Source organism: Leptonotus elevatus, chromosome 1 (genome assembly GCF_054856555.1).
Source record: "Leptonotus elevatus isolate MCC_2025b chromosome 1, RoL_Lele_1.0, whole genome shotgun sequence".
NCBI classification, from domain to species: Eukaryota; Metazoa; Chordata; class Actinopteri; order Syngnathiformes; family Syngnathidae; genus Leptonotus; species Leptonotus elevatus.
In genome coordinates, this window is record NC_141239.1 from 17,667,917 (window position 1) to 17,740,005 (window position 72,089).

General features: G+C 39.3%; 1 protein-coding gene across 1 annotated transcript; it reads right to left on the reverse strand.

The window, feature by feature from the left end:
* Positions 1–3,472: 3,472 nt before the first annotated feature.
* LOC147181136 (BMP/retinoic acid-inducible neural-specific protein 3-like) lies at positions 3,473–30,676 on the reverse strand. Its single transcript, XM_086086244.1, has 8 exons — positions 30,325–30,676; positions 29,925–30,237; positions 19,591–19,793; positions 17,770–17,975; positions 15,353–15,458; positions 11,870–12,106; positions 9,924–10,146; positions 3,473–4,798 (listed from the first exon to the last, which is right to left on the reverse strand). The coding sequence occupies exons 2-8, from the start codon at positions 30,203–30,205 to the stop codon at positions 3,670–3,672; spliced, it is 2,385 nt and encodes a 794-aa protein (XP_085942370.1). The 5' UTR covers positions 30,206–30,237; positions 30,325–30,676; the 3' UTR covers positions 3,473–3,669.
* Positions 30,677–72,089: the final 41,413 nt, after the last annotated feature.

The window sequence follows — 72,089 nt, forward strand, 5'->3', positions numbered from 1 at the left end:
TGTCCTTTGTTAATTTTTTCCAAGTCTGCTCTAAATGTTTTCATCTCTGCCGGTTCTCATCAGTCCTGCTCCTTGTGTCTACCATTCAGATCCCATCAGCCAGTGTGACTTGTCCAGGTGTGCCTCGTCTCGTCAGTCAGTAAGTAGTTATTTTCTTTCAGTCAGCCTCAGTCCATTGTTCTATGTCATGTGTCCAAAGTCAAATGTCTCCTGTCCAAGTGTCTCCACTGTCTTTATTGCCTGTTGTCTATTGTGGGAAGTCTGTCACTTGTTTTACATTGTTACTTTGTATCTTGTTGATTTTTGGACCTCATTAATTTCAGTTTATTTAGTTTAGTTTTAGTTTAGTTTAGAGACATTCTTTCGTTCTTTGCACAAGGTGCGGATTGTGGAAGAAGGCCTTGGTCAACCCCCAAAGTAGTCTCAGTAATGTCTCCTCGGTCTCCCTGCAATCTAGCAGGTCTCGGAGATGTCGCAGACACATCGTGGATATGTCTCGCCAGTCGCAAAAAGTCTACAAAATGTCGCTGAAAGAAATCGAACATTTGAATTGACCTTGACTCTTTGGCGACTCGGATATACTCCAGGATACATCGTGGCTTTTATGACTCAGGTTGCTAACTAGTCTCTGGGCCAGTGAGATAGGCCTTTACATATATTGAAGACATTAACTTGGTCTTAGGTGTGAGTGTGAATACTTGTCTTTATGTTCCCTGTGATTTGTCAGTTCTGATGTAGTCCAGCTCACCAACAATCCGAAGAGACAAGTAGCAAAGAGAATGGATAAATGATTGGTGTCTGAAATGGAAATTATTGCCTGTGGCCAATAAACGACTCTCTTCAAGGAAGTCATGTTTTGCCAAGTTACTTGTGACTTCCACCACTGAAGGAAAAAATAACCATGGTTTGATATGTCCTCATGAAACCTCTTATATAAGGATATGTTGTTGTCCTGAACTGTTGTACGAATCCAGGTGCCCAACAATTTGTAAATAAAGGGCGGGATCAGCCTGGGAAGTCTTCCTTGTTTATACTACAGCCTTCCCTGCTTCACAAACATGTTTTCAAGAGTGTTTGGGAGAGGGCTTGGACAGCCCAGTTTCTCACGCTCACAACTTTTTGCTAACGAATAAAAAACGGAGCGGCACACGGTCCGGACGGAGTCAGCTGTGGAATACGTACGATTGCCCAGCCGTTGTTGCAGCTCGCTTCACCCGGACCGTGGGCTCCCCGGTCTAGTGTCAAGGTAAGCGCTGATGATGATCATATTAGGCTGCTTAACGTTGTAGTGTATTGATTGCTGTTTGCGGGGAATAAAATGTATAATTATTCTAGCAAATCGAGTCGTGATTGTTGCTGTTTGCGGGGAATGAAAGATAAAATCATTCTAGCAAATCGACTGTTTGCGGGGAATGAAAGGTATAACCATTCTAGCAAATAAAGTTGTGTTTGTTGTTGTTTGCGGGGAACGAAAGGTATAATCATTCTAGCAAATCGACTGTTTGCGGGGAATGAAAGGTATAACCATTCTAGCAAATAGAGTTGTGATTGTTACTGTTTGCGGGGAATGAAAGGTCTAACCATTCTAGTAAATAGAGTTGTGATTGTTGCTGTTTGCGGGGAATGAAAGGTATAATCATTTTAGCAAAGCGCAGGTGTTGATTACTGTTTGCGGGGGATAAAACGTACGATTATCCTAGCACAGTATAAATGTTGATTGCTATATGTGGGGAATAAAAGACACATTTATTCTAGCAAAAGTATATCAAGTCTCTGTGTATTCATTGTTGCCGCCGACCACTCACGAGCCTGCATAAAAAATAAAAAGGTGAAGTAGTGTTTTCCACAAAACAACCACAAACATTTCTGGAGTAGCATTCCAAAATATGGTTTCAAAATCATGACCACGGTAGCCAATATTTGTGTTTATAGCCTGGGGGGGATGTTCAGCTTTTCTTAAAAGCGATCAATACTTATCAATGTTTCAGGACAAGTGTAGCTCAACCGCATTTCTTCCGTGAAGTCAGTACATTCATTATTTTCATCAGTAAAGCATACTCAACCTCACATCTCATAACAAAATACATACAAACCTATTTGTATTCTATGAGAGTAATACCACAAGAGCTTTAATCTGTGGAGAAGCATGTTGGGGGAATCTTGATGAAGCTTTGTCTTTGTCTTCTGATGCAAAGATCTGAATCAAAGCCGTGCTGTATGCCGCCGGCTCCTGTAGTGACAGTCCGCGGGGAATTGAAGCTAATTTTTCTTTTGGTCCAAGGCACTCTTGTCCCTCCAGTGCTATGCGAGGGTACTATCCTCGTCGCTGATAGCTAACTTACTGCTGTTTGATGCCGGTCATGTCTCACTGCCTACCAAGCTCATCTATCACAGTAAGTGTGAATGGCAGTCAGGGACGGCAGAGGATCAGAGGAGGGCTGTTTCCAACCCTCCCCTTCTCCAACGATATACTTAGTAATCTGTGCCAAGGCTACCCCCTAAAAGGAGAATGGAGACCTTGTGTTTTGAGGCTCCAGATGGGATTTAAAAAACAACAACAACAACAGCGCACATCTCCAGCTTTCCGGTGGGGAAGCTATTAACAGTGCAAGAATGTCCGTATGCTGTAATGTTGCGTTAAAAATGGTTCTAATTTCTTTTGATCAAATTCTCCCCAAAAATTATCCACAAATATGTTTTTTTGTTTTTTTTAACAAGACAGCCTTGTGCTCTGATTTAAATACAATTAAACAGCTTCACAAGAATTGTAATGATACACTGGCCTGTAACAGAAGGAATAGTATCTTTGTCATTGCCATGGCAACTACGGATCACCTTCCTTAGTGGTCTACAGTAATGGTGAACCATATCAGGCAGCCCTAATATTGTGTCAATGTGTGCATACAAGTTCACCACAAAGATGAGGAAACTAAGAACCAAAATGGAGAAATGAAACATCAGAGAAACAAGTCAGAAATGAGAGAATCCAGATCAGACTTGTTTTTTTAATTGAAATTGAATGTGGCTTGTTGGCTGGCAAAAAATAAATGATGTTCCCAGAATTGTTTATCATTTCTGTAATCAGAAGGATTTATCTGCAGTTTGTATTTCTAACCTATTTAACAGTTTTCTTTCATTTCTGCTCATTTCCTTTGATTTATGTTTATGTCCAATTGCCTTTCATGTTTAATAAATGAAATGAGCTGAAAAGATGAGATAGCGTTTATTTGGAAGTATGATGTTGGATTTTGCATATGTTTATGCCTGCCATGGTCAGTTTGTCAAATACACACTTGATTTATATTTTACATCAAGACTGTAGTGGAAGCTTTCATAAACGATTAGACCTTCCTGTTGTAAAGTGTTTAAACAACAAATTATGTTTTTGTTCGAAATGGATCGAATCCCTCCCACATGTTGTGCATGGAATTGATTGAGTCTGCAGCTATTTAAAACCAATGAGAAGCATATATTTGAAACCGAAGATTTAAACATCTTTTATTCATAAAACTACATTGACATTAGCATTGATTTTAATTGCACACAGCTTATGTACAACAAGGCCTTGAACAATGTACCATTCACTTGACAACAAATGGATCTAGCTGAAAGAGATCGCAAGCCTGTACTGTATGTCGCAAGAAAATAGAAAACATAACACGGGAGCCATTAGCTACATAGTTTGGTCGCCTCGTACTCCACGTGGCTTGGTTGTCTGGCACTGAAAGCCTGCAGGGCAGTGAGAATCCTGGTCACGTCTCCGCTGGACAGTTTAAGTCTATGGCGGAGCAGACAGGCAAAAAGATCCACGTGGGGGGCCCCTGGAGGCGAGAGGCGGTTTACCCTGTAGCGCAGCTCCACCAGCTGCAACAGAGCCGAGTCCTGTGATCCCTGAGTGTACGGGTAGTCGATCTGCAGAATCAAGTCCTGGATTGCCTCAGGGTCAAAATGTATGCTATATCCAAACAGCTGCATGCTGTTCACTTTCATATAACCGATGCTGTTGGGCGGTTCTGTCGCCTCCAGAGGCTCATAGTCCACTGAAGTGTTCTTGGATCCCATTGACATGCCGTCCTTGATGCGGCTTCTCAAGTAAAAATGCACCGTCTCAAAAAAGCTCTTCCATCTGTTTCCGAGTGACAACGTCCAGTTATAGCAGTCCAAGGGGATGTTCAATTTGGTCCGCTCCCAGTCGGGATAGCCATGTTGGCCTATAGGCATCGTCCAGCTCTCGGAATGGCTGCCTCCGAAAGGGTTGACGAAGAGCGAAAAAGCTGGCTCAAGGGTGCTGTTCCTGGTGAGGCAAAACTGCAAGGCTAGTCCGAGGAGCATGTGAACTCGGTTGGATTTAACCCGGTTGCTCTTCAGGGTCAGTAGCATTCGCTTCCTCCACGACGGGTCAAACCAAGAGTTTATTCGCACGTCGTTGCTTACAAACACCGCATGCAGAGTGATGCGTGGGTCGCGTCTCTGGAGAAGGTAGCGAAGCTCCATGTCGTGCAAGTCTTGATCGCTTTCCAAACCCAGGTAAGGGTCCGTAGGGTCGGGCACGGCGTGCCTGCAGGTTCCCTGGTTCAGGGTGAAGCCCGGATTGCAGCTGGCGCATCGCGTGCGATTCTCACTGGAGCAAGATGAACAGCGAGGTCCGTCACCCATGGAGCACGGGACGAGGCTTTGGCAAGGCGGGTGGCTATACGGGCAGGAACATCTGCGACTCCCATCATTGTAGACACCCACTTGGTTGTTCTCACTGCAGTACAAGATGGAGAGGGTGTAGCTCAACCAGAAGTGCAGAGACCTAGGAGAGAATCACATCTTTTAATTGTTTGATTAGATTACATTTTGAGTCATGATCTTCCCGTGCCTGAGTAGTTTTTTTCCGGGTGCCCCGGTCTCCTCCCACATTCCAAAGACATGCATGGCAGGTTAATTGAGCGCTCTGATTGTGAGTCTTTATGCTTGTTCTTCTCTGTGTGCCCTGTGATTGGCTGCCAACCAGTTCAGGGTGTACCCCGCCTCCTGCCCGAAGCCAGCTGGGATAGGCTCCAGCACCCCCGTGACCCTTGTGGGGAATAAGCGGCTAAGAAAATGGACGGATGGATGGAATATGAGTTAAGCAGCAAAATCCAGCAACAACCAATCACAGCTCTGCTTCAGAAAACAGGTGAGCTGTGATTGGTAGTTGCCTGAGACCTGAGCAACACTGATGTCATTTTCAGTCGACAGCAAGTGGCAAAATGGCCACCTTGAGAGCAAGATTTGAATAACTCATATTCCACAAATGTAATATTAATCAGAATGTTATGTTTAGCCTAGTGAGGTCACATATAAGATATTATTGTCAAGAAATGTTTAAGGTTGGCTTCCCTTTTAATGGCTTTGCCTTGCCTTTTATAGTATAAAACCCTTGTATGGTGTTCGGGGTCTATGGGACCCACGTTAACATACTAAAAACAGGTCTCACAGACCCGAACACCATATGAAGGTCAACATTGAGGAATTTTCTTTTTAAATACATTTTGGTACAAGAGAACCATTAAGACATTTCAATGCCTTGAAAATACAAGGGCCACTTGTCAGGTTGTCTTTTAAATGTGCACAACAGAAGGATAATTGGTGTGTATTTTATTTGAATCTGATTTAAATCACACAGTTGACATACTATTTAGCATTTTACAAATAAAGACAAAAGTTTTCAATGACTGAGTCAGAGAAAGAACAGATAGACACACACACACACACACACAAACACACCCCCACACCCCCACACACACAGATCCTCTTAATACGCTTGTCTAATAACTGCTAGTTATGCATTACTACATGATACATGCTTCACATAAAAAATCTATTGGATTTTACATTTACAATATGACTTGTAAACACATGGAAAATTTAATAAACCCATAAAATTTATGTTTCACAGGGACACAGACAATAAAAGAAACAGATGTACGTACTGACCCAAAACCAATATTGTCTTTATTTTATTTTACAAGCAGCGAGTGTGTGATAAACAAGTATAATTGGATTTCAGACTGAGAGGCAGTGTCTAAATTTGACTAGTAAGATGGCGGGCTGTGCAATTTCATTAATTTCCCTCCTAGAAGAAGTAACCAACAGATCGCACCCGTGACCACAGTGGCCGTGATAAGCCGCTAAAGTCGAGCATCCGGGTGAGATCGATGCTGAAGCAGCCGCTGTAGCAGCATAAAAGAAGAGACCGAGCAGTAATGGATAGCAATAACACAGCCACGGCTGAAATTCTTGAAAAATGGTAAACAGTAAATGGACCGCATTTATAGAGCACCTTTCTAACTTGAAAGTACTCTTGAGTGCTTTTACAGTGTTTTCACACAGTAATGGTGAATGCTGGTTGGCATGGAAATAAAGTATATGGCTCATTTACACACTCTTGTCGCATTCAACTGCAACTGTCGCCATCGTATCTGGCTTCGGGTTACTTTGACAAAATATAGAGAGGAACCGGGAATTGAACCACACAATTGAACCACGTCAAGTATTCAATTTCTGTTGTAATGTCTTCTATGATTTTGCTGTATGGGCTGAGTTTTTTTTTTCCAGGTTACCTTAAAGGTGCAGAGCTTGAGCCTCATTTTTTATCTTCCCTCCTTCCTTATGTTTTCTTTTTTTCTTCTCAGAAACACGGGCCGCTGAAAGGTGACCCGCCAGACATCCTGTTCCGCTTCCCTTTGTTTCTTATTGTTGATTTCATGTTTCTTAGAGAGGTAGTGACTGGAGGAATTGCCTTTTTAGGGATCAATAAAGTAATCGGAATAATATTGTCAGAACTTAGGGCTAAGAGTGAAGCACGTGATTGAATGTCTTTGCAAAGTATTTAATAAAACTGCTGGTTGGAGAGTTTTTAAGTTTCTTCTACACGTTTTTTTTTTTTTTTTTTTTGCTCCTGTTGGTTGGAAACCAATAAAGACAGGATATTGCCTTTTTCACAGGGACACAGCTTCACCCAATCAGGAAATTAGATGTGCAATAAATGACGCTTGAAGCAGCATCTGGTGTGAAGTATGTCATTTCTTCGGATACAACAGTGTGGGAGAAAAAAAAGTGAAACTGCGCACCCTGTCCCGCTGTTCCGGCATTTACCATTTACACAACCGTCATCCCAGTCTGTTCAAGCTCTGATAATACCTTCAAACGTTGCATATTGGCAGTGCTGTCTGTATGGTTTCAATAACACATACAGGATTTAAGTTTGAAAACAATTGGGTTGTTGTTTTTGTGTGTTTGTTTCTCTGTTTAGCTTAAGGATATAAATCTCAGACGAAATTTCTAATTATATTCCCAGATGAGTTTGATTAAAGGAAAAATAACTTAAGGCTGTTGTCCCACATTCTAAAGAAACTTAGAAAGTCACAGTTTGTAACATGCATAATGTGGAAAAAGAAGGCTTTTACTGCTGATTACAAAAGGAATGAAAATCCAGACAAAAAAAATCGATGTATTGTTTAAAAAATTTAAAAAACGGCTTCTGATAAAGGCAAGTCAAGGCAAGTTTTTGTCAGGCTAAAATATCATATATTAAGATGTTAAGCTGTAAGCAGCTGCGTAAAAGTCACTGATGAGCAGCAAGCAGATATTTGAAGCTTCTGGTGTCTCCGGAGTCCCGAGAAACTCTCAATGCAGGAGCCTCTAAGGAGAAATGTTTGCAGTGGGCTGATGAGGACAAATTTTCAAACAGATTTGTTTACTGATGAATGCCATGCTACTTTGGGTGGTCTAAAATGTAGTCAATTTGACTCTAAACAGAGTCTATTTCAGTGGTTCTCAACCCCAGTCCTCGAGTACCCCATATCCAGCTTGTTTTCCATGTCTCCCTCAGCCAACACAGGTGAGGATCATTATCAGTGTCATGCAGAGCATTTTGATTAACTGATCATTTGAATCACCTGTGCTGGCCGTTGGACACATGGAGAACAGGCTGGATAGGGGTACTCGTGGACAGGGGTTGAAAACCACTAGTCTATTTGGTCCCACTTTAAAATCTACCCTTGGAAGAGAGTAAAATATTCAGAGTAAATTTTACTCAAAGTATTTTGAGAGAAATTTGCCTATCCCAAGAAAAAACCTATTAAAGATTTTTCACTTCTAAGTACATTTTGCAGGGAGAAATTTTGACTAACAAAACAAAAAAGTTACATTAAGGGTTCAGGAACAAACACAGGGCCTTTATCTTGGGAGACTGCCACTCTACCAAGTGAGTTATGCCGCTCCTACTGTTTGCTTATCTCACAAAGAACAATGTTTTTGGTCTCATAGAGTTACGAAGATTCCAGCTGACACGAGCCCTATACTATATACCATATACCCCACCTGATGTTGTGGGGTTATTCATCAACCCTTGAGTGACTTTTATTTATTCATGTATCTATTTATTTATTTATTTGACTCTCTTCTAAGTGTAAATTTACTCAGTGGGACCAAACAGACTCGGTTTAGGGCAAAAGTTACTCTACAGAAATGACTGTGAGAGTGCAGGATGGCTAACATCAACTGCCCCAAGAAGGCTGTGACATATGCAAGGAGGTGGTAGAGTGATGTCATAAGATGGGGTAATGGAGAGCGAGATGGTCGGCTATTTTAAAGCTGCCTGAAGGTGTCAATGTGACCTCTGGCAAATGGGCTTTTAACTGACCGTTTTTGGCATGGCATAAAAGGAGGAGTCATGTCTTCTGCAATCTGCAGAAAAGTCTAACAAGTGCTATCATGGCTTAATGTAGGAAAGAGGCTAGTTTCAAGCATGGTCACATTTTCAAACACAGACCTGAGTTCCTGAGAAATTCATCTGTTCATCACCAAAATATTAACGGAGGTATTATACATGCTCTTCTAATGAGTAACTTTTGGAAAAAAACAACAACAAAAACAGTGCCTGATAGAGCTAGTTCAATATGGAATGAAATATCACTTGACATTATGTTATGACAAATAATCACCTAATGTAAATCACGGGAATGCATTCAAACATTGACGATGCGCAGGCTTCTTTTTGACCGCAAATTGGATGTTCCTAAAAGAACATGCACTGTATATGTGGTATCTGGTCTTGCCTGTACATTCACAGTGATTCAGTCATTACTGCAGCTGCCTATTGTTGGAATGCACTCTTTGCCTTCCGCGTGTTTGTTTTCTTTCGGGTAGTGAGAATGTTGGTTATCCGAATGCAGACTGGAGATCGGTGAACAGTTCCTTCGAAGGATTTATTTTACAGAATATTCCGGACACTCATGAATGACAGACAAATGGCTGCTTCTCATCACAAGTGTGTAGATTGCTGACAATTGCAATATTCTTATACTAGCAAGAAGGGCGGTACCACCAAACCCCTCCCCTGCCCCCCTTTCTCCCCACCCCTGCCCTCAGTCAAGACAGACTTTTACAGCATTCAATACACATTGACAGATGGCCTTTTGATGTGGAAATATAGTAGGTCTCAGACCTGACGTCACCTAGCATAAGATAAGACTTACAAATAAATAATTTTAACACATTTGCTTCAACCCCAGACAAATGGCTCATTGGTGTGGGAATAGAGGAAGCCCTTCAGACATTCCGTCACCTGGAGACATTATTCAAACACTCACCAAGCTTTACTGAGGAAATTAAAACAGTTATGACTAAATCTAAACAGTTAAAACTAAATCTAAACAGTTATGACTAAACTAAAACAGTTATAACTAAATCTGGGCAGAAGACCCTCAACACTATAAACAGGGATGGTTGTGACAAATTTATCAAGCATATATTCAACCTTTCAAAAGTACAATGAAACAAAAGAAAACCCCACTTCATTATGTAAAAACAGCCATCATACACCTTGGCAGCACCTTGTTTTTTTAGGATGCTGGTTAAAAAATTCCACTTGTATCTACTTTGCATCTCACCTCGGCCTCTGCAGGACGATTTTGGGCTGTTTACGGCACCTCTTGCTGAGGCTGAAGAGCTTGTTGACGGTGCGTCGAGCTTTGGTGAAGAGCTGCTGGCTGCTGGTCTCCAGTTGCCTGTAGCGCTGGAGCAGGCTGGCATCTGTCCTCCATAAGTGTTCCACGACAGATGTGTTTACAGCGTAATGCGTTGGCAGCTTCCCAACAAAGCTTTGGAATTCCTCTGGAAGCAGAGCAGAGCATCAAGGTGCAAACTTTGCTGGTGGTTATTATTCAGAGAAATAACAATGTGAACTAAAATACTGACTACTTCTCATTGTTTGTGCCAGAAAAGCAAACAGCTCAAACGGAACATTAAAGGGGAAAGTCAACCCCCCCAAAATTCTGGCCAATAATATGTTCTATGCAGCCCCACAAGTCTAAATATGGCATTCTGGTTAATATTGCGTTAGTGGAATATGAGTTAAGCAGCAAAATCCAGCAGTTTTTATCAATATCAGAAGGCGTCCATTTTGCCACTTGCTGTTGAGTGAAGATGACATCACAGTTGCTCAGTTCTCAGGTAATAACCAATCACAGTTCAGCCTCAGAAAACAGGCGAGCTGTGATTGGTCGACTAAAGATGACATCACAGCTGCTCAGGGCTCAGGTAACAACCTATCAAAGCTCAGCTTCAGAAAAAAGGTGAGCTGTGATTGGTCGTTGCCTGAGCCCTGAGCAACTGTGATGTCATCTTCAGTCGACAGCAAGTGGCAAAATGGCCGCCCCCGGAGATGGATAAAAATGTCTGGATTATTTTTCCTCAAATGTAATATTAATCAGAATGTCATGTTTAGACTAGTGAGGTTGGAAATAACATATTATTGTCAAGAAATGTTTAAGGTTGACTTTCCCTATAATAGAAATATGACAAGATCCAACAAAACAGTGGACTGAGCGGACTGCACACAAAAGAGTTAACTTTGAATCTAATAAATGTAATAACAATAATAATGACGACACATTAAGGCCAAAGCCCGGATTGGAACCCTCAACCTCAGAATTGTGAGCTGGATTTGCAAAGCATCATTGTGCCTAAAATCTTAACAAATGCTTTCAAGTGTTCTTCCGCCATACTCAAGGGATCGGATAACCTTGAATTTAAGGTTCTGCCTTTTTTATTCACGCCTGAGAACAGATTAGATCAGATTTTCTGCAAACCTCGGGGTAAATTGCTCGCTAAATGCCAGTTGAGGCTGCTAATCCAATCAGGGACGACGGGTGTGTTGTGTTTATGGTAATGATAGCTTTGTTTCAAAATGAAGCAATATTACATTATTAGGTGCTAGGACGCAAGCCGTGTTTTGTTTGATTGGTGGAGCATTTATTTGTGCGCCAGCCAATTAGCTTGAAGCAAAGCTGTGGGAAATTACGAGAGGGGCGCACAATGAGAACAACCGGGCTTCTTAGTGGCGGTCACGCAATCAATTAGTGAGCTCGACACTGTTACAGGTGCATTAGCAACCCCTGGTGATAAGCGCAGTCATGTTCTAAGATTTTCAGATTGCATTACAGTGGTCCATTCATTAAATGTTTTGCTTAGTGACTCATAGCAAGACTTTTTGTAAGAGAAAATGGACTTTAAGTGGCCTTGTTTTCCACCCAGCCCAGGCTGAGGAACCTATAGAGATCCGCATGCTGAGATCTGACGCTTTGAGTGGCAGATCTTGCGATTCAGACTGGCAACACTTGACAGCCAAGCAAGAGTTTAGAACGGGAACAAGACATGACTTTTCTGTTCATGTTAGCGCTGAAATACGAGCAGAAATCTGCTGCTTTCAGAGAACAAGAGTCTAAAGTTCACAACTGTTTCGAGCAGTGGCGCTCCGACTGCAGCTTTTTGATTGTCACGATGACATTTTCAAATAATTTCTAAGGGCAGCAATAAATCCCGACCCCTGACTCACCGGATGCCTCAAACTCCTCGTTGGTCCGCCCCCAGGCCTCTTTGATGCGCACAAGGTTGTTTTCCAGAGTGTCCAAATCAGCGTGAGGACAGTTACACTGTGGATACTCCACACCGCACCCACACCAGCATTCACTGTTTTGGCACATAAAATGACCCTCGGATTTACAGCCAATGTAGTTGAGGGCCGCCTGGATGAAGTGGCTCTGCAAGTAGCTCGGGAGGATGACCTGCAGCCCTGTGGAGCGTGAAAGACAGGAGCAAGGCAATTATTAGACTGCCCCGGGAAAAGATGAGAAAATGAGGCCGCTTCTTATAATTATCACCAACAAAACTCATGACAACTGTGACAAACTAATTGTATGGTTACAGCCAGGCCTGATGTATTTCAGTCTATTTCGGTCCAATCACTAATTCCTTCATTAGATGTAACATGGGCCAACCAGTTTATTTAAACACCATCCCTTTTACACCATCCTGCTGCCAGAAATATTTTACTAAAAGGGACGGAATGTTCTGCTTCACAAAATGGATCTATGAGTAATTACCTACACTTATGTTAGCAAATGTACTTGAATTGGCTTTCTAAAAGGCAAATTATACATTAAGGATCGATTAAATACGTCAATGTGATTTCAGCAGAGTACTCAAAATCTCTTGAACACAGTACAATGAGAGAGTTGACCCAAAAAGCAGCAGCAACACCATTTTTCTTCATATAGTGGTTGGAGAAGTTTCTTTATCGCAGACAGGAAGGAGCTTGTGTCTAGTATTAGCTGTAGGTGTGTGCTGTTTAGGAGGGAGACACCTAATTGATAAATAATATATATATATACATCCATCCATTTGCCACCGCTTGTCCGGGGTCGGGTCGCGGCGGCAGCAGCTTTAGGAGGGAAGCCCAGACTTCCCTCTCCCCAGCCACTTCAACCAGCTCCTCCGACGGGATCCCAAGGCGTTCCCAGGCCAGCCGAGAGACGTAGTCTCTCCAGCGTGTCCTGGGTCGTCCCTGGGGCCTTCCGCCGGTGGGACATGCCCGGAACACCTCTCCAATGAGGCGTCCAAGAGGCATCCGAACCAGATGCCCGAGCCACCTCAACTGGCTCCTCTCCACACGGAGGAGCAGCGGCTCGACCCTGAGTCCCTCCCGGATGACCGAGCTTCTTACCCTATCTCTAAGGGAGGGCCCGGACACCCTACGGAGGAAACTCATTTCGGCCGCTTGTATCTGGAATCGTATTCTTTCTGTCACGACCCACAGCTCGTGATCATGGGTGAGGGTAGGAACGTTGATCGACCGGTAAATCGAGAGCTTCGCCTTTTGGCTCAGCTCCTTCTTAACCACCACAGACCGATCCAGAGCCCGCATCACTGCAGACGCTGCACCGAACCGCCTGTCGATCTATCGCACCCTCCTGCCTTCACTTGTGAACAACACCCCAAGTTACTTGAACTCCTCCACTTGGGGCAGGAACTCCTCCCCGACATAGGTCACAGATTTGGAGGTGCTGATCCTCATCAATCAATATTGTTGGGACCCTAATAAAAATATATAAATATATATATATATATTTTCTATGGTTGATTCTGATATTTGGCACAATGAAATTCTGATAACCGATTCATCAGCTTATTAATTGATATACTGAAATATTAAAAGATATACAATTAATTTACATAGCAATTACAGACAACTGGAACACTGATAGTCGGACAAGTTGTAATCTTTGCATAAGATGTCGCCTATGATTGTTTTTAATACTACACGCCACTCACTAACCACTTTATGTTTTGCTAAGCAAGACAGTGCTCAGAATCGACCGAGACAAAATAATCCAATCACAGTGTTGCTTACAGTACATTGGTAGCATATCTGCTATGGAATTGCTGTGACATGCTGGCATGCATGAATTTACAAACTCCATTCATTTTTGCTTTGGTATTCAGGTTACACATTTTTCAGCATTCCCATCATTTCTGAATGTCACTGCACTAAAAATGACTCCAAGATATTCCATTCACAAGCCCTATAATAGGTAATATATATATATATATATATATATATATTTTTTTTTTTAATTAGATTGTATTGAACCTTTATTTATGCAGGTAAGGTAATTGCAATGCCAACTAGACTGCAAACAGCAGAGTGAAATAAGGCAAAATAAAAGCGAACAAATAAAAACAAATGGTGCTCTAATCGATCGGCTAACGATCATAAAAAAAAAGAAACATCATCCGTAGCTTGTACTTAGCAGCCTGCAGCCAACTAGGGACCAGCTTGTGTGCAGTGTAGCGATTTGAATTTTAATAATCAATTATTAAAATAATCGTTAGTGAGAAGCTCAAAAATTGAAAATTATGCAACTAATCAATGTGATCGATATTGGCCGATCTCCTTCATTAATGGTCGATATCGGAATCGGTACACCCTTAATAAATTCATATTGCTAGAAACGGGCCGGAACAGGTCACAATTTGGTAAATGTAATATTTACAACAAACATGCCCTTCTTTGGGATTCCTGAAAAGATGATTTTGGAGGTATGAAGAAAACACGCAGAAAAACTGTACACAAAGCAAAACATACACAAAACATGATAACGTTAATTACACAATTATAAGTAACCAGTCTATAATCAAAATACATCATCGCTTCCTTCACGCTGACTCCTCTCATACAGGAACTGCAATCTTGTATTCCCTTTTGTGTCACATGACATTGAAGCTTAGCTCTTATTAGATGACAGAGGAGCAAAAGATTGAAGTCTCCTTTCACCAGGATCATAAATGCCGGGATCATAAATGTTGTGATCACAGCATGTATGATGTCACTCACGCATTGCTACTGGCTAGGTTTGAAAGTAAGCAAGAAAATGCAGTTTTCTAATAGCTAGTCCTCACTCTGTCACTCATGTTGTCCATATCTCTGCTGGGATAAATTTGGCTCCACATAGCTCCCCGTGATCCTACTCGTAACAGCCATATCATCGCAGAAAAGCCAACATTGCTGACATTCTCCGCGCAACACAAATGGGGCTGATTGCCGTGGCCAAAAACAGACAACATTAAATAAAATAACATAGGCGCTGTCTCTTGCGCCATTTGATTGGATTTTTTCATACTCACAATGTATTGTGGTCTATATCAAGCGGCTGGGTGACCATCGATGTTCACTACTTTTCAAAGTGCATTTTGTGTGGGAAATTTTCTTTTGGCCATTCGGACACCCTCTCAAAATAGTGTGTTCCCTTAATAGTGCACTATATGCGGAGTACTGTGCACATTCAGACATAGCCTTGTAAAGACAAGCTAACATGAGCTATGCTACGAGTATAGCTGTGTGTCGCTAACTAACGAAAGCTAAAACGTGGCTGATTTTGAATGATGAATGACGTTGTAATATAGTATAGCGCGGCCTCATACAAATATTATATTTATACATAGGTGACAAAATATTTATTATATTATAACATTTTCTTACCTTGTAGCTGAACTTTGTTCTCTGGACTGTGAACGAGAACAGAGCTGACGGTGTCCAGATTGTCATAGTTGCTGCATCCAAGCGGCCCAGTCCTGGTTTCTGTTACCTGCATACATTTAGAAAAGAAGAAAAAAAAGAAAGACAAAAATAGAAGCTGTTGTCATGTGTGCACATTTCATGTATTTCCTGTACAAAGAGTTGCTGTTTTGTTAGCAGTATCAATGCTAAATTTCCACGGTACAGTAGTAGTTGGGTTTTCCACTTTGAAATAAAATTACAGTAAACTATAAAAAAAAAAGACATGTCTGTATACAGATTTTATTTTAATTTTTTTTACAAAAGGACGCTAACAAACTGCAAAGCAAAAGTAAAATACTGCCACTTCCAGGGCTAAGAAACAACAGCAACAGGGTAAGCTAACGTTAGCAAGTGTTTTATTTGTGTCTTCTGCACCTGGTACCTACCTTTACTTATGGAAATGCGCCAGTATTGAGTAGAGCAGAGTAAGTGAAGCGCAACTGAAGACGTAAAGTGCACACTCTTGTGTCGATAGTTCGGGTTACTAGCCACCTTGACATCCAAATGTTGATTCATTTTGCTCGTGTATCTAAATAACCTAAACAGCCCATGAAAAGTATTCGAGACCTCAAATTACATTTGAATGCAAGTACGCTGTGAAGAAACCCCGAAAAGGTCTTCAATTTACAAACTTCTGCTCCTCAGAGTGAACCATTAGAGGAAGGAAATCTACTTTGCTTTGACCACCTTACATCAGACAGATTCACTCCTAACTTCATTCCTCCAGTAATTGACCCTGCTGTTGAATCTAGACATTTGAAAGCACAAATCTGCAGGGGCTTAAGTTACAAATCCTTCCTGGCATTTCCAACATTGTATGATTTTAATGAAAGGATATCAATGGAAGCTGCTGTTTTGAGATCCCTCATAAAGAGTGATATTCATTTCCGCGCCACCTCGGCTCTTTATTGAATGGAAAACAGCCTGGCTGGGAATTAATGGGATGGTATCACTAATCGATCAAGCCGACAGATAACCATAAGAAGATGTTTGTGGGGTGGCACTTGTCTTCATCAGCAGCTACTCACTTTAGCATTTACGTGTTACCCTCAGGCTGTATCGGCTCAGGATGTATGCGTTCTCTCTAATAGCTACTTTAGATGTTAAAACGGATGATTGGTGTTTTATTGTGAAGCCTTGGAACTGCTGCACTCGTCCACTCCTCTTAAGCGTTCCTTTGGGGTTGGCAAGCCCATATATATTCATTTCAATTATACAGTGAAGTATTGCTTGCAATGTTACAGTTAACTATTCTGCTATACATTTATGGGATTAAGCTGACAAACTTTGTTAACTAAAATATAGAATAAATCACAAATGCGCACACGGTTTAACAGTGTAACTGCCTCATGTCAGGCACACTTAGTCAACATACACTTGTGTAACAGTATTCATCCTACCTGAGTCAATCAACCGAAAGTGCTTTTCAGTGATTTCACTGAGAATTTTTAAGGTAGGCATCATTTAGAAGGTCTTTGTTCGGTTTCTGACCACAACAAAGAGATCGGAACATATTACTGCAGTCCTAAAGATTTTACAGTCAGGTGTAGAATGGATTTTAAATGTATGCTACTGGTCTATAAATCATTGAATGGTTTACGTCCCGAATACATGAATGAAATGCTGATGGAATCGGGTCAATAAATGGTGCAAAATCAGCATTTAGCTGTTATGCTGCATGCAAATGGAATAAGCTGTCAATAGAACTAGAGATAGCCCCAAGTTTAAATGTTCTTAAATCCGGGTTAAAACCTATGCTTCCCCCCCCCCATACCTATGATAAAGTTTTTTAGGATAATCAATTTTTCCAAAATCATTTTCTTGCTCTGTACAATTTTCTAGTAATCTTAGTAAACCAGTTTTTATTTTTCTAATTTGCTTTTAAATGTCTTAAATGATTTCCCCCCAAAATGTCATATTTTGCCTTTAAAAGGGACACTTGACTCATTGAGCCATTTTCAGTAGTAAAAACATAATATTTTGTCCAGAATTTGATAACTTCATTATTGCTGTTGACTGAAGATGACATCACCTGTGCTGAGGAAATAGGTAACGACAAATCATGGTTCAGTTTGCTGACCCAACCCAGAAAACAGCCCGAATCCGAAAGTGGGTGGCTTTTTTGTAGCTTGAGCAGTCACAAAGAACATCGCTGTGACCAGTGTATGTAAAGTTGATCTCTATATTATGTTTGCATGTATAATTGTAAACAAGGTTGACCAGTTAGTGTCCTCAGTGTAGCCATTAAACTGGAAAGCAGCCCAGCTTCCTTGAGGCGATGCCGACGAGCCGCTTCATCTCCCAACACACTTCTTGTCTTTTTACATGTCTCTACACACCCGTATGACAGTGGAGGCGATCTGGAGGTGGTGAAGCCTGCGCAGGGTACTCTCTCTGTCGGTGAAGTAGGAGGCTGCCAGCTGGTGGAGCGCCTCCAGCGTAATTGCCCCGGTCGTGTTGTTGCTTTTACTGCCATCAGTCCCCACCGCCGAAGATTCCTGACCCAGCTTCCTTTTGTCCACAAATATGGTTAAGGACTCTTCCCCTGGTGACAGTCACACAGAGCGAGTGCAAGATTCATTAGCTCTGACGGAGCAACGCTAATCACCTTTCATTAGCATCTCTACATATTAGATTGAAAAGTAGTAATTAAGTACTGTGCAGGAACCTGGCGGTTTGGATGAATTGACACAGAAAAGCAACAGATCGTTTATTCATCATCATTAATCACAGTCATTTCATTATTATTATAATGTCGCATTTAGTGGTACCAATGGTCCCAAAATGCTAATTCGATCCTTCCCAAAGTACATTGGATGTGTCTATGCAAAAACTAATCATTAATAGGAATGGCACGGTCACGGTATTTTCTTTTAATCATAAATATGACATTATATGTATTCAGGGTATCAGGCGATTCATTTTTTAAATCGTAATTAATCACATGACTTCTATAGTTAACTCGTGATTAATCGCACATTTTGTATCTGTTCTAAATGTACAATAAAATATATTTTTCTAAATTTTTATACACCTCTTGACATAAAAGTGGGAAAAAAATGTATGCTAATAGAAATGTGGCTGCATTTTTTAGTCATTGACACATTAATTTCATAATAATTCATAAAATTGAGTTAAAATTAAAAAGATGTACTGTACTGTAAGAAAAAACAATATTGATTTGTGTTGAGGTCGTTTTTCTGCCACTACAGGGCATAATTGCATTTGTAAGACGTTGCTGACAGCTCATTTTTCTTTTCATATTAAGGGCTATCTAATCTTTAACATAAAGTAACTTGTGAATTTTGGCACATTTTTAAAATTGTAAAATACAACTTGACCCCAATCTCTACTAATATGTGCATTATTATTAAATTTATTACTGCTGCATTGAGACTGTAGTTCCCCGAGTACCGGCTTTCCAAGTAAGGGGGCGGTCATTAATCGTGCATAAAAAAAAAAAAAATTAGTGGCATTAAAGGAACACACAAATTTTGACACTCTATCTTTACTCTTTACTCTTTACTCTGTACTCAATCTCTCTCTCTCTCTCTCTCTCTCTCTCTCTCTCTCTCTCTCTCTCTCTCTCTCTCTCTCTCTCTCTCTCTCTCTCTCTCTCTCTCTCTCTCTCTCTCTCTCTCTCTCTCTATATATATATATATATATATATATATATATATATATATATATATATATATATATATATATATATATATATATATATATATATATATATATATATATATATATATGTCTATCTATATATATATTAAATGCCAGAGTAATCTTGGATTGGTCCGTACAGCATGTTTTCTCTATACTATTGTCCGTTAGCCAAAATTGGTCTGCAGCGCATCTCGCGGTGCAATTATTCAAAATATTTACCATTTCTGAAGATCCATTTCTGAAAAAAACATTCAACAAGAGAAAATAGCAGTGATGATTTAGGGTTGCATGCTTTTTTATAATGAGAAGAATAGAAACATACTTATTTTCCATGCTTATTCCAACTCTGTTATGTTTTCACTCGCCAACAACAAGAACAAAACAGCGGTCGACTGATAAATACATTCTTTGTTGTTGGAAAAGCGACAGATGGCAAAAAGCAGTGTCTCATGTACTAAAAAGTGAGAGATGCTGGCCCGTGTGTTTTAGCCTACCTCCCAGTGTGGCCGAGAGGAGGAGATGAGTGCCATATTTTTTTACGAGACTCTCGGTAATTGCGCGCAGGGTGGGTCGTCTTCCCAGCTGGCGGATGGTGTGCATGAATTCGGGGTCGAGGGGCAGAGCCAGACCACGACTGCCACTGAGACCGTCTCGTTTCTCCACCGCCAGGCTGTTGACCTTCCATCGACCAAACTCCCTGCACACACGCAAACACACATCCACATTTACTTGGCTGCAGCCTCGTGGCATTTGTCACCTCCTCGTCACTCCATGAAGTCAATGTTACAGAGGTCATCGTGGGAGGTTGAAGGGCTTTCTATTATAGTGGCACTTCTATTTTTCCCATCCAACATCTTTCTAATCCAATTAATAACAAATTGTAAGGTTTGAGTCCCTTATTCTTCCCCGCAGGAGTTTATGTAACTTCGGAATTAGCTTGCTGCTCAAACCTAATGAGTTGAAGCCGCCGTGCAATGTAATCAGTTTAACTTACACAAATCTGACACTCGATGAGGAATGTAAAGTGACAGTAATGGACGCAATCTACCCATTGGATGGCAATCTGCCCCGCATGAGTTGGAGGACTTGGATTTGATAGTGGATGCAAAATAGAAAAACAATTATTTTCCCATGATTAAATCTAGAGGTGGGCACTTACCTCTCACTGTCGTTGACAGATGCCCACCTTTTCGCCATGTTTATTTTTTCAAGGCTTAGTCTCATACACAACGCACCGAAAAAACGGACATTTGTCCGAAAAGGTGGGCATCCGTCAACGGCGGGCCGCTATTGATTAAATCAATGGCAATGGTATTTTATTTTTGTGAAGTTTTTTTCCTTAATTACCGGTAATTGATTTTCTGGGTCACAATGCAAAGAAATATTGTCAAAATAAAAATAAAGCTTCAGAGAATGAAGAAACACAGAATGTGTAGGCACTCATTTTATACACTCAATCTCTTAATTGGAATACTTGGCACCAACTTTAACGGTTGTATTTACTTTGGTCTCTACTGGATTGACATATTTAACTTACGACGGTAAAATATGTGTTACAATAGAGAACTACGTTGTAATATAACTCAAAATAATTTTTGATGACTCGAAAATCGTGTGTTTTCCTACTGCAGCTCAGTATATTTAGTCACTTCAAAGTGAAAGGCGTCTTTTAACTCAGCTCTTTGATAGCCAGTGTACAATCTTCAATATTCTGTCAATCATGGCTTCAAAGTTTAAAAATTGCTTCACAACTTTGTGGGCAAAAAAAAATGAATTAAAATAAAATATTGCTTATACTTTAAAAACTTAGCAGAATACAAAGCTATATAATGTTGTGCAAAATGAAGCTTAAATGATGGAATTAAGTCATTTACGCTAGCGCACAGTTTCTAAGGCAACCAATCTTTAACTTAAGGCTTATTTTTGAATCCTTTGAACAAAAAGATTGATTTTCTTGGGTTTTATCTCTTCCAGTCGAGCATGGGCTGATGAGACGCAGGTAAATTAGCATGCAGTCATCATTCGGCATCAAAAGTGAGACCCTGCCGCCATTTTCCAGCTGAACGTTGATTACAAAGTGCTGCTGGATTGTGGGAACGTGGCATCAAAGTCAAATTGTTAGTCTGTCTCGTCAACAAATCATGTTTAGACTGAACGTTTCTAATGGAGCGGCGCAGACCACTCTAGAAGGCTTTGTAGAAAATCGATTCGTTGTATCAGTCGGTCCAAAAGGACACATTTGGAAATGATTATTAGATCATGGTTTGTTCGCTTGTAGATATAAAAGCTACTTCCACTGAGATAAAAAGCACATTAGTCCAATTAGAACGTGTCATTAGAAGAACACTTTATAATAGTGTTATCTTGAAAATGTGTCTTTGGAGGGGCAACGAGGCCAAACCATGGGCTTGCATTGGAATGAGATCACCGGAATTACTGATGAATCCGAGTTTGGCATTTATGGGAGAGGCAAGAAGCAAGGTGCCCCTCTACTGAATGAACAAAATGCCAATTAAATTGAAAAAAAAAATCCTGCAGAGATGAGATACACGCACTTGTTTACTTCTTGGACCAGGATCCTTCGGCACATGCCTCAAAGCTACAGCTAAAAGTAGATCAATGCCAAAGAAAACAGAATACCTCTTAGCCAAAGCCCTCAGCCTCATTTAACAGTGAAGAGAGTTTAGCATACAACTTCAGGCTGTTGAAATCATCCACATAAAAAACGGCTCGTTAAGTTTAGCCATTTCAGCTAAAGAGCATTTGTTAATTGAACCAAAAGGAGATAGGCGGACATTGAAAATATATCTGTTTTCAAAGAAGCAACTTTTGCAATAAAATGATGGTCTTTAGAGAGAAACAAAAAAACACATCGACTGTTTCTGAACATTGTTGCGCAGTCTAATCATTTTAACTGCATAATATCAATAAACAATATAAATGTGCTCTCCAAAAACGGTGCTTTTTTCTGTTGGTGTAGATTCTCAGTCATCCAGGTGATGGTATTCCGCAAACTCAATCTATAGGCAAAAAGACTCTTCTTTGTTGTATTGATGTTTTTCTGGTCTTCTGAACATTCAAAGATAACTGCAGCAATTATGATGTGAGGCTAACAATGTAACAACAGCAGTTTGGAGACTGAATGCACAATTTCGTGGCAATTTTGGCAGTGCATGATAAACATTTGTAAACAGGTGTCAAAGTTAGAGTGACCAGATGTCCCGTTTTAACCATAGTCCTGTTTTTGAACCATTACGGAGGATTTTGCCAACCTCATTGTTTTGTTGCGATATTAGACAGGTCCCGTCCCAACATCCCGATTTTGCCATGTGTATGTCAATCACACAGTTGCCATAGCGATTCATGCGACAAACCCATTAAAAGGGAATTTAACTGTTAAATTACATCCTATTAACTTCCAAATTTACGCTTGTGTTGTCATACCGGAACGAGCACTACTTCCTGCTTCCATAACTAAGAATCATGGGAAATGTAGTCCTACCGGTGCAGTTGTGGGTGGTCCGAGCTGAGCTTTTCAGGCAGCACGTTTCCAATGCGTAACCATCGCAAAATTACACAGCTCGCTTCCAATTGACAATTCCGAACATTCGGGGCATTTCTGATATTTCCGTCATGCAACGCAATGCAAATGCTTCCTTTACACGGTGAAAACAAACGGCGCATTGTATTTATTTTGCCTGTGCCTAGCATACAATCAAGGCAGATTGTTATAGGAGCCAAACGACATTTCATCACATTTTAAAATCAAAATAATCCTCACAAATCAAATTAAAGCGATCCAAATTTCATTTTACTGAGTATGGCCGCCATTTTGGCTTGTGATGTAAGCTCGGAATTGACATTAGCTGGCGAGACCAGGGTTATTATAGTTTTGGAAATTTCATTTTAATTAGTTTTTATTTCGTTTTAAGTTTTGTTTTTTAAATTTAGTTTTAATTAATTAGTTTTCAGGGTGGTTCTGTTAGTTTCAGTATTAGTTTTCATTAACAAAAAGAAGTGTATTACTTACTACTATATTGCAATATTTAATAAACACCATAGTAATATGAAAAAAGTCATGCATTTCTTACCTAGCATTGCATTTCGGCTGAGTTAAATGAAAAAGCAGGCGAGCCGAGCCATTGGAGACTAAAGTCAAGCACGCAAAATTGTCACCTATTGTCATCTGAAGGTGCTTTTCTATTGGCTGTTGCTAGATGATATCACATCTGTGTGAACCACTTTCCTTATTCTGGTTAATATCGAAACACATATACTTAAAATCAGATTAAAGATTAACCCCAAAGGTGTTAAATGAATGACCAAAAAGTCAAACGAAGGACATTTTTGTTATAATTAGAGTTCGTTTTAGTTCGTTTTTGTTTTTTAAAAAGAGTATTTTTGTTTTTATTTTATTTCGTTAACGAAAATGTTTTTTGACCCTTAGTTTTGGTTAATTCGTTAGTTTTTGTGAACTAAAATAACCTTGGCTGAGGTTAAAAGGTTAGATAATGGTGGGTGTATTGACTTGTTTAACGCTGCTGAGCTGTCAACCAAAATAAAAAATAAGTAACATCCCCGACCCATCCTCGTCGAGTTTTTAATTCTGAAAATCTAGTCACACTAATCAAAAGAGTTTTTTGGGGGGGATGGGTTGTTCTCAATTCAAAAGGGTTGCTTGCAAAAAAACGCAAAACGTGGCCACGTTCACATATGTCACTTTCAGTTCTTCTGTCATGGAACAGGACTGATGAGTTTGCTAAAGCTCCTCCAAAGAACTGTGTCTCAGAGTGACACATTATCCCACAATTCTGATTGTCAATCCAAATGTTCCCCGAGTCAGCTATAAAACAACACAATTTTGCTAGGAGGACAAGCAATTGGTGCATATTAGCGTGTTAGCCTCTCTGTGTAAGTTGAAATTGCTTCGGCGGTGTTGTTGCCCATACATCAATCTTCAGTGACACAAAAACTCCCATTTTACAAGATCGTGTCAAAACATACCCTCAGTCAGTGTTTCACTATCAGCTACCCCTCATTGAGTCAAATCAGTCAACAAGCTATGTCGGCTGTAATTGGAGATTGTGCGAGGAATCTCCCCCCCCCCCCCCCCCCCCCCCCCCCCCCCCCCGGAGACACACACGCATCCCAGTAGGCAGTCTTTCTGCTTCCTTTGCTGTATTCACTGCAAGATTTTCACATGTGTACACAGAGCGCCATGGGTGTAAGGAAGGTTTGAAAATATGATAATGCTGCAACTAAGCTCGTCTCATTATGCGCTTCTTGGACACAAATGTCAGTGAATGAAATCTGCTATTGTCCTGCATCCCACTCCCACAGTGCCACGAGCTGCTTGCGCTGTGTAACGCGCTCTGCTTCTGCGAGGCAATCACTGGCGTGAGGAAACCCTGCTCAGCCGAGAAATAATTGGGCAACCGGGACAACGTAGAGTATGCCATTACGGCCAATCATCATAACGAGCGGACGGACTCAGTGTCCACGTCTGATGGACGGACCGATGGGTGTTGAAGACCAATCCCCAATTTGATTTAATTTAAAAAAAAATGTTTTTGCTGCCAGCAATTCCATCAGTAGGCAAGCAGAGGATTGTTTGCTAAGGAATGTACTCCATCCTCAACATGACAGATTATTACATGCACTGTGAGCAATCAATTGTGATGAAAACAACTCAGTGGGGAGAGAAAAGGTGGAACGGGGGAACATCCGAAGAGCAAATATACAACGTAATCACATGCTGCCGCATGAATGGCAAGCACAACATGTTGGGCTCGCTAAATTGTACATCACAGAGGTCAGAAAGGTAGCAGAGCGATGCTAGCCCCGAGGTAGCTTCATATTGGACACTCAGTCAGTAGAAATCCATAGTGATCCCTTTGGGTAAAATATATACTGAAGGACTGACTCCATAAGGATAATTTGGACTCCGAGGTACCTTTTCCAGGTATAACTGTAAAAGTCAAGTGTCAATAGAACCGAAACTGGACCTTTGAGGAGATCGCCAAAGTAGTGTTTCTCTCTCTTTATAATTAAAGAGATATAAGGTATTTTTCTACATGAACCATGAACACTCTCTTTCAAATTATGAAGTCAAATAAATTAGATTTTTTTTTTAGATCACGAAACTTACAAAAGTTTGGGTAATTAGTGTCCCAGGTGAGTGTAATTCGCAGGTGGCAAACTCAAGGCCCAGATGGGCCAGATATGGCCCCCCGACACCATTTTTGTGGCCCACAAAGGCAAATAATGTGCATCAATTTCATTGCAAATTTACTTCCCTTTTAACAACACTAAGATGTGAAATGTTGCAAGCATTTTAGTTCCCGATACCTCCTTTAAAATAATGGAAAAATAGTTGAATAAACAATGGTTTACTGGCTTCTGATTTCAAAACTAGTTATCTATCAATTTGTTGTGCATATCTGGAAGTATAAGGTGATCATACATTTATATCACTTCACCATAAATACGATGTGGTCCACCACAAAAATGCAAAAAAGTGCTCCTGTGACTATCGATTATATTTAGAATTGATTAATCTATCGATTATTCAGTCGATTAGTCGACTAATCAGATTCATTAGATTAGTTCATTTTAATTTTGTATTGCAGTGTATTACAAAAGCATTCTCGCCCCTGATTACTGTGTTGTGTGTATTAACCAGTGATCACTGTTTATTTCGTACTTTACATTCGTACAGTGAGTTAAAAAAAAGGGGGGGGAGGGGGCTGGGGATTTATGTTGTACTATGTTATCGCCGGTTCGGTCATTGTTTTCCAAAGTAAAAACAGGTTGTTTGCTAATGTCTTATTTTGTTTAAACACAGAAGAAAATCAGTGATCAATTATTGTTGATATGCTGAAATCAGCGGATTTGTACAATTTTTAATCAAAAAATGTCTCCAAACGATTACTCGATTATAAAAATAGTTGTTGATTACTTGTCGATTAATAAATGTATTTTGACAGCTTTAAAAATGTGTTTGAAACCCCTGGCTCTAATAATAGAAAAATAATTAGGGCTGTTGTGCCACTTTATTAGGCAAATCACAGTTTATGCATAATGGCAAAAAAAATACCTCTCTGCTGATGAACAGAAAATTGTGGACGTTTGAAAAAAACATTGTTGTTAAATAATTTGTGTGTGTCTCAGAAAGCGCATTAAGGACGGTTTCTGTTGGTTAAAGGCATCATGTTATGAGAGCAGCCGTTTTAACCCCGCTGATGGATGTGAAGCAGGTATGTCACTGGAGTCGCAAGAAGCTCCCGATGTAAAGACATAAAGCTGTATTTCAGCCACCTCCAATCCCTAATTCACTAGAAAACAATGTTTGCAGGGCTCCCAGATACATGAAAACTAATTTCCAAAGAGTTTAACAGATGACTGTTCTGCCATTAGGATGTTGGAGATGCATCGAGGTCTGAATTATTGATGGCAGGCAACCATGTCCTTGATGCTATGATGCTAGTCTGTTTCCTGGCTACTTTGGGTTGGGTTGCCCTTGAGCAGGGCAGCATTCCCAGCCCCCTGCTCAAGAGGTACCGTTTGTGCATCCCTTTAACTCTGCAAGGTTATTTTAGACAATGAAAACTAGCAAGCAAGATAACAAACTAAAATTTTAAACAAACAAACAAACAAAAAAACATTTAATTAACAAAGTAACATTAAAATGGAAATGCTTTTGAAAAAACTATTACAAAAGTGTCCTTCGTTTTCATCATTGGCAATTAATTTAATACATCACGAGCCTTTGTGGTTGATTTTAAATGTATTTATTTCAGTCTTAGGTGGCAGCCAATAAAAAAGCATGCCCAGATGACGTCATGCCGAAGCGACAGCCGTGCTTGCTCTTTGCTCCCTGTCACTATAATTGATAAAATAAGAAAATGAAATATATAAATGTACATTTAATTATAAATGTTTATATAAATATATATATATATACTACATTTACATAACATTTCTTCCCACTTAAGTATTAGGTTAACATTTCTTCACGCTTTTATGTTAACAAAAGTATGAACAATTAGGGGGAAAAATTTACATTTAATTAAAAATTTTGATATAAATTGAGATATAAAGAGTATATATATATATATATATATATATATATATATATATATATATATATATATATATATATATATATATATATTAGAGGTATCAGTTTATTTACATTTTTATTGTCATTAATTGCATTTTTATTGTAATTAATTGCATATTTAACTCACTCTTTATATCCCAATTTATATCAACATTTTTAATTAAATGTAATTTCCCCCCCCCCCCCCCTTATTGTTCATACTCTTGTTAACATAAGTGGGAAGAAATGTTAACCTAATAGAAACATGGTTGCATTTTTAGTCACTGATACAGTAAGTTCATAACAACTCATAAAATTGTTTTAAAATAAAAAAAATGTATTTTCTGAAGTTACTGAATAAAATACGTCTCACATCAAAAGATCAAGCTGCTTAAAATAAAAAAACAAAAGTGTTTTTTTTTTTAAAGTTCAGATTTTTTCTTTAAAAACTAAAAGTAATAACATTAAACACTAAGACGAAATTAAGTATTCAAAATATAGTGCTGCCAAAGTTAAAGCATTACCTGATTAATTAATCATGACAGCGGATGATAATTACATGCACTAAATGTAAAGCATTTAATAAATGTTTGCGTATCATTTTTAGAACATTTAGAAAATGTGTTCATCTCAAAATATTGGGGTCATTTTTTTTCCATTTCAAATGAATGCAAGTAAATAACTGATTAGAAAAAGAGGAGAATGAGCGTGTGCAGTGGATCAAAAAAATGTTGAAGACGTTCTCATAACATTAAATGTCAAAAGAATGAACACATAACCGGTGCTCTTCAAATTTGGTGGGAATTTTTTGTTTTGTTAAAAAGCCTTTTTTATTAAGCGATTAATCGTGATTAATCAAAATTTTAAGATGTGTTTAATCTGATTAAAAATGTAATCGTTTGACAGCTCTAAAAAAAAATACAATTAATAAAAACAGACAAACCTGCTTTGAAACAAATCTTAAACTAACTACTTTAAAAAAAAAAACTAGTCTCAAAACGAAATAAAAGCTAACTATAATGAAAATGGCAAAACTATTATAACCCTATCACTCTGACATCTCTCCTTGCATGCCTAAATGCGTGTGCTTGGTTCTGTGTGCGGTCTACAACACACATTATACACAGCAGAGTGTAAGTTGAATTTTGCCTCAAGAGATAATTATCAGGATATTAAAAAAACAACAACAACAACATAAAAAATGTCCCTGGAGGTTGCAAAGTGATTTTTTTGTGCTGAAATAATAGGGAGTGATATAGTAGGCCTTCAGGATGCCTGAAGGTGTCAAAATAACCTCTGCAAAATATGTGGAATTTCATACTGGCCATTTCGTGTCACAGTGAAGCAAAGAAAAAAGAACAGAGCCTTCCTCTGTAAAATAATTCTCATGCAAGACAACGCATCATCCCACGCTGCACAAATTACCACTGACGCTTGAGCTGCTATGGGTATAATGGAAGAAAATCTCATAGTGTGGCCACATGCAAGTCCTCATTTCATCCCTTGACCTCAACCCTATTAAGAACCTGTGGGGCAAAATTAATTGTTATTAATTATCTGTAAATATTATAGATTTTTGTCAGTTTTCCCCCCTCTATTTATTTTAGTTAAATAATAATTTAGAGTACTGTATTTTGCTGCCTGTACTAAAAACATACTATTGTCATTGTGGTGTTGTTCTGTAATTTATTTGAAAAATATTCACTGTAGATTACATATGCCTAATGATTTTAAACAGTGTTTAATGCAACACACAAATGCAACATCATTGCTTTCAATTTGTTTTGAAATGGTGACTTTTTGATTTTTTTTTTTTATAATTAAAAAAAAAAGTTAGCAACGGTCATATTATTCCATCAGCATGCCAGCAACAGCGTCACAAGAAAATTAGCATTAACCAATAATGCTAATTCTGACCTTCCAGTCATTTTCAGTTGTCAATGATAGTATCTACTATAGTAGATATAGTTTCCCATTGGGGATGTTTGATACCACTTTTTTCAGTACTCAACTGTTAGGTAGTCACTGATACTGATACCACTACTACTTTGGATACATAAAATCCCCACGAAAAAACAAAAAACAAACAACAGGTGATTTTAAAGAAAGCCCATGAAATAAATGCCTATTTAATTTTCTATTTTTTTTATTTCTTACTTCTAGTTCTGATTGTAAAACAGCCACAATAAGGGGGGCAATTTTGGTATCGGCTTCCGTCGCGAGTACTGATACAATGAAAAAATGGCTTGGTATTGACCCGATACTGATACCTGGTATCAGTACTCACCCATCCGTTTCCAATTGGAAGACAAATCGATTGCCTTGAATAGGAATGGTAAAATATCGGAATGGGCCAAAACATGCAAATGAAAAACACTTGGCATGGACAGGCTCGAGATTGCCATGAAAAAAAAAAAAAAAAAAAAGCATTGCCGAGCAACACCTGCATCTTTTCAGTCCGAATATGTAAAAGCAGCTTGGCTGAAATTCACATATCTCAATGTTGGCAGGTGTGATACCTGCGAGGGCAATCCTGAGTGGGCAGGCTCTCAGTACATCTCGACAGCAGCTGCCTTCACTGATTAATTCCACTCTGGTATTTCAGTGCCATGTTCGGTGAGATGAGAAATCGCATGCACACACAGTGCACTGCCCCAAAAAGCATCAATTATATATCCTTCACACTCCGTATACCATACACACACACTCTCTCTCTCTCTCTCTCACCTGTAGATCTTGTATCTGGTGTTAAAACCCTGCTGGTGCCTCTCCGCAGCCTCAGTGAACTCCAACGACTGGTGGAAGGGTCCTTTATCCGACAGAAGCCATGCTAGCGAGCCACCGAGTGAGCCGCCGGCCGGTCCGGCGGCTGCGTCTCCGGCGGCGGCAGCGGCAGCGGCGACGGCCCGCGGGTTCCAGCAGCAGCAGCAGAAGAAAAGCCAGAGGCCGACAGCCGCGCTCGTCCATAGCAGAGACAGCCGCTTATGACTGATTCTCTGACGGCTCATGCTTCACCCAACGACACCTCATTCTCTCTGGACTGGGAGGGTTGAGCACAAGACTTTGCTGAGAATTAAAACAAAACAAAAAACAACAACAAAGAATTGAAGTGTTTTATAGGACTCACCTGACTTTGCAAAGAAGACCAAATGATGGACTCTTTAGGAAGTAAAAGCTGCGAATGAAATTATTCCTGTTCCCCGCATTGAAATCGCAGTGAGTTCTTTCTTTTCAACTTGAATCTGCTCTTGTTCAACTTTGTCACAAAGACGCAGACCCCCGGTATCCGCGCATCCAAACGAGATCCAAACATCCGACGTCTTCATCCCCAAACACATCTCACATAGCATTAAACGCTGATCAAACTCTTGTTTTTTTACCCCCCTCCTATTTTAATGCCAAATTCTGCGTGCACACTGCTGCAGCAGCTGTTCTCCTCCTCCTCCTCTTCCTCCTCTTCCTCCTTGTGCTGTGTGAGCTGCTTGGTGAATGAGCGGCTGCTTCAACACAGAGAGCTTTTTCTCCTTAACCCCACCCCCCGCCACCCCCACCCCCAATCCAACACCACCTCTCTCCGAGCCAGTGAGGGAGAGGTTGATGTGTACAGTCTCAGTGGATTGCAGTTCTAAGGACAGCAGGATGATAAGCATCAGGAACGCTTCTATCAGTCAACACCACCTTCACATGATTCATCCTCATTATTTGGGATCACAGCATGTTCCACGGGCTTATAAATGTGTTAAAATGAGTCCTGTAAAAGGCTCATTATCGCCCCTATTTTTCCATTGTATTGTCCTGTGCCACTGCTTTCCAGCTGAGGGCTTGCATGACTAAAGACATCTCATATGAAGATGACATGCACATCGCTGGATTTACCGCTCAGAGTAATTACCGGTCATTATCAAACAGCGGGTTTCTTGATATATTCAAGTTAATCAGCGCATTTAGTTTTTCTCAATGATTTCTTGAAAATCTCCATCTTGTCTCCATCTTTTAAGAAAAAAGTCAATCGCTAAAAAGGCTATTATCAAAACTCAAACTGTACTCCCCCACCCAAGATGGCGACGTGTGAGACAGCTGTAGGAGCAGGTGTGCATGCTTAAATGTTCTACCTTCCTTGCAGCAACATCACTTGATAAATCTTTTAGACATGTGAAAGCTTAAAGATATTATATTGTAAAGTAAAGTAAGTACACTTGCAAAGGAAGGCGGAAGAGACAGCTGGGACATGCAAAAGTATTGAGACGGCTTCACATTACACTGACAGGAGCTTTTATGACATTCTGAATACGTATACAGTGAACCCAGCCCTGCCACCAATCGCAAAAATCCACAAGTGCGGTAAAATCCCGTGTTGAATACACACCTGTGTATAACCCGCACCCAAACACAACCCCAAAAAGGGTTTTTTCTTCTCCGTACTTGTGTATAATACGGTCCCTCGATTTGCTTGTATCCTTTATATTATCAGAGTGAATAATTTGATTGAATAAACATTCAAAACATACCAGTAAAGTGTGAATGCTTTCAAATCCAAGTTAAAAAAAATACTTCAAAAATCTTGTTCTTGCACTGTATGCTCTTTTAGTAATTTTAGTCAGGTATTTTGTAGTTCAGATTTTTTATTTCGTTTTAATTACAGTATGCAAAGGAAGGGGTTAAGTTACGTTGTGCATGAAATGCGCTATAACGTGATTTACTTATTTATTTACAAACCCTAGGTACTGCCAAGGTCAGGGCTGTCAAATTTATATTGATGCAGGGGCCACTTAAACCCGAATTTGATCTAAAGTGAGCCAGACCAGTATGTCCATGGTCTAATAATGTAAAAATAACGATAATTTTAAGATTTGGGTGCAAATAGTTTTCTTAATAAGTATTAATTATTTAATTAAAAATTATTCTTAATTAAAAAAACAATTAAATATTAAATTAAATAATAATTATATATATATATATATATATATATATATATATAAGTGCAATATAATCTGAAAATGAGTAAAAAAAAATTGCAGCAGATCCTGAGTAGCAGCCAAATTTCTGAATGTCATTTAAATGGTCGTCAGTGCACCGTGCAGTGGACAAGATTAGCAACAACAGTTAATGTTAGTGTAAATGGATGACTAGGCTGCTCCTAAATTGTGGGCCGGTCTCTTGGGGTAAAATAATAATTTAATAGCACCACATCGGCCCCAAAGGACACCGGCCCACCGGGCATCTACCCTGTATGGCAGATGGCGAGTCCAGCCCTGCCCTTGGCCTAGATACTGTTTAAAAAAAATTATAATAATTTTAATGAGTGCTGTTCACATGGTTTTACAGTCATTCATGTCCCCCCCATAAGGTTTAAGGCACACCTTTTGATATCACAATATGGTGATAAAGGACTTTTTTTGTCTAAATGACACTCCTCAACTCACTTCAACAGTTCCTTGGCATGAGAACAGCAAACAGGTGAATTCAAATAAATAAATAAATCAGTGAATAGGCAAATTCAAGAATGCCAAACCAAGTCCTTCCTTTGAAGCAATAACTTGGATTTTTTTTTTTAATGTGTGAATTTTTATCATTCCTTCCACAAGAATACTCTTGAGGTCCTCGAGGTCCTTGGCCGAGAGGGCCTGGCTCACAGAAGCATTAATCTTCCCCCGCCAAACTATTTATTTGGCACATTGCAATCAGGCTGCTTGTATGTTTTCTTTTTCTTATATTGGCCAGTCAGTCAGACTTATCCATCAGCCGGCCTGATGAGAAGTTGATTTCAGTGTTGTGTGGCAGAGTGTTTACAGCTGCAATGCCAATAATCTCCCCAAGCACAGATCTTGGGCACACAAAGCGCCCACTTTGCAACATTTGAAAGCGTGCTATTTAAAATGCCTGAATATGTTTGTTTGCTAATTGAAAACAAAAATTCATATGAAGATTTTTTTTTTTTTAAGGCGACATCTAAGCACACGTTAATTGCGTTCAGGTTTTGTGACTGAACTCTTTTTGAGGGTTTTGTTATCGCTGTGCTTTTTAAAAAAAAATTATGCCTCCTATAGGTGCTTAGTAAGTTTTAATCAAACTGCAGTTCATTTTCCTCCTTGGTGCAGTTGTTTGATCAGGTGTGAACACAGTAATCAAACTCTGGCAAGGATCAAATCAACTGCAGCCCTCTAGCTGGTCCCTGTGGCGTTCCAAACAAACTCTTCTGATGCTTGCTTGTGGTGAGAAAGAGTCCAACCAGGATATAATGCAATTGGCAAAGTCATGGAACGCTTCCAAATGGCTTGATGATATTTATACTTTAAGTACCAAATAACACTTCTTCAGTTTGGTGTCTGATCGCAGTGTGTCTTATTTCACCATATGAAGGATGATTTGTTCGTTCATCGTTTTTAGGAAGTGTAGTAAATATACTGCAGCTTGGTAGAGGTTTCCATGTTGTTATTACAGTTAGCAACAGAGGACAGTTTTGTTCTATGTTGGGTTTCGAGGCAAGGCAAGCAGCTTTATTTATATAGCACATTTCGTACACAAAGCAACTGCTTCACACAAGCAAGACACAACACCTAAAAGCATTTATACACAACAGCTAACAACATTCGGAAGAGAAAATAACAGTAGCTTGCCAAAATTACTAAAAGAACGCACATTGACTACATTTAAACAGAATCATTGAAAACATAAAACATTTTAAAGCAAAGAAATAAAGTAGGTTTCTAAAATTATTAAAAGGCCATACTGTGAAATTGATTTCAAAGTGTTTAAAATACCTTAGTCAAAGACATGGGGTGAAAAAAGCAATGTTTTTAACCTGGATTTAAGCATATATACACTCGGGCCTTATTTAATTTCTGTTGGCAGTTTATTCCTTTTGCAGGCAGCATAACAGTTAAATGCTTCCTCACCATGTTTGCTTTGAACACTTCTCGGCTGTTTTACTCACTCAGTGGTTCTCAAACCTTTCACACCAAGTACCACTTCAGAAAATACTTAAATTGTAATAATAATAATAATAATAATACATTTTATTTGTAAAGCACTTTATATTTGACATCAAACCCCCAAAGTGCTACAGTGAGTAAACATAAAACACATAATAAGACCAATGAATCATAATCATATTTTAAAAAACTCTATACATAAGATAAAACAATCATAAAAATCACAATTGATACGCCTTTCTAAAAAGGAAGGTTTTAAGTATTAAAAACATCCACCATCTGAGGAGCCCTAAGGTAGTCCGGGAGGGCGTTCCACAGACGAGGAGCTGCGGCTTCGAAGGCCCTATCGCCCATCGTTTTAAGCCGTGTCCTGGGCGAGACCAGACGGTGCGGTTGGCCTGACCGGGTCCGGAAGAGGTGTGTGGTGTGAGTAGTTCGGTGAGATAGGTGGGGGCAAGTTTTGACTCGTCCACGCCCCCATCTCCTCCAGGCAGGAGCTAAGGGGTAGCGGGGGGGCTGGTGGGATTGATTTTAATTTTAATTGTGTACTGCCATAATAAAAAACAAGGTGGTTTAATTCCTGAAAAGTATATTGAGTATTATTGTAAGTCACTGTAACTTACTGTATGCGCACAACCTTGAAAAACAAGAATTTATGTGTGTTTATGTGTGTGAAGGTTACACCACTAACACCTAAAATTCAATGACATCTTTTATTTTTTTCGTTTCTGACATAAAATCATGGATTTTGACTAAAATTTTATTTAAGTATATTCATCATTTTTAAGAAGCACCACATAAGGACGTAATACTTCTTGCTCGTGTTTTTTTGAGTCAACGAGCAGAACAAGATTGTGCCATGGACCAATTTAACTGGGTCGAATACATGCTTCTAACTGTGTAGTACACTCATTTTTTCTTGTATTATAATTACACACAATTTGTTACCTTTAAAAAGTAATACATATGCCAACATGTGCAATGCTAATTTCAGTGCATACCCCTACTCAGGGGCGGATTAGCCTTTGGGAATTTCGGGAGTTTCCTGAACGGCCAGTACGTTTTCGGGCCGGTGCCCTGATCCCACAACTCCCGACCCCCCATCGATAAATACTAATCGGCGCATTTTGCACGCCGCCATGCTCACTCCCACTCACGAACACACACAATAGTGATCGCTGGATGTCGGCCGCCGTTCCCTCCACCATTGACGACTAGGATTCCCCCCCCCCGTGGACGAATATTTTCCTGGGCCGAATTTCATTCCCAGTCCATCCCTGCCCTTACTGCATGAAATAGTGTGCCAGTTAGTTCCGCACCTTTACTTCTCTTCTTGTTTGCTTTTATTCAATTTGTGTTAGTACTTATTCAGGTGTCATTTTAATCTGTGCAGGTGCAATTTCTAACACACATCACTTTAACGTCAAAGATGAATATAAATCACAGATGTCCAGATCGCGGGAGACTCATACTCATAGCTGCTTAGAGCCCTGCGTGTGTTTGTGTGTGTGTGTGTGTGTGTGTCAGGTACAGCAAATCAATCTCTAATTAGACTCTTGTGTTTGATCCGGAGTGTTGACAACAATAGAAGAGGTAATTTCGAAAGCGGAGGTTGTCGCTCCATTTAAATTTGATGTTTGCCAGGAGACTCCTTTGTCTCGATCCTTCCAGCATTCTTGTCATTATGCATGTCATTTTCCCTGAAAAACAGTGTTAAATGGGCTGCGAGAAGCGCGTCTGTTATCCATGACGAGGCGCAATCAATAGTCTGCTTCCATCGATCCGCTTTGGCGTTAATGTTATTTGGCAGGGAACCCTCAGGAAGACAGGGAATGATTTTTTTCCCGCCCTCTATCTCAAATTAGCGCAGTCAATTCAATATCAAGAGGTCACATCTTCCAAGTCTAAATAGCTATAGTTCCAGTCAGTTCTACTGACAGACACCTGGACTGTCTCACTTAGCTACAACAGCTCACAAACAAAACGCAGGAACTGAATACATAATCCAGAAAGCATTTATTATAATTTTTTTTAATGAACAACATTTGCCTCCCGTGGTATCTAGTTATCTCGTTCCAGCAGTCAGGACAACAGTAAAAACAGGAAAGCCTGCTTTTGCATGTGCAACAAAAGGAGAACTTTAAATATTCCAACTTGTAAATTGTATAGAGAGAAGATAGAAAAAATTAAGGAGGATAAATGAGCGTCTCCCTCTGGGCAGCAGACTGTTATAGTCTCTTGAAATCTGGGTCTTTGTTGTCTGCGAGGGCTGTAATTGAAAAGTTCCAGCCCCCAGTTTCTTTCTTCTCGCCTCACTATTTTGCTTCCTTCATTCTCTCTATATCCTGATTTCCTTGTCTGACATCCCCAACTTCCTCTCTCCACCATCCAGCAATCCCCCTTCCTCTCTCTTCCGCACTGTGTTCCTTCAGCCTCTCGCCTTTTTCGTCTTTATTTGAATTCTCTGTCATCTCTCATTTGACTCATTCTTGCCGTCCCCCCCCCCCTGCCTCGTGCTCTTCCTCTTCTCGCCTTGGCTTTCCGCTGAGCTTTAGGATGGCTGTATGGGTTTGATCACTCGCGCCCCAACCATGAAGCCGAATCAACCTTGGCCGGCAGAGAGGAAATGGCGCGAGAAACCGAGTTTAGTTCAGGAACATGACATGAGATCTGACATGGCAGCAGTGTTGCCTAAACGCTAATGTGCTGAGCCCGCTAGCATGCAATGTGCCAAAGTAATGACAAGCCAGGAATGGCATTGAGATTTCATCCCGTGTTAGAAAGAAAATATTGTGGGTGGGAAACGGTGACAGATTCAAGTGCACTTTATGTGATGTAAAGCGCTTTGGCAGAATGCACACATCTCTATTTGTGGCTGTGACTTTTGTTGCTTGGCATCATCTCATTTTGTTTGCTCAAGAGCTCTGGAGCTGTGTTTCTGTTGGCACCACGGTGCTGTTTGGCCCACACTTAGAGTGATTTACTGAGTAATTGCTTCCTTGAAACCTTTTATTGCGAAAGGATAAATTGTTGCTGATAAGCACAGCGGTGCTGAGCAGATCCATAGCCACACTTGCGCTGCACCCCCATTTTCCCACTGAAAGTCATTCCAAAATGGAAATGCAACATATGTTAGCAAGTTGTGAATGTGACAGAGGGGCTGGGGAGGAGGCTTTGGTCTTTTAAATCATAATTGTATTCACCACTGGAGTAACACACTGAATATTGTGTGAATGCTAAAAGCATTCACTGATATGGTATTTTACTTTTTCTGATTCTACCATTGTTTTATCGTTCAACTACTTCTACATTTCTCGACTGGTTCAAACCATTCCAACTTCAACATGTTCTAAAAATTCACAATTTACGGGCTACTACTTTTCTAGCTCCAAATATTCACAGCTTTCCCACAGTTCAACATTTTTCACCCCATTAATCCCTATTAATTTCTTATGAGACATTCACAATTCGCACCCTTTCAAAATTCAAAATGTTGAGCTCAATCAATTCACCTTGGGATACATTTTCGTATATCATAAAATTGCACATTTCACCTATGTATTGTATATTTTTCACCAACATAATTCCCCACAAATTTCGAGAGAATGAGTGTATGTTAGAACTTGTATTGTTCCTACTCAAAACAAATTTTCGTTCCTATTCAAAATTGAGAGCTAATTCAACCTAATTCACCTTGCCATTCAATCTGATATATTACACCCACATCAAATATTTTCACATTCCATATAATTTTACATTTTTGACCCAAAAATTACCCATTCATTTCCAATGACACATTCAATAATTCATTGCCATATACATTCAAAATGTTCAGCTCATTCGGTTCTCATTGGCAGTGGTTCTCAACCCTGGTCCTCGAGTACCCCTATCCAGTCTGTTTTCCATGTCTCCCACAAGCAACACGTGTGTTTCAAACGATCAGCTAATCAGCAAGATCTGCGTGAAGCCTGATAACGACCTTCAGCTGTGTTGGCCGGGGAGACATGGAAAACAAGCTGGATAGGGGTACTTGAGGACCGGCCCTGAGAACCAGTGCCATAGGGAACAATTTTCAGCATCCCCACAAACACAAATTTACATTTTTCACACTGCACATTTTCACCAATATCATTTCACCTAATTCAATGTAATTAAATATCATTCAATAACATTGAATGGATGTATTTTCACAACTACCATTCAAGATCATTCTTCATCATTCAAGATCATTTAATATCATTCTGAATCATTCAATACCATTAGACATAATTCTATATCTTTCACGAGCCAGGCATGCTGGATTTATATATGAATAAAATAACAATGCTGCTTACTCGGTAGAAGTGAAGCCAATAGCAGCCATCTTACGTTGCCACTCGCTAAGGCCACCTAAACAGATCGATTTCTCTGCACCATTTTCATGTTATTTTCTGTCTCTAGGACGAAAATGCCACCATGTATGACATAAGGTTCTACTAATAAAACTGGAAGAAGCGCTACATGCACCCTTCATCGGTAAGAATGCGATTACATGATCTGAGGCGCACATGTGCAGTAGGTCGGCCATATTTGTTTGTCGACTACGGCAACAAAACTATAGGTCCAAAAATGTAGGAAGGGCCCACAAGTCGCTTTTCTGATCTCATTTCCGCTCTTCGCTGGTTCTGTCCACTGTCTGTTTGCTCATGTTTACCTGTGCCTGATTTGACTGTGACCAGATTCAATCGTACTGGTACAGGCTAATCTTTCACATCATTCCATCTTATTCAATATGATTCCACCTTTCTGTATTTTTTCATTCAGCATTTCAGCATTCACACGCAATTTCTACAGAATTTGCTTCATCGAGTTAAGGAAAAGATGTTTGGAAACTGCCGTAAAATGGAAATGCTCTGTCACCTTCATGTGCAAACAGAGCAGCTGTTTCAGCACATTAAACATGCACTTGAAGTTATTGAAATCAATTAATTATAGTATTTATTTGTTCCCCTGTTGTGTTGTATAACAATGCAATGTTGTTTTTTCTTTTTTGACGTGCTAAACAAGCTTCCAGACAATGTTTTTAGCTCAGCTCATGAGGGAAGGGAGGGAAAAAACAACAACTAATGGAAGTGCAAATGGATGAAAGAGGAAAAGTAGTGGCATTCTCCGACGTGTACGGGGTCAGCGTGGTTGAGCAAGCTGCCGCTCTCTTAGTTATTCAGGTCAGGAAACACATATGTCCGAGGCTTTGTCAAATCTTTGGCTTCTGTGGCCCAGCTGCTATTTTTGCTCCATCCCTGTGCATGCCCTTTCATTCTTGAGTCACACTGGGGCATTACAGGGGCCGACCTAGAATACTAAAAGGCTGTCACAAAACAAGACATGAACATCTGTGCACAGGAAAGGTAATTTGTGGTAAGACCATAAGAAACATAAAACTGCTTTCCCAGCGATTAAATTATCTCCTTAATGCAGCATTAGTGGATGCACTTAAGGATGGTTGGTATTCAACGACAAAGCATACATTTATGCAAATAAAAATAGACGGTGGCTTTATGTTTGATAAACTGCACAAAGAGTGATTCATGTTTGTTCATGCCCTTAAACAGAAGAAAGAAAATCTGCCTTCGATAAGTACATCCGAGGTGAGGGACCAGACAAAGCATGGTTCAAAAGACCCCAATGATAAATGCAAACTTTGAAACTTGGTTTCCCTTGCCCGGACGCGGGTCACCGGGGCCCCCCTCTGGAGCCAGGCTTGGAAGTGGGGCTCAAAGGCAAGTGTCTGGTGGCCGGGCCTATACCCATGGGGCACAGCCCGAAAAGGCAACGTGGGTCCCCCTTCCCATGGGCTCACCACCAATGGGAGGGGCCGAAGGGTTCGGGTGCGCAGTGAGTTGGGTGGCAGCCAAAGGCTTGCCCTGGGGACATGGAATGTCACCTCTCTGGCAGGCAAGAAGCCTGAGGTGGTGTGCGAGGCTGACAAGTTCCGACTAGATATAGTCGGAATCGCCTCCTCACAGCTTGGGTTCTGGTACCAATCCTCTCGAGAGGGGCTGGACTCTCTTCCACTCTGGAGTTGCCCACGGTGAGAGGCGCACAGCAGGTGTGGGCATACTCATTGCCCCCCGGCTAGGCGCCTGTACGTTGGGGTTTACCCCGGTGAATGAGAGGGTAGCCTCCCTCCGCCTTCGGGTGGGGGGACAGGTCCTGACTGTTGTTTGTGCTTATGCACCGAACAGCAGCTCAGAGTACCCACCCTTTCTGGAGTCCTTGGAGGGTGTGCTGGAGAGCGCTCCCCCTGGGGACTCCCTCGTTCTGCTGGGGGACTTCAACGCTCACGTGGGTAATGACAGTGAGATCTGGAGGGGCGTGATTAGGAGGAAGGGCCCCCCGATCAGAACCCGAGCGGTGTTTTGTTATTGGACTTCTGTGCTTGCCACGGACTGACCATAACGAACACCATGTTCAAACACAAGGGTGTCCATATGTGCACTTGGCACCAGGACACCCTAGGCTGCAGTTCAATGATAAACTTTAGTAGTTGTGTTATCGGGTTTGCGGCCGTATATGTTGGACACTCGGGTTAAGAGAGGGGCGGAGCTGTCAACTGATCACCACCTGGTGGTGTGTTGGCTCCGATGGCGGGGTAAGATGCTGGTCCGACCGGGCAGACCCAAACATATTGTGAGGGTTTGCTGGGAACGTCTGGCAGAATCCCCTGTCAGAAAGAGTTTCAACACCCACCTCAAGCAGAACTTCTCCCTTATCCCGAGGAAAGCAGGGAAAATTGAGTCAGAGTGGACAATGTTCCGCGCTTCCATTGTTGAGGCAACCGATCGGAGCTGTGGCCGTAAGGTGGTTAGTGCCTGTCGGTAAGGGATGCCGTCAAGCTGAAGAAGGAGTCCTATTGGGCCTTTTTGGCCTGTGGGACTCCGGAGGCTGCTGACAGGTACCGGCTGGCCAAGCGGAATTCGGCTTTGGCGGTCGCTGAGGCAAAAACTCGGACATGACAGGAGTTTATGTGAGGCCATGGAAAACGACTTCTGGACGGCTTTGAAGAAATTCTGGTCCATCATCCGGCATCTCAGGAAAGGAAAGCAGTGCGCCATTAACACTGTGTATAGTGGAGATGGGGTGCTGCTGACCTAGACTCGGGCTCTCCCTTAGAGATAGGGTGAGAAGCTCGGTCAAACGGTAAGGACTCAGTGTCGAGCCGCTACTCCTCCGCGTTGAGAGGAACCAGTTGAGGTGGCTCGGGCATCTGGTTCGGATGCCTCCTGGACGCCTCCCTGGGGAGGTGTTCCGGGCATGTTCCACCGGCGGGAGGCCCCGGGGACGACCCAGGACACGCTGGAGAGACAGCGTCTCTCGGCTAGCCTGGGAACGCCTTGGGATCCCGTCAGAGGAGCTGGTTGAAGTGGCTGGGGAGAGGGAAGTCTGGGCTTCCCTGCTAAAGCTGCTGCCCCCGCGACACGACCCCGGATAAGCGGTAGATGATGGATGGATGGATGGATTCAGTGAATACTTAGTCAGGGAACACTACTTTTCTTTGTTTCTGATATTTATATTTAATACTGTGCAGTGGTTTCATACATTATGTTTAAAAAATATGTCACTGTGCTCATTTTGGAGTATGTCTCTTCCTGTTTCTGTCGACTGTCTATCATCAGAAAGTCAGCTCCTGGTTTGCCATTCAAATAGTCCAGTCGACATGAATAGAAAGTATATATTTTTTTGCTTTTTTATTGGTCTAGGGAAGCTATGATTGACCCATATAAATTAAATTTAACATCAAGTAGCCAAACGTGACTAAAATGACCCTGTTGATTTGTTGAAGTTCCATCTGTTAACAAGCTAAAATTCTAAAAAACCCACACAACTATCAAACCGCACACCTATAGGAAATTTTGTATTGACCATATATGGTTAATGCAAAGCACCATTCAAATATATAAATGACCCACGCTGGTAAAAAGGTAAATCATGGCCAGGAGCGATACAGAAGGAAGGAACACAATTTATTTTGTGGCTGAAATCGAACTGCTTACCAATGAGATGGAAATATGGAAGGAAATATAATTTGGTGGCCTAGGCAGCATACAAAAAATCAATACAATTTTAATAAAAACTAATATTATGCATTTTTCACACTTAACTCACTCAAAATTTTTATATTTTTCAGGTACTATGTTTGTGCATGAACTTCCAAATCAAAGAAGAAAAAAAAAGTATTAGGCCTACTCACACAGCAGGGTAGTATAACAACTGGTGCATAAACAACTAAGCATTGTCTGCCATCTAGTGGTGAATGCCGCTATTACAACTTAAAATTACGCAGTTGAACATCACTCTTTACAATACACAATACAACAAAGCAAGCATCCGCATAAAGTTGACGGTCATTGTAATCCCCCCAAAGTCTTAAATAAATAAATAATAATGATAAACCTTCAATATACATTTGCAACGGAAAATGTGGTTTGACACTCATAAATAGCCCCACCCCCAAAAAAGACTATTAAAATTTTTTTTTAAATCCATGAGTAAATGAATCCGTGGGTGCAGAGTCACAAGTATGCGGGGTCCACTGTTTATGACCAAAAAATAAATAAAAAACAGGAGAATTAATCAAGGAACCACTCAAAGTTTAGCAGCGGACGGACATTTGCCCACTTCTGACTTAACATTTATATATATATTTAACATTTATATTGAACATTTATTTCTAACATGGTTTAATACTTGGATTTCACATTTTAAGGTGACAAATATTGTTGTAAACGTGCAGAAAGGTGGCTCTCAAAAAGCCACACCAGATTTTTAAACACTGTCTGAAGCTAACTGTGATAAAATGTTGCTGTTATTTTCAGCATGGGACGTTTTACAAATGGCGTCCCAATGGTGCATCCCCATTCACTAATGGACTGCAACCAACCTGTCGTCCCTGACAGGAAAATATGCATGTTTTTGTTCAATCACCATAACTCCTGAACCGTTAGTGCTAGCAACGTAATTCCAATGGCTTCTGAAAGCAGAGAAGTGGAGTTTTACGTCGATCCCGCATACTTACGGTAGTTGGCAGAATGTCACGTGTGGAGGATGAGGAAGTTGTGCGTCATAGAGGGGAGTGACTTCAAATCACCGTAATTCCAGAAACGTTTGTGGTAGCAACGTAATTCCAACGTAGCTATTTCTATACATTACGGCAGATTTTCATGTGTGGAGGAGGGGGAAGCAGTATGTCATAGAGTGATGAGTGATGCAGGAGACAGGAGATGACACATGTTTTTCCAAATCTCTGTTACTCCGGAACCATTTGCGCTCGCAACAAAAGCTGAAAGCTGAAGAGGGGAGTTTTATGTAGAGGGAAACTGCTATGATAATAGGATTAAAAGGTGCTAAATTACATTCCCACAGGGAAAATTATAGCTCTTTTTCTGGAATTGTTCTATGTCCATTTGGTACGTTGAGAGTCAAATATTCACTGTGAATGAGTTGTGCTTTTGGTCGCTGTCAACGAGAGAGAGAAATAGTTAAGATGCCGAAGGCTCTGCTGTGTTTACTGGATGATTGCTGACAGTTTCTGCTTGCTGCTCACTACTGAGAAGCTTGTGTACAGGGACTTTCATTGAGAATTCTCTCTGAAAAGTACATCTTCAATAGAAGTTATAAGGAGCTAAAAAGACTTGTCAGCCATAGAGGCAAACTTTGGGTTTGGGCATTTGGGTTTGCATTATTATTTTTTTTTTAAGACTGACCAAAAGAATAATAATTATTATTTTATTTTTTTTAACTACTGGTTAAGTTGCTTAAACCGACAGTTTACGTTAGCGGTCATTTTGATGTATTTTATGTATGTGTCTAAAATTTGATTCAATTAGATATAATGATAAACATGTAAAAAGAGAAATAATTTGCTAAGATTGATTCAGAATAGTTGATCAGTTGGTAGTTTGGTTAAGAGATATTGACAGAATCGTATTACATTAATACATCCATGCATACACAAAATATCTGTAAAGAATATCTGTTAAAAAAAAATCCCTAGGATTGCTCGCGGTCGTTGGAAAGTAGATAAAATGAGGACTTGTGAGTTGTTTTTGGTGCTAACCAGTAATGGTTAACTTTGACGGTGTCGTTAACAAACAACATGACTAACCTAACCGTCATGTTTTGAAAATCGCGTCGGTTAGGAAACGGTGGTTTAAGAATTTGTTTAGAGGTTAACCAGTGGTTAGTAACTGAGAATTGACCAACCGGGCACACAAGTCCAAACACCCTTCTCAGGCTGTCATAAGCAGTTCTGATTAGCAAATAGCAAATTTTGTAATGGATTTGTACATTTTTACTTTCAAGGATAAATGCTGACGATTCCTATGATTTGTTTTTATATTATTTTCTCCTAGTGTTATCTACTTTGCAGTGGAGTCTGATGGAGTTATTGATATGAGGTGCTGCTTGGTTGCTCAAACACATCGGTTGTGGCCCTCACACTGTCAGGTTAATCTACGCTGTCAGCCTTTCAAAACAACCGGACACTAAAAATAGTTTTTGATTCAACCTAAGCCTCTTTTTTTGAATTTCAAGTCTTCGTCTGTTTCATGTGCTCGTCTTCTGCTTTGCGTGTAGTTATCTGTTAATGTGTGCCGCGGCTTCTTCTTCTTACTTCAATCTGTCTGAAACACTGCCTAAGAGGGAATGTTGTAAACACTCCTGTTTGTCTTCCCAGCAGATAGTTAAGAATCTGAGAGCATCAGCACACCGTAACAATGTTTTGTTTTTGTTTTTTTGTCTGAGTACACCGACTTGTCTGCAGCACAACTCATTATATGGAAATCCTGTCTCTCTCCCGCATCGCTACCTGTTGCCCTCATTAACCCATGCTGCAGTCATTGCATGTCTGGCAGAGCAGCACACACAGTTCACAAACCCGCAACATTTTCCTCCACTATAATGTAAAACTTAGTTCACCGGCGACAGCGGGGTTAAACTTATGCTGTCCAGAGAATGAAGCGTGTCCAATCCCTTGCCTGGGAACGGATCAGGATATAATGTATGTGTGTGTGAGAGAGTGTATACTTTTGTTTTGTTGGTGCCATTTTAAGCTTTAGACTATTTTGGGCAATGCGGTCATTTTAGCCAGTCATTGTTGCACACTGCTGAGTCAGCAGTTGAGGATCAGGATTTGGGATTAGGAGTTCATTTTCACTTAAGAATTTGGCCTGGCTAAAAGTTCAGTGCAAGACTTAACTTGAAGAGATGTCACATTTAAGATGACAGCCAATTTCACAAGCTCTAATGCTTTTAAAATGAACAGTGTTGATTTGGGGTGAGACTGTCCTCTGGTTTAAAAAAAAAAAAGTCTAAACAATTCAAAATGGATTTATAACAGGCGAAGAGAGCAAGTTCTGATTTACTACTCTGGATTATTTATTTATTTATTTATTTACTTACATATGTATTTATTTATATTAATTCTGGATCTATTTTAACTCATTTGCTCCCCATTTTGTTTTTGTTTTTATTTTATTTTTATTTCATTGTAAAAAAATTAAGTGTCCCAAAGACGTATTTATACGTGTTTTTTTATTTTTCTATTTTTATGCTAGAGCATAGAGAAGGCTTTGATGCAGCCTCTCAACTGCAAAGAACGGTTGAAGAAATGATATTGATTACACAAACGGCCAGCAGGTGGCAGCAGAGCAAAATAGATCAACGAGGGCCATGTTGAAAAAAAACTAAATTACTCACAATTTTAGATAGATTTATGAATAATGATGAAACTTCTAATGCTAATTGCTGAAAAACGGAAACAGATAGAAATATACTTTTTTTTTCCTGATGAAAGAAGAGACTCTAATATTTCCATGCTTTCATAGCAATAGAACACAATATTCTCTGGGCCTTGCAAAATCAGTCAAAATCCAGTAAAACAGCCGGGAGTGAAGGGGTTGCTTCAGTGAAAATGGCTGGGAGTGAATGAGTTAAAGTGACCAATATTTGATATTAGGGATGTACCGAAATGAAAATTTTGGGCCGAAACCGAAAACCGAAAATGCGAAATTCTTAACCGAAAACCGAAACGGCAGAAAAAAATGATGCTTTTTTTTTTTTATCGTTGCATTTATTATAATTAATTAAAATTATCATATTATTATAAAATATTTAGGCCTATTTAGCACTGGCATTTTAACCAAGCACAATATAAATTGAAATGCGTCCACACCACAGACATGTTGGCAAATGGTACATTAAACACCATATGCAGGGTGAGCAACTGCGCATTTTCCGGCGGTTCAAAAAACTTCGCACCGCTGGGCATGGATATGTGCGGTGCGGATGACGCACTTGGAGGCACACTTAAAATCGGCACATTCACATATTCACCAACGTTTTGAAAATAAATAAATAAATAAATGTATTTCTTTGGGAACGGACTGCAAAGTGTACACATGGCGTCCTGTACAGATCTGTAGTCACCCGGCGATAGTGGTAAGCGTTTACTTGTTTTAAACTATTGATAGCAATAGTGCTAACATTAGCTAAAGTATTTAGCACGCCACCAGAATGCAAGTGAAAAAGTGGAAGCGTTCAAGGTGCTCTCATCAAAGAAAAAAGGGAAGGGAAGATTTTGCTAACCTAGTTGCTGAATAGCTGCGGATTTTGAGCAGATTGGGATACATTAAGGTTGTTAATTATTGTGACCCAGCAGATTGGGTTGAAGATTGGATTTGGGCGGGCTGAACACTGGCTGTCGGGTTTGTGTACTGAAGTTGAAGTAAATTGAATACAGCATTGTTAGAACGTGTTGGTGGCGCCTGGATGGGTTCAGTTCATAACACCACTCACTTTTGATCAGGGGTGGACTGGCCATCGGGAATTTGCACCCAGCACTGGGTTAGCTATTTCCCCCAATTTGGGTTACTTTCGACCCAGCAGTTTTCAGAGTGTGTTTACATCTTCTTAACACTTGAAACAACCAGCATTTGCACATTCCCCAAATGCAAGTTAAGAATACACAGGTGTCATCATATGGCAGCGAGGCCACAGATTAGACCATAATAATAATAATAATAATAAAATAAAAAACATTCAATACATTATTTAACCCAGGTTTATATGCAAGTAAAATCAGCGTTACTCCCTACACACCCCTATTTTCCCTGAATAGCATATTTAGACCACATTTTATGGGTCCATGTTTTTTATCCACATTTGGAAGAGGCCCAATTTTGAGCTGCGGTTACCTGACGAAAATGTTTTGTTTTTCCCTCTTCCCTGCCATGAAGCAGAACCAGACCAAAACAATTGCAACCTATTCTAAATCCAGTCAAGGCCCAAAGAAGTCCACTGCCCACATATATGTCACGATCACATGGTGGCCACTTATGCTGTTGATTAGTAACCGAACATCTAGGAGGCGAGTCTGTCACAGGCCCAGGCCAAAAGAGTAGCGACACGCGAAAGAGGAGGAGGAAGAAAATTGGCTTGAAATTGCTTTTCCTGCGACATTGATAAGCCTGAATGAGACGTTATAGTCTGTCAGCATTTAAATGTTAACTTTAGAAAACTGTGAGCATGTAGTGGATGGAATTGTGACCAGGAATTGCTACGTAGCGTTGAATTAATTTGCCAAGACATGAAAACATTTTAATTCTTCAATTATATCTATTTGCCGATACATGAAACCAATTAGGGCAACAATTATAATAGATGGATTGAAAAGTAGAACCTCAATGGTCAAAATCTGCTCCAGGTTGCTGGTCAACTTCAGCATTTTTCCCCATGTAAGGAATTGAAATACATTCTAAACTCAAATCTAAAATCAACAAGTGTGACAACAGATATAGGGACACTTGAGTCTCAGGGCTCTATTTCCGTAACCTTGCTCTACAAGATCAATTCTCGCTGTATTTGTGAGTTCACAAACTCCCAAGAATACATCTTGTACCGAGCTTGTTGATTTTCACCGGTCCGAACCACCAATCGCAGAGCGACATTGTGTTTGGGGGCGGGATATGCAGCTGTAACGAAACCAGGAAGCGCCGACACCGTGGGTAACAAGCTAGTTAACAAGTAAATAACATAACCGCCGTCCTTCTCTTACATACACACAATATATAAATCAAAACATGCACCCATAGCCTAATACATTCGTTTAACACCACATGTACTGTCCCACCTATAAATCTATAACTTCAGTCTATATACACAACATAAACGTTCAAAAAAAGAAAGCATTCAAACTAACCAAAAGAAAGAAAAAACAAACCAAAAAGTAGTAACCCAAAAATAATTTACAACCATATAATGTTACTAATGTTTTTATTTAATAATAATTAGAGGTGCGAATTGCCTAGTACCTGGCGATTCGATTCGTATCACGATTCATAGGTTACAATTCGATTTAATTAATCCCGATGCGAATCTATGAATTTATTATTGCAATTTTGTTTTTTTACTCAAATTTAGAAAATACTCATCAGTAAACTTGTACATGTAAACTGTAAGATTTGTATGAAAATGTATTTATTTATCTGAAAATTCAGGCTTAACAAACAGGTTGCAGTCTGTTTCATGTTTGAACAGCATTGAAATAAATATATTAAGGCTTAAAGTTCCATTAATATAACATTCCTCCATGCTTTGTTGACATTTTGTTGACTATTCCCATAAAAAAATGTATGTTCAAAAATTGATTCGGCCACATATCGAATCAATTCGAGAATTGTGCGCTGTAATATCGTGATATATTGCCGAATCGATTTTTTTCTAACACCCCTAATAATAATGTTATTAAATTCTGCTATTACCCCCCAACCCCCCCCCCCCCCCTACTTCTAGACTAAAAACATTAGGGTATATTTATTAAGTGAGTAAGTGCTAAGCTGTATTCTTCAAGCTGTTTTGTGTGTGATGTTTAAATCTCTTATTTTGAAATCGATACTTTAAATTTGGAAGGCCGCTCCGTACTTCTGTTTCCTGTTTCACGTCTTCGTTTTGTCATTCAGCTCATGGATATATTTTTAGCTTTTGCAAAACAACGTTAACTTATTGATGTCCGTTCAAAACAATCTATCTGAATATAAAATATATTTTAAATAGTCACTCACATCTCACGGGGAAACCAACATGACATGGCGAAAAACGTGTCATCTTGATGCACTGTTCTGAAGTTTCTTAATGGGACTAGGGAGATTCTTCTTCTCCAGACTCCTTTAGCGCCACCTACTGTGCAGGAGTGGCATAGCCATTAGTAGGCATCTGATTGAAAAAAATGGGAGGCTGCACTGGCAAGACGTGCGGCGCCACTGCCGCTAGCTCTTGCTAGCTTCTCACGCTCGCCGCTCTTGTTAGCCGCTCCAGCGAGTTCTTGCTAGCCACTCATGCAAGTTGCTGATTGCCGGGTTGAGTGTCCATCAATGGCAGTGTTTGAAGTTCTAATGAAGTCACGGGAAGGTTTTCTTTTTAAAGAACAGCCTCCAGAAGCAGAAGTGAAGTGAGGAGTTGTTTGGTGTGAGAGGCAACAGGCCTGTGAGCACCACACGCTTCTGGGTTAATGAATCATGATGGCGCCAACAGCCGAGTTTGGATGCACTTGAGCTGGACTGTGTCAGCTTTGTAGCCTCTGCATGTGAATGGGAAATTCACAGTTGGAAAACACATCACATATGTGGAGCAAATTCCAAAAAGGATACCTGTCTCTGTCTGTTTTGTTTTCAGAGGGGCGGAGGTTATTAACATGATTTTTTTTTACTCTTCCAGAGAAAATGATGATGATGAATGAACAACATTCTGTTTCTGTTGAACTGAGCTCAAATCAAAGATTTTCCTAAGGGCAAACACTTTGAGCCTCATCATACTTTGATTTAAATACACTCAGAAATGGAATCTTCCAAGTGTATTGTCAGACCACATTAAGACTTCTTTTGATTATTTGTCGTTAGTTATCACTTATGAGATTATTTCCTGCTAAAACAACGCCCGGCACACAGATCAAAGACCATGTTTAAAATACTTGATGGCTCTCATGAATAAAATGTTTTTGTAACGGGTCAAAATGAAATTGCTACTATTAAAAACATGGTCTAATCTGCATAAAACACAACAGCATTAATAGGTGACGGGATGGCAGTTTTAATTAAAACTGGTCACCTTCTCACCAAAACATGTATTAGAGTAAAGAATATTACTGTCAAAACTACTTTTAAAATAATCTGTAGCATTCATAGTTGAGCCTGACACAAATTAGTTGACTTCACATTGCGTGTCAAAGAGGAAATTAGAACAACTCGAAAGGTGAATAAATAGAATGCATTTGAGATTCCACAGTAGTTATAATTGTCGCTTAACAAATGATGTGCCGCCTAAATAGATGTAGACACTGATTAGCCCGCCCCTTCAGGTGTGCCGCTCCACACAGGTGGCACTCATCTCAAAATTAGTAGCACCAATTCCACTGGATTCCAAACAAAAAAACACAAATGAAATGTAATCATAACATGAAGTTCTAAATTTGCTGGCAGAGTGCACAAAATCAAAGTACATTTTGATGAATCACAATTTTGTGCGTCAAACATGTGCAATTGCGTAAGCACTTTTTAAGCACAAGTTTGTGAGGCCAAATGTGCCTTTGCTATTTTAATAATGCATTTTGCCAGCAAGAGTAATGCATTACAAGAAAAAACAAACTTATCTGTCATATACCAGTGTTAATTTATTTCAAGAAACATTTCCAATAACACAATATGATAGCTAGATCTGCACACATTAAAAGGACATGGATGAGGTAACAAAGTTCCTCAAGGAGAAATACCATCTTTACTAAGTGGTATATTAAAATGTCACAGGCAAATGCGCAACATCAAATACATTCAAAACACAATACACTGATGAAAGAATTGGGCCTCATCAAGAATCTCTATTATTTTGAGATTTTAATTTTTATTCTTAAGTCTATTTAAATTTTTCCCTGTCATGATAAGCGGTTTGGAGGATGGATGGATGGATGGGTTGGTCGGTTGGTTAGGGTTAGGGTTACGAGCATGTTCAGGACAGAAGTGTTTTGAGACATTTTTTTGAATTGTCTTTCAGTATTTTGTCCAAGACAGAACTCATGTATGTACGTATAACATTGAAAGTGGTCGTCAACCTTAAACATTTCTTGACAATAATATGTTATATGTGACCTCACTGGTCTCACATGACATTCTGATTAATATTACATTTGTGGAATATGAGTTATGCAGCAAAATCCAGCCGTTTTTATCTATCTCAGGGGGCGGCAAACGACCAATCACAGCTCACCTGTTTTCTGAAGCTGCGCTGTGATTGGTTGTTACCTGAGACCCGCGCAACTGTGATGTCATCTTCAGTCGACAGCAAGTGGCAAAATGGTCGCCTTCTGATATAGATCAAAACGACTGAATTTTGCTGCTTAACTCATATTCCACTAAAACAATATTGACCAGAATACTATATTTAGACAAGTGGGGCTACATAGAACACATAAAAACATTGTTTTTAAATCTAAAATTTCAAGTACTTTGTAGAGTGCCTAAAAGCCCAAAACATTTTTCGGAGCGTGTATCTCAATTCAAATATTTGTTTTTGCCTTACGGCCGCAAGAGTCTGAAGTGTAGGTGGATGTGAGTCTGCGTGCAGTTCAAGAGGGGTAGATAACCATCATCGATCCCTCTTATTTCAATCCGCCGGAGTTGTAGAAAGGGGACATGTGAGAGGAGAGTGCACGTATGTGAGCGTACGCTGAAGTGCGCGTGCCTCAGTGTTGGCCCCACACGGTGCGGCTTCATTTGCAGTGCCACAAAATAGAGTAGTAATGGAAAGAAATCATCAGAAGGATGAGGAGTCCCGTCCCCCCCCCCCATTGCGACACACTAACAGCTTCGCCCCCCTGAAGAAAATCGATACCGCGTATCCTATTCATACCTAACGACAAGAGTTCCATCCGCAGATCTAAAATGTGAAATCGCGGCTGGAATCTTGCGCGTGTGTCAACACCGTGGCACGTCTTTAAGCTCGGCATCCAACCTAATGGAGCCGTTTAGCGATTTCTCATTAGGACAAAGCCAAACATCAAGTTCAAAACTGTGCTGTGAAATCTCATCTGAATTCCGAACATGCATTCCAAATGGGAGTATGACATGAATGAACACTGATGCAAGGCACAAGTCCCCATGCTTCACGAAGCTAAATTAAAGAAATGCTTTGAGTATACAAACAATGACACCCCCTGGACACAAAGCATTCAGACTCACACAAGCATCTCGTCGGCAAAATAGAAAGGAAACCATCAAATGACACAAACGCACGTAAACACAATCCCCTGCAACAATTTCGAAAGAAGAAAAGCCGGTATTGTTGTAAAGGTAAATACTGCATTCAACCTCTTACTTAATTTTTGTGATAAGAACATTTTGTACGAGGATGCATAACATGATATTAAAGCATTCGTTTAAACCTTTTGTGGCAAAAATTCGGGGGGAAAACATCACAAATTCAACGTAGAAATTGTAGTGGCATATTAAAAAAGAATAAGAGAAAACAATCTAAAAACGTTATGTATTACTTTAAAGCTGTTTTGTTGAGTAGCATGCTTGCACCTTCTTACCTTCTCTTGAGCAAGGTTTCACAGTGCAACTGACAATTTTTTGCCGGCTAGATTGTCAAGAACTTTATGTAAGTTAACAACAAACACCTGTTTTGACACATTTGGTGTTAAATACGTTGCTTTTTTTTTTTGTGCTTGTCACACTGAAAAAAAAAAAACTAGAATGTACCCACTAAATGTAGGGTAACAATTTGCATCCACTTTAACTGGGTACATTTTAATGATACATTTTGGTTAAATATTATAAACATTTTATCATTATGAAATACTTACTTACACTGAATAGAATTTACCTAACATTTCTGATTACGTTCTACAACCAATTGCTAATAATAATTGAGTAAAATATACTCACAATTTCTTAGTAATTACTAGGGGTGTGGCAAAAAATCGATTCTCATAAGAATCGTGATTGTCATTTAGTACGATTCCGAATCAATTTTAAATGTCCCAAAATCAATTTTCTTTAAATTATTTTATACTGTCTTCCCTTTGTTTGTGTGTGCCTTTATTTAGCGCGCTGTTCATGTTGTACCCGATTTGGCCACTTAGGGGCAATGTGGTTCCACGCGGTCTGATACACTGTTAAGTTGTAGCCACATTAGAGAGTAGAAGGAAAAAGTCAAGATCAAGTTATTCCAATAAAAGCTGTTTTTTTGCAGCGTGGAGCCATTCTTTTGAGAGTGATAAAAATGCCGCGAGTAGAGCACTCATTAGCATTAGCGAGTCAGACTGGAGTAGATCATTTTGATTCCTTGAACATCTTTAAATTGAAGCAAAAATCATTATCAATCAAATCATTTTGAATTGAAAATCGATTCTGAATCGAAAATCGATTCTGAATCCAATCACACACCCAAAAATCCGAATCGAATCGTGAGACATTCAAAGATTCCCTCCCCTAGTAGTCTATACTATTAGTTGCTAACTTTTACTCATTCAGCAAAGTTAATAGCGATCAAAAAATTCACTTTTAACAAAGACAATTTCAATGTTTTTTAATCTAACAAATGTACACATACAAAAATACAAATACAAAATCAAAGACAACTCGCACGATAATGTACACAAAGTGTATCTCTGGTGTTGGGCTGCCACCTCTGATTTCTCCTCAAATTTCGTCAGTCTTTTTAATTATAATTTTTTTAATTTAATTTAACTAATCTATTCGTCAAATTCATGAAAAACAATTTTGGAGATGTGAGGATTCTATATGACACCAGTAATATGCAACATTTTTAATGCAGATTACCGGGTTTTCCCCTTTTTTCTAACACAGACCGATGCTATCATAACTTCAGATGTGCTTTGGTTTCTTTAACAAAGTATTTCATTGTGTAGTTACCAAATACAAAAATACAAATACAAAGTCAAAAGATAACTAAGAAAGAAATGTTGGTGATATATGTGAAAAGAACAAGTGCTTTGGCATTAACACAAGAGTTTTAACAACAGTTAGCTAGCTAGCTTGCTACTTTCCCGGTGTTTCGTGATGTACAGCAGCTGTACAAACCCTCGCGAGTCGCCAATTCAAACTTTAGCATGCATGGCACTTAACACAAACTCACACCAAATATATCGTCATGTAATAACTTAGACAGGTAAACCCACTGGTCTTACCTTATCTCATACAATTTTTATAATAATCAGATTTTTGAATAGAATAGGATTCTTGCAGTCAATGTCAAATAGGCCTATATCGATTATTTCCACACCATAGCAAGCAAACAACATGGCTGAGAAGTAATTGTTTTCATGAAATAAAAAGCACGCACGCACTCCAGAACCTTGCTCTATACATTAATAATACAAGTAGAAAAAAAAAGAGAAAAAAAATGTAAAAAATAAATAAAAGAAGCAGCATTTAGAAATCTGAAGAATGATGAGATTTTTGTGTCAACGTACCTTTTATATTATTCGAATGAATGAGCCATTAATTGCGGTATGCAACACAGTGTCAGCTTTGATTGGAAGGTTGGAGAGTGGTCAAAGTTGAAAAGCCAGGGATGATATATTTTTTTTTTCATCATTCCAGCCCCAGTGGGAGGAAACGTGTGTAAATTAAACGTATTGGACTTTCTTTGCCAATATCACAATAGAATGATGATTGTGATCAAGTTGAGCTTAATTATTGGGATAGGAGTTTAAATATTACTCGGCGACGAACGATAAATAGTGACAAAGGGGAATCAGTCCATCTCGGTCGTCTTGTCCGCAACCCCGCGTAACCCCTAACCTCCCGCCTCACCCCCACTGACGTAAATTTTTCTGGGCAGAATTTTGTTCCCAGTCGGTCTCTGTTTATACTAAATATCTCTTTGCAGTACTAACCAAAGATTTGATACTCCACAAAGTTGAGCCTGTTACCTATAAAATAAACAAATTCACTATGACATACTTGTCAATAAGATTTTTTTTAAATACCCCAACTGGATTTTTTCATACTTTTAATTAGGTAGTATATTGTGACAATGCTTTTCATATTCAGCAAATCAGTGGTGTTGTCTATTGTGTGGTCCAAGGTTTAGCAGCTTTTCAAGATTGATTTCAAACCAAGTTGCTGAGCTGAGACCAATATCTGTGCTTTGCGCCAAAAGGAGATTATGAGGGCACATAGATCCTTTTCAGAGGTAGTGGATGGACAGCACTTAACACATTAGACCACCACCGTTAATGGTCTCAGAGACCACCCAGCATCATAAAGTCGTTGAATGAGAACGCTTTTGTTTTCATTCAACTCTCAACATTTGACCATTTTCCCGAATAAAGGATTTCAAACCCTACATCTTTTTATAACCAATTTGACTGAGAAGTCAGAAATGAATCAAGTATTGTAAACAATTGTACATACACAACATCATTTTTTTGCTATGTCATCATTGTTCTACCAGTAATCATTTAAAAAATATGACTTATCTAGTTCCACCCCTTATTCCTAGTCAAAAATGTACCACTCACATTCACCCTGAAACCCTGTCTTGGTTATAACAAATAATTTCGTTTGCAAATACAGTAACAAAAATCAGGCAAATAACATTATAAAACACCAAATTTAAGCAAAAAAATAATAAAAAATCACGTCGCTGGATACAAAACACTTATGATTCATGGTGGTCATTTTATTTGTTTTTCTATTATTTTTCTGCTCTTTATCTGTTTTATATTTCAGTTTTAAAGATGTATTTAAACCTACCTATTGTTTTACATGATTTCAGTATTTGTTCCGTTCCGTTCCGTCTTCAATTCCGCTTATCCGGGGTCGGGCCGCGGGGGCAGCAGCTTTAGCAGGGAAGCCCAGACTTCCCTCTCCCCAGCCACTTCAGCCAGCTCCTCCGATGGGATCCCAAGGCGTTCCCAAGCCAGCCGTGAGACGTAGTCTCTCCAGCGTGTCCTGGGTCGTCCCCGGGGCCTCCTGCCGGTAGGACATGCCCGGAACACCTCCCCAGGGAGGCGCCTAGGTGGCATCCGAACCAGATGCCCGAGCCACCTCAACTGGTTCCTCTCAACGTGGAGGAGTAGCGGCTCGACGCTGAGTCCCTCCCGAATGACCGAGCTTCTCACCCTATCTCTAAGGGAGAACCCGGCTACCCTGCGGAGGAAACTCATTTCGGCCGCTTGTATCCGGGATCTTGTTCTTTCGGTCACGACCCACGACCCGTGACCATAGGCGAGGGCAGGAACGTAGATCGACCGGTAAATCGAGAGCTTTGCCTTTCGGCTCAGCTCCTTCTTCACCACAACGGACCGATACAGCGTCCGCATCACTGCAGACGCTGCACCGATCCGTCTGTCGATCTCCCGCTCCATCCTGCCTTCACTCGTGAACAAGACTCCAAGATACTTGAACTCCTCCACTTGGGGCAGGACCTCATCCCCGACCCGCAGAGTGCACTCCAGCCTTTTCCGACTGAGGACCATGGTCTCGGATTTGGAGGTGCTGATCCTCATCCCAACCGCTTCACACTCGGCTGCAAACCGCTCCAGCTCTCGCTGGAGATCACAGCTTGAAGAAGCCAACAGCACCACATCATCTGCAAAAAGCAGAGATGCAATGTTGAGGCCACCAAACCGAACCCCCTCAACACTCCGGCTGCGCCTAGAAATTCTGTCCATAAAAGTTACGAACAGAATCGGTGACAAAGGGCAACCTTGGCGGAGTCCGACCCACACAGGAAACAAATTCGACTTACTGCCGGCAATGCGGACCAAACTCTGACATCGGTCGTACAGGGACCGAATAGCCCGTATTCAGTATTTGTTTTACATGTAACTCCTTTCATTGAGACACAGTGAAGCTGCATAGTAGTAACTGGTTGCTTTTTTAAACATAAAAATTACTCTGAGATTATGTTTGCTTTCTCTTAGTTGAAAAAAACCTTTGAATGCTATTTAGTAACCTGGATTATTTTATAGTCAACCAGATCCTTAATTTTGAATGTATTAAATTTGATGAAGAGTTGGTTTGTTGCTTCCCTTTTCGGTGGATTTATTTATAATTCTTATTGCTCTTTTCTGCAGGATAAATTTCGGCTCTGTATTTGTTTTGTCTGTATTCCTCCACACTTCCACTCAGTAATTCATGTATGGGAGTATGAAGGCGCAGTACAAAATGTATAATGAAAATATTTGACTTTATATAAAATTGACACTGATTTTGCTATTTTTCCTTTGATGTAGTTAATGTGAGATTTACATCCCAGTTTCTCATCTATATATCATAACACCCAAAAATTTCATTTCAGATACTCTTCCGATCTCTATATCATTTATCATAAACTTTTTAGTTGAACAAGTCGGACGGTTTCCAAATATTATACATTTTGTTTTGGCTAAGTTTAGTGTTAGTTTATTTAATCCAAATCGATTATTATAATTTTTTAGCTCATCACCAACTTCATCCAAAAGTTTTTCCAAATTGTCCCCACAACAGAGCAAATGTTGTCATCAGCAAATATATGCAATAAACAACAATGGCCCCAACGCTGATCCCTGAGGAACCCCACACTTAACACCTAAAAGTTGTGATTTTCCCAAGCCTAGTTTTCTGTTACTCATGCAAGTGCTATTCCTCGTATCCCATTTTTCTGTAGTTTCATTACTAATAAGTTGTGATCAAACCGTGTCAAAAGCTTCTTCTTTTTTTCTAAGAACACTCCCATTGCATATTTTCTTTTTTCTACAGCAGTAGTTATCTCTTCCACAAATTCCATGAGTGCCATTGAGGTAGTCCTGTTTCTCCTGAATCCATATTGTTGATCATAAAGTATGTTATGCTTATTGATGAAGTCGTTTAGTCTTATGTAAAATATATTTTTTATTTATTTAAGAAACCGGTTTATAGTTGGAAAGAATGTGACAATCTTCTGCCTTATAACAGGATATAACTTTGGCTGTTTTCATTTTACTTGGAAAAACACCAGTTTTCAAGGATTGATTACATGTATGCACAAAGTTTTTTTTTTACTACACAGTTAATTATTTGCTTAACCAATACCATCGATCAATGTAGATTTCTTTCCCTTAAAACTTTTCACTAAAAGTCATTTCCTTGCCTAAAATGTGCTTTGCCGTTTTTCCTGCATTACTATTAATATTATTTATTTTAGGCATAAACCTTCCATTGGGCGGTGGGCTAAGAAATTTACTGCTGTATGTTTACACGTGATACTTTAATTAATGAAGTAAAAAATAAAAAGAACCTCGATTGCTTATTACATGTAGCAAAAGGCACTGTCAACAAAATGCTAAACAAGTATAATAAAAGTCTAAACGATGCCCTACTTGATTATTTGTTCTCTCCCATAAAACCGTATCATATCGATAATTTCATGAATATTTTATATTCATATCAATTATTTTCCCCGCTCGAATTGTACAAGTATTTTTCCACTGACAGCATCTTTCACCTGCAGCTTCCCATGACTCGAATTAATTTGCATGCAATTCATAGATTATAAAGAAATATGCACCAACAGATCAATCGCTTTCCGTAAGGTTTTAAGAATGAACCCAACTCGGCTATTCGAGCCCCGTGTGCAGAGTCATTTCCTGTATTTATTTATTGACTCAAGGATTTTACACTTAGCAGTCTTGTTGATGACAGGATTCGAAGTGCAATTTGTCCATTAGAGACAAATCGAGTAGGAATACAATAATAATGCCACATCAAATTAGGTTCAAGCGGTTTCCATTTAACCAGATCGTAAACGCTGCAAGGACGCTCACTCTCCGTTTCTCACATCCAAACACTTATAATGGCTTTTATTATGCTGTAACTCATATGCATATTGTTGTGATTTGAACCTGGAATAATTCTTCACCTTTGTTTTTATTTTCTTTGACGTCACAGTAAAAACCCATTCCCACCACCCTGATGCACTCGGCGTGTGACGAATGCGTAACGGAGCAAAAGAAAATCACGCATTGTGGGTGGGAGTACGCCGGCCAAACAAGCATCAATTTGCAGTGGGAGATGCATGTTGGAATCACATTTGCATGACGAGGAAAACACAGAGAGCTGAATGACATCGACACGGCTGCACTGGCAACGCTCACTGTGTGCATCGTGTTCTCACAAGAATTTGATAAGAAAGTACATACAAATATGAGCATTATTTTACATTCATAATCGGGCTTTTCTCCAGCACTGTGAGTATCACTCCAATTTTGCACATGTTTAAGCAACACACAGCCAAACCGCCACCCACAACCCCCCAGCAATATAGTGGAAAGTATGAATTGCTTTATTCAGTTTTTGAAATAAATTGAGAAAAAAATAAATAAAGAAATACTATTCAATCTTACTATTCTACGACAGCGTATTAGTGCCATGTATATTTGGGGGGGTTGTTCTGAGAGAAAAAAACTCGCAAATTTGCAAGAAAAAAAATTCTGAAATTTGCAAGAAATCCATAGCGTAGCTATAGTCTGGACGAGGTACTGGCTTTTGTCCACCAGGAGCTAATGTAAGGATTTTTTTTTAAATAAAATGAAAAGGCAGGATGGGAGACGATTCTTCTTAATTTTTTAATCTTTACTCATCATACGCGACATTTGGAGCGATAACACTTCCTGACCCCCTATTAGCTGGCTAACACTAACCAATCAGAAGATAGCATACTTTAGGTAAAGGCAAGTGAATGGTGGGGAACAGCAGATTCAAAACATCAACTTATACTTGTACAAAATAAATATATAAATAAATAAATATATGAATGAATGTGTAAATAATAATTCTGGAAACATAAATGTACAAGTAAATATCTATTTTAACAAGTTAACTTAAATGCTTGATCCACAGTGTGTGGACCTTGGCAAAGCGAGGCGTCTTTGTCACTGGCAGTACCCAACGCTACAAAGTGCGAATACTTAATATGATATGGTTAACTCATTCAAACCCAAAACGTATTTATACGTTTTGTATGTGTTTTTTTTTATGCTAAGGGAAACAGAAGGCTTTGATGAAGCTTCTGACCTGAAGAGGTCGGTTAAAGCAATGGTAGTTATTACAAAAAATGACCAGCAGGTGGCTGCAGAGTACAAGAGATCAGCCAGAGCCATGTTGCAACAAGCTCTTTTCCACAGTGTTTCAACAGGTTTGTGAATAATGATAAAACGCAGCTATATTCTAATGCTAATTGCTGCAAAACTGAAACAGATACAAATAACTATATATGTTTTTCCTGATGAAAGAAGAGACTCTAATTTTTTTGGCAGGTACCATCTTTTTATAGCAAAATAATACAATATTCTGTGGGCCTTGCAAAATCAGTCACAATCCAGTAAAACAGCCGGGAGCGAATGGGGTTGCTTCAGTGAAAATGGCTGGGAGGGAATAAACTAATCTCTGCTAAAGCAATTACTATCTCCTTATTTGAAAACCTGACAGTAGTAGTACACTATGTGTATTTTTCGTAGAAAACATTTCTCACAAATCTGCCAAATTTACGAGTTTTTTTTCTCTGAATATTGCCACCCTCTAAAAAAGAGTATATTTATTTAATACGCCGTTGTACCAGTCTATATACTGTAAACCTCTGTATAATGTTTTATTATTATTTTTATTTTTTTACCAAGCTTTAACTGTGGCTTAAACAATGAGTCAATGACTGGCCTTATTTAAGGAATTTTCCCAATACTCGGAGCTTCATATTCATGTTCATGAATTTCATTATTAGATTAACTGCACACACACTGAAGCCTTCTGATCAGTATTCAGATCTGCTCTCGTCATGAACACACCCTCATCTTGCCAACAACGTTACAGGGCCCTGTATTCAATATTCGTGCAAGTCTAATGGGTGGAGTTTTTGTTCTTTTGGTATTTTTGTAAATGCGCTCACTTTTGTTATAATCACTGTTGTGGGCGTGACGTGAACTCAGCGAAACTGCTTTTCGGCCAATGTAGGCAGCCTCTCTCATTCCCTTTAAATGGACTTGTGGATGATGTCAAGTTGGCCAGGGCGACCACAGATCACCGCTGTGAAGTGGGCACTTGGACACCAACTTCCACACCGATTGTTCATGTCCACGTGTAACCCCCGTTCCGCAGCCCGGCCTGAAAATATACTAATGGAGATAATAGTAATATTAATTAGTGATGATATCAATGTCAATAGCAGCCTTATTTTAAGGTACCAGTCCTCGCGATGAGGACCTCTTGTGGCCGTTTTATGATCAAAATCAACAGAAAATTGGCATTAATTTTACACATTTTTAAGGAAAAATGCAATATTGAGATATATCGTTTTTTCTTTAAAATTATTTGACAGTTTTTGGGGGGAATTTATGTATTAATTAAAAGTACCAATGGTAACAGTACTTGGTACTGGTATCGGTCTGAAAAATGTGGTATCAAGCAGTCCTAATAATAATAGTAATGCAATGATGCGTTAAATTAATTGAACTATTTTTGTTATATCTCTAAAAAAAAAAAAAAAAAAAAAAAATACGATGATATCCACCATGCTCGAAGTGCAAAATCATGTTACACTATCTGCACCATAACTTAGACCAGCTTTCAGCAGGCAGAAAATGTTGTCTACTTTCAGCTGCAAAAATTGTCAAGTCCGCTTGGGCTGTGTAAAGGAAAACACCCTGACAAATTCCCAAACACATTAAATGAGGCTTGCACCTGCACAAAAATCTAGATGCCAGAGCCCATAATGACAATGGTACAGCCTTCACCCAAGTTGAAGGTGGCCAAAAAAAACCACAAAAAAAAAACACAAAAAAAAAACTGCTGCTGAATTCTGAGATGATCAATACCTGATTTATTCTGTCCATACTTTGCTGTGGCACTACCAGCTTCTGTATTACTTTATGTGCTTCGCACTGGTTTACTTCCTATGGTTAGGAGATTTTTATCTTCAGTTTTTTGTTTAGTTTTGCCATCCATGAACATGCAGTTGAGTTCAAGTATTATATTCTTTATTTGTCAGCATAAATGTGCCTTTCAAATAGTGTTAATTTTATCCACCGTTTTAAAATTTAGTCTCAATTTTGGTCCAGTTTCAATCACGCTTGTTAGTTTTTATCATAGTTAGTCAACCTCATCCCGTTTTTATTTAGTCCATTTTTGTCTTTATTTTTGTCCAAGAAAACAATTTTATTCGTCTAGTTTTAGTCAACAAAAACTGTCAAATTGTAAGTCTAGTTTTATTCAGGACAATCATTTAATAACTCCTGAATTTGTTGTCAGCAGATTATGTTGAACATTTTGGATCTAAAAACCATTACACATACAATTTTCTCTCATCTTTTTGATTAAAAACAACTTGACACACAATTACCGTATATCAACAAGTGGCTACTATGGCGCCATGCTTCGAGCTAGTAAATTAGCCAACATTAGTTAGCGGTCGGATTAACATTATTGTTGGAACGTTACAGCCGTTGGATTAATGTTACGTTATAACTATAATTTCCTTCTTTTTTTTAACCTTTCACCGTGAATCCACCTCCTGCCTGTCCCATGTGTTTGTGCATGTCCTACTCTCGAGCTGCAGATTTGAAAGGGGGTGTGTCACTGTGTGTCACATGACAGTGACAACAAGATTTGACAAAATCATATACTTTTCGTCTTGTCCATAGATTTTAGTCCAGTTTTTATTAAGTGAAGTACATTTGCATCTTGCCTGCGACGAAGATGCATATTGATTTAGTCCCACTAATTGTTTATTATTGATGTCTAGTTTAAGTCCAGTAAAAAATGTGTGTTGACGAGATTATTTTTGTTTAGTTTTCGTTGACGAAATTAACAATATTTTCGAAGTACTTACAACATTGCCGTTATTAGCGTAACCTAAATCCACTGAATTGATTCTAAAGTAGGGCTGGGTAATAAATCGGATGAATTCGATACATCGTCATTTTAGAAATCAAATTGTTAAAAATGTGCTCAAACATGAAATCCAGTTTCTCTTCTGGATTATCAAAATATGTTGTTCTTATGTTCTGCTACATACAAATGTTTTTGTGAGTTGTAAATTTGCACGAGGTGGGTGGTATACAATAGCTAACAACTACTTCATTGCGGCATTTAAGCACAAACTATTAATGATTAGTTTATATTAAAACTGATCTAGAATCAGTATACATTATCGTTGCCTGAAACATTTTGCTCAGGAATTATTTTGGAAAAAAATGAAACCGTTAAATAAATGTTTGTTGGGTTTATTAGATTAAATTGAATTAAAATCGTATTTGTCCTGAATGAGAAAAAATGGAGATTCTATTCAATTATGCTAAATACTGCAGGAAATGCCATATGACAGTAACACATACTCATACAACACAACTAACAGCCTGTAACAGACTTCTATTCTCTCTCTTCTGGTGGTATAAAATTAAAACTGTAAGATTCATCATATAGCGTGCAGTTTATGGTGTATTACTCAAATATAAAACGAGAGGCATGTATATCACGCAACATCTCACTTTAGATATCATCAAAGGATTGTCTTTGGCTTTTTTGTGTTTTTTTCTCTCCAAAATTAGAAGTATAGCCTCAACAATAAGTGAATGTGAAAAAATAGAGAATCGGCCTGCATTCTACATGACGTAAGCTGAAACACATTCAAAGTAGTAAGACCCCAGCTTCACCACTTGTATTCATATTTTTCCATTTTTACAGTGGTTAAAGTTTTTCCGCATTTACTTAACAAGTAAGATATATATATTTTTTTTTAATGAGGCATCTGAGGTGCATCTGCAAAACATATCGTCATGAATAAGTGAAGTTACAGCTGAGTGTTTAATTCTTTTTAATCATTTGATTCTTATTTTTATGATGGGGAACTAATTTTAAACAGAAGTGAACGCCTTATTTTTCCCGTGATGATGTTAAGGACACAGACACAGCTTCAGACCTGAGAAACAAACAATGCAATGAGCAATGGATTGGAATTGACAAGGCGTCTCCGCTTGTTGTTTACTTCTCTATTTGGAAAAGGTTATCAAAAGTCTTGGCGCATTCATATTTGTAGCATAAGAGCAGCCCGCAAGTTGAAATTGCGGAACATATAAATCCTCAACGAATAATAAGCAGGCGTTTCTGCTGATTCAATGTTTTGTATTCATTACAAGAATTCATAAATTGAATTACGGGATTATGGGACCCCTCTAAAATGGAGCGGGTGCATCTCAAGGCGTTTATTCTAATTGTCATTGTCAACGGCAGGTAAACCTTGTGTGTCGGGTGCATGCTTCAAGCTTACAGCACCTTCAGGCGGGTCTTGTCATCAATGGGCTCACTTACTGTTACAGCAATTCATTTAGCATGAAACACACTTTTCTGCTTGGCCACTACTACTGCAGAAGTTCACATAATAGTGTTCATGTGTCTTGCGTGTGTCTCCATGGCTACCTTTTAGAATGTCACAAGGACATAAGATGGAACTGAGGGTCATTGGGTGGTCTTGATAAGTGCACCCTTAAAGAAAGAAAATCTAGCAAAAGGGCTGAGATAGCTTTGCTATTGTTAGTGCAAATTATTATCTATTGAGCAAATGGCTGAATAAGATGCAATTTAAAATTTAATTGAAAAAAAAAAGTTGCAATAGATTCAGTTTTTTTAGAGAACATTCTAAAAAAATGTTTTACAAAGGGGTCTTCTAATTGACCTGCCATGCATGCACAAACATGTGACCACAAAAACGTTCTTGTAAAAAGGTCTTGGCAGTAGGAACGGTACATGAAGGTAAGCCACTTTGAAAAAGGCGTGGAGCAATACAAGCAGTCAATTCTTTCTGGACTTCAACCCCAACATATACACAGCATTGTTTTAATTGTATTGGAATTTTCATTATAGACAGTTTTTATTTTGTTAGTTTTTATTATTTTTGTTCAATGTCGCATGGTTTGGGCTCGGTGGGTTTGGTTTTGTTGTCTTGATTTGGGTTTTGGTATTGTTTTTTTTCTTGTTTACTTGAGGCCCCGTCCAGACGGAAGCAAAGATGGCTTCGTTCCTCAAACAAATCAGAAGTGTTTCAAAATAATGCGTGTGTCCAAAAGAAGACGCTGAGGACGTTTTAACGGCTGTAATGTATATATGAAAACCGCTAAAGTCGAGTTTCTATTTAGAAAAACGGAGATAGACATTTATTTACTAACTACAGACCAATATCACTTTTGCCATAGTTCTCAAAAAAATGTAGAGAAACTTTTTTCACATAGACAGGACACTTTCATCAAGAAACACAAGCTCTTAAGTGAAAATCAATACGGATTTTGAGAAAAACGATCAACCTCGATGGCAGCCATGGAACTTGTACAAGTACAGATAATAAAGAATTTACTTTTGGGATTTTTATAAATTAAAAAAAAGCATTTGATACCATAGATCATAGTATATTATTAAATAAATAAATGGATTAAAAGTAACCTAGATAACAGATATCAGTATTTGCAGTTCAACAACATACAATCAAAACAATTGATGATCTCTCACGGCATTCCCCAAGGGTCAGTGCTTGGCCCTAAGTTATTTATATTATTTATGGACAATATCTGCTGTGTCTCCAAAATACTTAAAAGGGTTTAGTTTGCTGATGACACAACTCTCTATTGTTCTGGAGAAAATCTGAAACAGCTTCTGATTACGGTGGAAAATGAATTAAAAGCATTAAAAAATTGGTTTGACACCAACAAATTATCTCTAAATTTAAACTAAACAAAGTTTATAGTTTTTGGCACGAGACTGGTCAAGTCACAATTAGAGTAGATTCTAATGAAATGGAAAGAGTGTATGAAAATAATTTTGGGGATGTCGTTTAAGTGGGAAGTCCCACATAGACAATGTTAAAAGGAAAGTGTCCAAATTTATAGGGATCCTTTACAAAACAAAAGATGTTATTATATACAATATATTGCTCAATATTATTACCATATCTAACTTATTTTGTGGAAAAATGGGGAAATGCTTACAAAACAAATACTTACCCTCATTTCAAATGACAAAAAAAGAGCAATACGAATTATTAACCAATTAAAATATACAAAACCAACAAATTCACTATTTATCAAATTAAACACAATGACATTTTATGATCTAGTTGAGTTTAAAACTGCTCAAATAATGTACAAGGTACACAACAACCTACTTTGCAGTGACAGAGACAATGACTATGATTTGAGGGGTAATAAGTGTCTATAAAAAATTCAAAACAAGAACTAATATTAAGGTGTGTTACAATTATAGGTGTAAATTTGTGGAATAATTTTGGAATTAACCTAAAAAGTGTGAATCACTGGTTGTGTTCAAAAGGATGTATAAAAACAAAGTACAACGACGATATTTAAATCAGGTATAAGTCAGTACAAATGTAGAAAATGGAGTGCAATTAAAAATGTATGTGTAAGTCTGCGCTGATTTATATATCTGTAAAAATGTTTGCTAATCATCTAAATGTACAATACTGTTGGCATATCTATGTACGTATAAGTGCAGCTGTTTATGTGTAAGTTTGTGTTTTGTTTTGTTTTGAGACTTGATACGTTTTTTTTTTACTTCTTCCTACTCCCTTTTGAACATGGAAGCTGTGCTTAATGATGATGATGTATGTAAAAAAAATATATATTTTAAATCTTTTTATTTTATTTGCAGTATTTCTGTTGCTGGTTTATAAGTTCAAAAACAAACAAACAAACAACATATTTTGCTGCAAAAGCATAAGCAAGCTAAGGAGGCTGCGCAAAACGACTACGACACGGCTACCCGCCATTGTTGTTGACAGACTGGCGCGAAAATTGGCGCATACGCCATCAATGTGCGACAATGCGTCGTCGTCGAGCTGCGGCCATTACGTCATTACTGGAGGAGTATCCTGCATGTGGTGTCCAAACGAACGCATACGGGTCGCATTTTGAAAGCTTTCCACTCTGGAGCCCGGTTTAAAAAATTATTAGTTTCGAGCTCCGAAACCGCGCCGTGGTGTGGACGAATTTCCTAAACAGTAAAAAACTTCCTATTAGATTGAAACAGGCTTTTGTGTGAACGGGGTCTTAGTTTCTGATGTGATCTGTTGTGTTCTGTTTTGTGTGTCTCCCTTGTTCTCGTTAAGTATAATCCTGCCCATCTGTGTTTGCCTGCCCTTCTCCGTGTGCCAACCAATCAGTGCCCTCAGCCATTTGTGTCTTGCACAGGTGAGTCTTGTTATGTCAATTAGTGTGTGTGTGTGTGCGTGTGTGTATGTGTGTGTATTTATGCTGCATTCGAGAAGGTCAGAAGTCGGAGATATCCAAGTTTTTTTTTTTTCCAAATTCCGACCTGAAAGCGTTCGAGGTAGGATTGGCAGAAATGGAACATTGAAACGATCAAATCATTTGGAACAATTGATTCAGAAAAAGAATCGATCTTTTGGAACGTTTGTCCCCACAGCGACATCTGGCGGCCAAATGCAAAATATTACATTTAAACAGTAGAGCAGTGTTGCCAGCTCCCCAGTAGGGAATTGGCTGTCTGTCATCACATCATTTACACAACTGGCAATCGGCATATACTGTAATAGTAATGGACGCCATAAGAGAGAGAAATAATATCAAAGGAAACAAAAACGGAATAACCCCCACCTGTTCAAAATAAGTATAGAACTACAAATTAGCTTTTTGTTGCGGTTTGTTTTAATTTTGCCTTTCAAATGATTTAAATGTTTTGATCAGACTCACAGTACTTTCACATTCAAAAACTTGTAAATTTCCAAGCTGTTTTTTGTTTTTTGTTTTTTTTGCGACAGGGCATTTAAGTTTCAACAGAAAGCTTTAGAGAGGAAAAAGCATAACCTGCAAAAACATACCACTCGGACCGGGAATTGAACCGGGGTCGCCTGCATAACGGATTAATCTCAGTCCATTGTTCGGATGCGTTACCACTGAAGCAACCACCGTGCTCAATTTTTTTTTGACATTTTATCATGTAGAGTGATGAATCAGCAGCCAGGGCAAATTAATTTACATACAACGTATACTTAGGTTGCATATATTTTAGATTTAAGACATTTCATATAGTATAGTGCAATGGTAGGATTTTATTTAATTTTAGAAAAGGGATAACATGTTTACTTACTGAAACAATGTGGCGTTTGGAAACATTTGTGAACGTAATGGAACACGAAAGGCAACTGTCACGTAACATTGTGATTCAGACAGATTTCGGAACGTGATTCAAATCACAAGTTCCGCCTGAGTTTCGGTACGTACCAAAATAAAGTTTCGATTTTGCTATCACTATTTGGAGTGAAAGTCCATCCATCTATCCATCATCTACCGCTTATCCGGGGTCGGGTCGCGGGGGCAGCAGCTTTAGCAGGGAAGCTTCCCTCTCCCCAGCCACTTCAGCCAGCTCCTCCGACGGGATCCCAAGGCCAGCCGAGAGACATGTGTCATTTGTGTGTGTCTCTCCATCGTGTCCTGGGTCGTCCCCGGGGCCTCCCGCCGGTGGGACATGCCCGGAACACCTCTCCAGAGAGGCGTCCAGGAGGCATCCGAACCAGATGCCCGAGCCACCTCAACTGGTTCCTCTCAACGCGGAGGAGTAGCGGCTCGACCCTGAGTCCCTCCCGGATGACCGAGCTTCTCACCTTATCTCTAAGGGAGAGCCCGGATACCCTGCGGAGGAAACTCATATCGGCCGCTTGTATCCGGGATCTTGTTCTTTCGGTCACGACCCACGACCCGTGACCATAGGCGAGGGTAGGAACGTAGATCGACCAGTAAATCGAGAGCTTTGCCTTTCGGCTCAGCTCTTTCTTTACCACAACGGAAAGGGGGACCGGAGGGTGTGTTCAGCCTCCCTGGTAAGGACTATTCAGGGGTTCTGGAGAGGAGGGTCCGTCGGGAAGTCGAATCTCAGATTCAGGAGGAGCAATGTGGTTTTCGTCCCGGCCGTGGAATAGTTTGAGGTGAAAGTAAACAACCAAAATGGCGGATAGTGATAAATTGTCCTCAAAACTCATTTGAACCTATAGCGAACTTGCCTTCTCGCAATTTTGCTTCATTTATTGTTTGTATCGTATTTCATAAGCATTCCATACATTTCAGTAGTTCATCATATAATTTCATGTAGGGAGATATCGGCATACTGTCAGGTACGTTGTGTTACGTGACGTTATGTCAAATATTTATGAATGAAGAAAGATCTAGATTTATACTCGAGTAAATTGTGTTCTACCATTCACTGTCTGTGTCTCCAAAGGGGTCGCCATTGTAGAGTGGCGTCACATTATTCTGAGTTCAGGGGGGAGTTTTCGCACACCTGGTTTGAACTCAGAAAAGTCAGACTTCCAACCATCCTCGAATGCAGCATTAGTCTCGCGTTTCCCGTCTGTCTGTGTCGATCCATTGTTGTTGTTTCCCCACAACCTGCTGTCACCTCGTCACGTCTCTTGCTTGTTTTTTATTTTTTTGGCTTGGATTATGGACTTTGTTGTTTTTGTGTTTACCTGCCATTGTTTTGTTCACCTCCCCGTTTTGTTAAATTTTTCATTTTTGGACTCCATTTCTCTGCCTCCTCACCCTGCTTCACTGCAATTGGGTCATCAGCCACCCTTCACCCTGACATTCATGTTTGTTTTGTTTTAGTTTACCATAAAATACCGTGATTATTATCAAATTTTAGTATTGTACAAGGGTCCATAAAAATTAAGAACTTTTTTTCAAATTTTTTTATGTTTATCAGTACCTGAAGGATGTTAAAAAAAAAAAAAGTTGAAAAAAAAAGCGCATGATATTTAATGTGTTTAATTTCAAAACGTTACGAAGTGTAATTATTTTTTTACGGCCACTAGATGTGGCATTACATTGTCTTTTCTGAAGCATTTTGGAGCTTGAGATGTGATAGGATATCTATACAGTACTCACGTTTTAATTTGTTAACTCCTTTTTTTTTTCATTTTAGTTTAGTTATTTCATAAAATATTTGTTAACTATAATAACTTGTCCTCAGTTCGTCCTAGGACATGGGTGAAGCATTTTTGGAGCATTTTGAGCCAAAACGTTCTTCATCTGAAAGGGAAAATAAATCACTTTACCTTAGAAAATGTGAGGCATGTTACATCTTGCCAGCACTAATGTAACGGATGCCAACTTGCGCAAGGATATGTTAATAAAACCTCGAAGCCTTCATTTTTTTTGTTTTTTTTGTTTTGGAGAAGAGAGCTCAGTATTGTTCATTCGGACATCATCATTGCTCTTTTTTTTTTTTTTTTTTTGTATGTGCGTGAGTATGTGCATGTGCAGGTGCGTGTGTGCATGTGTGCGTGCGTGTGAGTGTGTACTCATTAATTCACCTAAAACCTATAACAAATCCCATACCGTTCACCTAAACCGAATACTTCAGAATGCAGCTAGAGTCGTGAGGTTGTCAGGAGACCCGAGGAAGGATCAGAGAAAAGAAAGGAAATTGAAATCCAGCACCGACCAGACATCACCGACTACCCATCGGAAGTGGGCGATGGCCGCAAAACATGATGAATTCAATCTCTTTGTCTCCCTCTCTCTCTTTTTCTTTCATTTTGCTCCTTGTGAATTGCAGCACATTTTTAAAGGTTTAATTAAATGACGAGTTTTCATTTTATGTATACACTTAGCTCCAATCTTTGTATATTAACAGATAATGAAAATGTTTTGACAAGCAATTAGAAAATGACATAACTCCGCAGGTCAAGGTGGGTTCAAAATGAAGTTTACACCGTAATATTCTTTTTGATTAGAATTTGTATGAATGTATTTGTTTGTTTTGATTTCTTTGGACAAATTGATTTTTTTTTTGCATTCCATTTTGGCCGACTATTTACAAACATTCAGGATGGGTCAAATGCAGAGTATTAGTTTCCCCTCTGGTGCCAAGGTAATGCTCGGATTCTAATAATTTTGCTTTTAGGAGCTCCTTGATTTATTTCAAGACCATTTAAACCAATGAAATACATGGAAAAAAAATTGGGGCAGTTTGGGAAATGAAATGCTTTGCTTTCTCACTCAACGTAAGATGAGGAAAATCAATATTGCTCTCATGTACGAGTGGATAGAATAAATTCACTTAGGATCATTTCAGATTAAAAATGATTATATCCCATACATGAGAGTCAGAACTGAAAGTTGAAATTAAATCAATATGTTCCCGCTGCTAAGTGGTTATCAAATGCATGCAAAAGTTTTGAAGCTCTCACTGCAGACGATTTCAGTGTCAACGCTTGAACCAAGATTGTTATTGTTCAAGCCGCAGGGTTATTTCCCAGTTGGGTTCAATTACGGCTCAGGAATGTGTCTCTGTGTCACAAGGTCTGAGAGCAACCAGGATCATTTTAATGTCATTTCTGTTATACTCATTATAATATCTCAAGGGAAACTTCAATCTACACTCTGCTGTTTATTTTCCAAGAACCAGATCACACGCAAACATGTAAGCAGGCACGGACACAATCAGAGTGAATGAGGCGAGCAAGCGGTGCTGCACCACCAACCGCGGTTGCTCAAGGGCACCTCAACAGTAGTCAGAAAGCAGACTAGCTTTCTTTGAGAAAAATAATAAAAATAAAAATTTGAATTAGTTGCATCAGTGTGTAAGGGTCAGTATTTCTTTAATTTAAAATCAATTATAATTAGTTGTGTATGACATGGTCAGGTTTTTTTTTTCCCCATGTAAATCACCTTAGATTTCATTGTGTATAATGTAATCACTGGTAGATTTGTATTTATTTATTAATGTTTTGACTGAAATTAAATTAGTAATAGAAAACAGTCACAAAAAAAAGAAAGAAAGCATCTCTCCGAAACTCGATGCCATTTTTAGGCCTGACAGAGAAACTATGCTGCAGCACATGCAAAATGCAACAGCATAACCCGGTTTCT

Excerpts from the sequence above, each read along its gene's own strand:
- LOC147181136 (XM_086086244.1), bottom strand. The coding sequence starts at position 30,205 with ATGAGCCGTCAGAGAATCAGTCATAAGCGGCTGTCTCTGCTATGGACG. Across the intron at positions 17,976-19,590 it reads CCTCTCGGCCACACTGGGAG|GGGAAGAGTCCTTAACCATA; the intron begins GTAGGCTAAAAC and ends GACTGTCACCAG. Across the intron at positions 12,107-15,352 it reads GAACAAAGTTCAGCTACAAG|GGCTGCAGGTCATCCTCCCG; the intron begins GTAAGAAAATGT and ends CACGCTCCACAG.